Source organism: Coptis chinensis, chromosome 2, assembly GCF_015680905.1.
Source record: "Coptis chinensis isolate HL-2020 chromosome 2, ASM1568090v1, whole genome shotgun sequence".
Taxonomy (NCBI): Eukaryota; Viridiplantae; Streptophyta; class Magnoliopsida; order Ranunculales; family Ranunculaceae; genus Coptis; species Coptis chinensis.
In genome coordinates, this window is record NC_141457.1 from 4,408,487 (window position 1) to 4,480,575 (window position 72,089).

At 37.5% G+C, this 72,089-nt stretch overlaps 2 protein-coding genes and 1 pseudogene across 14 annotated transcripts; 2 read left to right on the plus strand and 1 right to left on the minus strand.

Moving 5' to 3' along the window:
* The first annotated feature begins 17,892 nt into the window (after window positions 1-17,892).
* On the plus strand, window positions 17,893-27,048 carry LOC147514451 (exocyst complex component SEC3A-like). 13 transcript variants are annotated; one of them, XM_086583214.1, is made up of 9 exons: window positions 17,893-18,349; window positions 19,079-19,126; window positions 20,127-20,251; window positions 25,029-25,126; window positions 25,366-25,473; window positions 25,603-25,671; window positions 26,307-26,372; window positions 26,456-26,545; window positions 26,792-27,048. In XM_086583214.1, the coding sequence occupies exons 5-9, from the start codon at window positions 25,459-25,461 to the stop codon at window positions 26,897-26,899; spliced, it is 348 nt and encodes a 115-aa protein (XP_086439340.1). In that variant the 5' UTR covers window positions 17,893-18,349; window positions 19,079-19,126; window positions 20,127-20,251; window positions 25,029-25,126; window positions 25,366-25,458; the 3' UTR covers window positions 26,900-27,048. The 13 variants fall into 13 exon arrangements, with proteins under 13 accessions (XP_086439340.1, XP_086439305.1, XP_086439338.1 ...); XM_086583179.1 differs by having other exon boundaries at window positions 17,966-18,349; window positions 25,029-25,250; window positions 26,789-27,048; XM_086583212.1 differs by having other exon boundaries at window positions 17,966-18,349; window positions 25,029-25,250.
* Window positions 27,049-44,590: 17,542 nt separating this feature from the next.
* On the minus strand, window positions 44,591-46,055 carry LOC147514452 (uncharacterized; annotated as a pseudogene).
* Window positions 46,056-56,999: 10,944 nt separating this feature from the next.
* LOC147514453 (uncharacterized) lies at window positions 57,000-57,905 on the plus strand. Its single transcript, XM_086592589.1, has one exon. The coding sequence runs from the start codon at window positions 57,000-57,002 to the stop codon at window positions 57,903-57,905; it is 906 nt and encodes a 301-aa protein (XP_086448715.1).
* Window positions 57,906-72,089: the final 14,184 nt, after the last annotated feature.

Consider the following 72,089-nt stretch of genomic DNA (forward strand, 5'->3'; position numbering starts at 1 on the left):
GACTTAGTCCAAACAACCTAGGCGGTCGTTTAAGTTTGGGGTTTCAATTCAATTTTTGGGGACCAATGGCATACTTGTAATAATTGTTTTTTTAGATTTTTTTGGGACCAATGGCACATTTGTAATAATAGTTTTTTGGGGAGTCTGCCCAACACAAATTGGGGTCCACAAGAACAAATACCTTTAATATTCTCTCAAGAGGTTCTCTCAATGCCTAGAAGTTTTCTGCATTTATTAATATTTGAGCATGTCTTCTAACTCAACCGTTAGTCCAAACGACCTGTCCGGGTCGTTTGGACTAAGTCCCAAACGACTTGGCCACACCGTTTGGGACTTAGTCCAAACGACCTAGCCGGGTCGTTTAAGTTTGGGTTTTCGAATTCAACTTTTTTTGGACTAATGGCATACTTGTAATAATTGTTTTTTTTAGATTTTTTGAGACCAATGGCATACTTGTAATAATAGTTTTTTCTTTGGGAGTCTGCCCAACACAAATTGGGGTCCGTCAGTAACAAATACCTAAACTTATCTGTCCTATCCATTCCCGTGGCGTGTTCAGGAAGCTCTCATTTGATATTTGAATCTAACAACCTATTTAACACAAAAACCGATGCTTCTCTTTTAAGCCTAGAGGATGGCATACTCAATGGCTCCCTATCCCCTTAAAAGTAGAGCTAAAGTCAACAGATTTTACTCTATCATTAATTTCCTCTGTATATGACTCCTGTATATATACCGTCTTAGAGCATGTATTCAGTGCGCAGGATGTATGGTGCGCAGGCCCCAAGAGACCATAGATGCAATGATTTTACTCTCTATCTTTATTTGTCGAGCATTATTTGTCAGGGATCATATAGCCTAGGTGTAATTGTTTGAACCACTCACCGTTTTGATCAGACACATCAGACATGTTACTCAGCTCTTCCATTTAACTACTGTACGTACAAACTGTTGCCAGTGTGGATCACATATGTTGAAATTCTTCTGTTCGGCGCTAAAGAGTCGAACAGAGCCAAATGTGAGATTGGAGTTTGGGGTATGACACTGTTGGTGCCATACACGTACCAATGTGTCTGTTCCGCATGCAGTAGAGTTCCGAATATGAAAAAGTCAATGTATTATGTCACAGGGAGTGACATAACTTTGACGTATGACATATATTATGTTATAGTCCTGCACTGCCGCGAAATATGACGATATATCATATATGCCTATTTTTAGCAAACCGAGATCGATATTTTACGAATTATTGCCTCGTATGGCCATAGTTCATGACTATGAACATTGATTGTTAATAGTACACTCATTGGACTATGAATAGCTATGAACAATGAGTGTTCATAGCTACCGAACTATGAACAATCATTGTTCATAGTCCAATTGTGATATGAACAAAGAATGTTCATAGCTCATGACTATGAACAATCATTGTTCATAGTCCAATTGTGGCCACAAAGAATATTCTAGGGCTGGTCATCGAGCTACCCGAGTACCCGAGTCGAGTTTTGCTATACTGAAGCTCGACTCACACATGCAGAAGCTTGACTTGAATTAGACTTCGAGCTTAATATTGAAGCTGAAGCTCGACTCGTCCAATGCTACTAATAGCTCGAGCTCAACACGGCTCCCGGCTCGACTCGTTTTGCACTTGGAGCTCGATGACATACTTTCTCCAATTCCATCTTTTCCTTCTTAGATTGCCTCATTCATAGTCTACTTGATAGAAGGGTATGTAATTGAGCAGGCCAAAATAATTGCCGAGATATCGCCGAGATATATATATCATTTTTGGGTATACCGAGATGGAAATACCCGATATATCTCAACCGAATATTGAATCTATTTTTTCCCGATATATTTCACAATTTCAAATATAACGATATATATCGACCAATATATACGATATAAATTTTTGACTTTGACAGATTTTGTTGACTTTGACCGAATATTGTTGACTTTGACTGATATATTGACTGTATTTCCGATATAATAGACAATATATCCGATACATCGACATACAAAACAAAATTTTGACTGGTCAACAAAAGCCAAAAATGAATATCTCGGATATTTCCGATATATATAGGTTTTTTGGTACATCGAGATATTCATCGAATTCGATATTTTGGTCCTTGGTATAGGGCTATAGGCTATAAACTGTATATAGGCCCTAAACCGAAAACCTAGCATATAATTTTTTTTGTGCAGGATCTCGAATTATACACGATTACTTCTGGAAATGAATTTATCAATTGAATTTTGTCATGTATGTATAATTTTGAAGGAATGCATGTATGTGCGTAACTTGAGATAATGCATGTGGTCCTCTTGCTTAGTCGCTTTATGAATTCGATTTAATCTAAAGAAATGGTCACTCAATTTTGGCTAGTCTCTTGAGTATCTATTTTGCCATCACCAACATATTACAAACTAAACTATGCTAAGAGTAGAGCATTCATATATACGATTTCAACTAGGAAGAGAGTGTATGTCAAAAGGTTTGGCATTTTGGGTGCGTGTTTGGTTAGGACGTGGTAAGTGGTTCTAGTTAACTGACATATGCAGACAATAGGGAGTATGTAATTGGACATGTAATCATTACAATCAAAATTATAGAATGATATGCTACTGCAGGCACCAAATGATCTCTTGACCTAGTAAACATATGCTAAGACCATGTGGGAAGTACTTTTAGATGAGATTGTTTCTTTGGCACATTTTTTCCTTCATTTAGATCGGTGTAATAAAGTTAGATCGTGCAACCGTTAGCATTGCATCGAGCACCAACACAAACACTTCCCATCAACTTTGTTCTTCTTAAGCCTAGCATTAAAGGCCACATCCATTCACAAACTTCTCACAATGGACTTGCCCCCTTGGGGTGAAGAATCATCATCCGAACCATACAACTCTTCGTAAAAAGCCAAAAAACAATTATTAGTTGGCTCTTATTAGTTAGTTTGTTGCTGGAACTGCATATCTTTTCAGGGGTCATTCGGTGCTTTAGTTAGTTTTTTGCCTATAAATGGTATTTGTTACTGGGCTCTTGTTCTTGTGGACCCCAATTTTGTTGTTGGCAGACTCAAAAAAAAAAAAACAATTATTACAAGTGTGCCATTGGTCTCAAAAAATCTTTTAAAAAAACAACTATTACAAGTATGCCATTGGTCCCAAAAAAGTTGAATTCGAAAACCCCAAACTTAAACGACCCGGATAGGTCGTTTGGATTAAGTCCCAAACGACTTGGCCACACCATTTGGGACTTAGTCCAAACGATGTGCCCACACCGGTCAAGAGCCCAAAAAATAGAACTTTATATTTTTCAAAATTCAAATCCCAAACGACATGGCCACACCGTCTGGATTGAGTCCAAAACAATGTGGCCATGTCGTTTGGAATTTGGACTTAGAAAAAATATGGGGACAGTTTAGATTTTAGAATGTGGGGACAAGAGTGATGATCCATTTTGTCCATGTTCTTTGAAAATGTCAATTTTGTTAAGGATAATTTCATGAGGATTTCATTACTCATTAGGTGCTTTGGTTTTTATGACTATGTAATTATTGGGAGATACTCATGACTTAATGAAGTTAGAATTTATTTTGGATTTGGTACTTCTTGTTGTTATGTTCTCTCTCAAAAGACCTCAAAGAAACCATCTAAAAGTTTTCTCTAACTCTCTCACAAAGGAAAGAAAATGTCATATCTAACTCTCTCACAACGAAAAAGTCATTTTTTCACTCTCTCTCTCTCTTAAATTAGATGCCATTACATGAGATTTCATTGCTTCTCTTTTTCGGATTCCACTCTTTTCTTCGAATTTCCTAAGAATCATATGAAACGAAAATTTGAACCAACTAACAAAATCCATATTCAACCAAATACTATATTTTGGAATTATTTATAGTTATTTATAAGTTCTGAAGTTACACACTTATCCGAAAAGCTAGGTGCCTAAGTATCATCCAAAATAGATCATCATATTTATCCATCACTATCCAAAATGCTATTGTGTTAGCTATTGTATTGGACTCCACCATACTAGAAAATTTTCCTAACTCGTACCATTCATTGACGCGTGCAACATTCATTCTCCAAGGCTCCAAGGGAGCCGCATAAAATCTCAAAACTCACAAAGCATTATATCGTAGTAAAGTATGTGATTAAAATTCACTAAAAATTAGTATAGACAAATGTATATATATCATTCATATTTGACATACATGATAGTATGTCATCGAATAGTCATCCAAGAAAGTATGTCATAAGTAACACCTTCGAAGAAGGTACTATGTTTCATAACGTTATATGTGATTATAAAGAACATACATAGTATAGTATGTCATGAAAAATATCATAAGCGTCTTGTCATACATAACAAACTACATACCCAAACGCGTATGTAATGTATTATGTAAAATAATTAATGGGCGATAATTAAGAGGATAATTAATTGTTAGATCTTAATTGTTTGTAGTTTATATGGGCTTATAAATAAGAGTAATACTCGTCACACTCGAACTATGACAATCATTTGTTCATAGTCCAATTGTGATATGAACAAAGAATGTTCATAGCTCATAATATGATTAACTCAAAATGATTAACTCTTAATATCATTGTTCATAGTCCAATTGTGGTAACTCTTAATATGATTAACTCAAAACCAAAACTGAAAACTCTAATATAGACTACCGGCCTTTATATAGGCGAAATACCCTGATTACCACAAAACTTGAAAATTTTCAAAAATAGAAAGTTTTGGGATAACCACATATTAAGAAACTACTAATCAAAATATAACTACTACGGGTTGGCCAAATAAAAACGGACTCTCCTATCAAAAGATATAGCAAAAACAAAACTTTCCTAAAACGGCAAAAACGCGTGATTTTGAATGCCTAAACGATGGATTTAAGGGCCGAGAGGGTGGTGCCCGGCAAAGTAGTGGGTTATGATTATTTTGACATTTCGATCAAATATGGGCGTCCATGTCTTTCCGACTTTGTTGCCCGCTTTTGACATAGTTCATTGACATATATGCATTGGCAACATGCTTCGCATCACATATGCCAAGTTCAATGACATATGCATTGGCTAATGCATCATCAATGGTTGTTCACATGAACAATGAGTGTTCATAGGTCATGTTAAGATATGAACAATGAGTGTTCATAGCTCATATTGGGGTTTGAATAGTGATTGTTCATACCCCAAATAGGTATGAACAACCACAAAGATAATCACTTTCATATATCAAGTAGAGGGTCGAGAAAAATACCAAAATGCACAAAGCATGTGCACCCCTTCTAACATATCATAGATTATGTATTAACCTACAAACCAAGCAACCTAGCAACCAAAAATACTTACATTTCACAAATTACGTCTTATTTTTCTCTTGGACAATTTCTCAAGTCTTATTTTCCACAGTTTCTACACATTCTTCCCGGATTGTTTAGGGCTATTTCTCTGGGGATTTCCATCTCTGCTTTCTTCTTCCTCCCTTTTGTTTGAGAAATGTTGGGATTCAAAATCAATATCTGAAATAAAGATTTGGAAGTCAAAATATATATTATATATATATATTTTATCAAATTAAACATTATAATAAATCAAATAACATTAAACACTAAACCTATATCAAATTAAACATTAATATCACAATCATAACTTAACATGAGGTATCAAAGAAAGACTCTTCAACTTCATTATCTTCGTCTCCTTCATTCGAAGCTATATTCAACGTTGAGACATGCTTAGCCATTTCATCCATCTTTTCTATAAAATATGAATAAGCCTCAACACTACTCCCCACATCGTAAGCCACTTGAGAAGCAACCTTGATACAATGAGCCACTCTCAAAAGTTCATGGTTTTCATGGTCGGCCACTAATCCAGTATGAAACTCCGCTCTATACGTGTTTGCCTTTTGCATCCACCGCTTCAAAAGAAAATGCCTTGGAATCTCTTCGATTTCGTAACGCTGAAAAATCTTTAACATGTGACCACAAAGTAACCCCATAAACTGAAAATACTTACATTCACAGTCTCCCTTTAAGGTTCCTCTATTGAAACTCACTTTCCAAACGGACTTCTTCTGCGGGTCTCTGAATTTCACCATGTAGCTTCCGGTTCCATTGTTGACAATCTCGTCCCCATCAATTTTGTACTCCATCTTTGCCTTCTCTAATTGCTCCTTAAATATATTGAATGCATTAATCATATAGACCTTCGCAGCATGCATAAGGAGGAAAGCATCTTTAGCCACAATTCGTGAACTATGCTCAGTGCGGTAATCAGGATCTCTTTCATTCCTAGCAATCAAAGCCAAAGATCTCTCATTACCATGTACAAACTCCATCAGCATAGTGCTCGAATTTACGAATTGGTCGTAACGAGAATTCATCGATTCACTCCTCCCAGTCGTTATGCATACCACCAAAAAATGTGTCACGGAGATAATAAGGAACCCATTTCTCCCGATATTATACATTTCTGTCAACCAAGGATTTGCAGACAACTCATTCTTCTCTATTATTGTACACCATCTTCTTTCAAAACCGGCAATATTATCACGAGGAGAGACCCTAGCAAAAGGCCGGAAGCAATGGTGGGAGAATAGACCCAATTTTGTTTATAGGTTAGAGAATCAACACTCTACTTATTTCAGATTTATTTCTTAAAAATTTAGGAAATGTATGTTGGAGTGGTCTACCCGAGGCCCTCACAAAATGTATCTTTTTTTTCTTTGCTATCTAATACAATTACCCTTTAGCAAAAAAAAAAAAATAATGAGGAGAGAAATAATGTTATTCAGGAGTTACCAGTGTCTCAATTTTAGTAAAGGATAGCTTCTCTTGAAATTTCTGCATAATATGCCAAAGACAGTAACGATGACGAGTATCAGGGAACACTTTTGCAATGGCTGCAGTCATCGCTCTATCCTGGTAAGTGATGATTGCAGTTGGCGCATGACCACCCATGGCTGCAAGCCAGGCCTTAAACAACCATATGAATGTATCTTCTGTCTCATCAAGTAACAGCGAGCAACCAAATAATTGAATCGACTGCATGCTGATTGACTCCAGTAAAAGGGGCAAAAGGCATAGAGTATGCATTCATACGTTATGTGGTATCAAAAGAGACAACATCCCCGAAATACTCATACTGCACTCGAGACCTCCCATCAACCCAGAAAAAGTTTACTGCAGTCCCATTTTGATCTAGATCAATAGCGTAGTAAAACTGGGGATTCTCGGCACTCTTCTGCATAAAATATTTAAGCACGGCAGTTGCATCACCTTCTTTAGGCATCTTTCTAGTCAAACCATAATGATGGTTCCAGCAATCCTTATTTGTAATGCTAACCCAACTTCTTCCCCACTAAAAACAGCTGCAACTTTACCGACAGGTAAACCGTGTTCACCAAAAATCCTAGCTCATACGTAGTAAAGTATGTCATTAAAAACGCTTCACTAAAAATTAGTATAAACAAATAATTGTCTATATCATTATGTTGATGATAGTATGTCATCCGAATAGTCCATAGCCAAGAAAGTATGTCATAGGTAACACCTTACGAAGGTACTATGTAAAAATAACGATGTATGTGATTATAAATAACATACATAGTATAATATGTCATGGAAAATATCATAGCATACCGTCATACATAACAAAGTACATACCCAACGCGGTACGAATGTATTATGTAAAAATAATTGTAAATCTGCTTTTAATTAACATACATAGTATAGTATGTTATGCAAAATTTCATAGAGTACAAAGTACGTGGTCTACTACCCGGTACATAAGAATTAAGGATAGTTTTATAAACAGAAAGTATATCATACTTTATACCAAATATATGCAACTAGAAATGGCATTGTGGAAGCATGCGATATATGCAATGAGATGTCAACGATTGGAGTTTTTACCTTGCGAAAGTATGTCACTTAAAGTAAGTGACATACCGACCAAATCGAGTTTTTGTAAGAAGTGACATAACATATAAGTATGACAGTTATAGTGTCATATCTACTCATGAGCTTATATACGACATTATATGGGATTAATCTTGAATAAGCTATGCACAACACTATATAACAAAGAAAGTTTATATACGACAATGTATAAGCTGTCCAACAAGAGTATGAACATTCATTGTTTATAGTTCGACAAGAGTATGAACATTCATTGTTCATAGTCCAACAAGAGTATGAACATTCACTGTTCATAATTCAATGGTATGAACACTGAATGTTCATAGTCCAACAAGAGTATGAACATTCAGTGTTCATAGTCCACTAAGAGTATGAACACTAAATGTTCATGGGTCAATTTGAGATACCCCCCTATTTGAGCCACTAGGAGTATGAACACTTAAAGTCCACTATGTAGTATGGAGGACAATAGAGTAGCATTGAAGATAAGATAAGAGAGTGAAGATAAGATAAGGGTATAAAATATATTTCGACCAGTTATAAAATTTTGGTAGAGAACAACAAATTCTAAGAACATTCAACTAGTATACTGCATGGCAATGGGGAGTGAGCGGAGTTGCGGGGAGAGAGAGAGTTGGGTGAAGGAGAAAGGGTATTGGGGGCGAAGAAAAAATGAGAGAGAAGTTGAGGACAGAGACAGAAACCAACCAACTTGGTTTTGTCCATCCCCATACCCTTCGCAAGATCGTTAAGCTCCGCTCACTTTCGACAAGCATGAAAAATATCATAACTAAATCAAAATGAAATAGAGATGAACTTACTCTAAGCCTACGATGGTTGGCAATGAAATTTCTAGTGGAGGAGTTGTCAACAATGGGAATTGGTGGCACCGTTACATTTTCTTTTTCGGGGTTTGGTTGCTTGATCCTCCTCGTGTTCGTGGAGGCATGTTTAAAATGACGGTTTAGAACATTGATAGTTAAGGTTTAATGATAATTGTAATCTCCATGAAGTCATTGCTACATATGATATCCCAAACTTTATAAAAATGTTATAAGAGAATGTTTGAAAAACAAAAGTTTGTGCAAAACCGTGATTAAGAAACATTTGTCAGAGATTAAGATGTGTATTGGACTCTGGGTTGCTCGTTCCATTGCCAATTCACTAAATTAATGCAAGTTCAAACAAGTGCCAAAATTAGCTATAAAAATAGGATTCAGAGTACACTGCAGAGCATCATAAACATACTCTGACTTATGTTTACAAGAGAAAAAAAAAAATCTCTTTGCATTTACTGTATGACAGGAATATCCTTGCTAGTTTGCCAGTCATGAATTCTTATTACGAATTAAGATAGCTTGTTTTAGAACCCATCAGTCCCTCGTTCACTTTGTGCTGTAAAGGCAGCTGGTGTTCTTTTGTCACAACACAAGTGATAAAGCTCACCTGAAGCTCGATACGCCTTTGGTTCCTACCTTAAACCGACAAAGCACTTACCATATTCTTGCATTTTAATGTTATTTACAGAGCACTTAACAAAAACTAGTTAATACCATTTCTGACATATTCTAATACATTCGCAATTTATGACGGTATATACACATACACAAAATAGATATTAAAGCCAAAAACCTCGCCAAGACAAGGATAGTTACGAAAGGTCTAAATCCATAACATTTTTTGGAACCCTTTTATACCACTTCACGATCCTTGGTTCTATTATAGTTGCCCAATCCCAAGCTTCTGTCCGTGCAAATGACTCCCACCCTGGAGCAAGTGGCGGAATAGGACTATCATCTTCAAGCACGAGTTTCACAAAATGTGTGCCTCCTCCAATGTGGCCTATTGCCGCTATCTGGACACGAGTTGGATCAGGAGCAGTCCACAAAGGAAAGTATGACATACATTCTTTCTCTCCAATGACGACAAGGACACACTGAAAAGTATTAGCGGCTAAAAATCCCATTGAAAGAAGTTCAAACCATTCTTTGGGGTTCATCGTATATGGAACTGTACATCGTAGATTTGTCTTGATCACATCTTTTCGTTCTTCTCCACCCATCATTGAAGTATAATCTGCCTCATGGGAAATCAACTCTGTCAACATAAGAGCCCTCACAGTAATCCATGCATCACCTCCATTAGACCCTAAGCATCGTGCAATCACGCTAAATCCACAATGTCCATTCGGTTCAACATCTTGCCAATCCACAATGAAGTCTCGTATCAATGGATTTAAGTCATGTAGCCCATCATCCCAATTAGACCCAATTTCAGGTAAATCTACAAACACTTGAATATGAGTTCTTCTTGGCTTTCTTTTGCATGGTACCAACTTCTTGGCTTTACTATTCTTGCTTTCTTGAGTTACAATTTGTTCCTTAACTGTTTGTGCATACTCGAAAGATGAAGGCTCTCTCTTTGTGTCCCTTTTATCTTTACAAGTCTTCACACCAATTTTTATTCCAGGTGGCCTACCCCTCACATTGGTGTTGACCCGAGGCTCTCGCCTGAAAGTTGCCTTTGGATCACCTAGTTCTATACACTTTTTCAGCATAAAACCTTTTGTTCATCTGAGGAGATTTGAAACTTCTTCTTCTAACATTGCAAGCTCGGGCTGAATATCAAAGGACCCATTAGGAAGATCAATCGGAGTGCTACTAAGCTGTCTCCACCTAGGGTGTATCAAAGATAAGGGGATGCTTCCCCTACCAATTAGAACAATTTCACATAACTCATGCGCACAAGGAAGCCCATACATACTCTTGTAAACACAACGACAACGAATTTCATCGTCCCAACTCTAACGGACCTTATTAGCTCTTTTGCTATCAAATCCAATGCATCTCTAGAAATGTACCCTCTAAGTTGCACATATGTGTTTTGTTTGTAACGATGATCCCAGATATTCAAGCTCCTATTAAAAGAACTTTCAATTTATGTCACTTGGTTTGTCAGGAGATTATTAATCAAATTAAAGTTTCGGCAGAAGTTACCATTATTGCTAGAACGCAAATGCCTCTTCAAAGAGGAATGCATACTTTCAATTCGGTTACTGGTCGAAGTACCAAATTGCATATGGAGATCTATCCAAGCCGAGACAAACCTTTCTTTGTACTTCGAAAGCCACTGGTCTTCTATGTATTCCACAACACCATAATGATCTCTGTACTCAAGTTTAAAACAACGTAGGTGTTCCAAGTACTCAACTTCGGTCTTTTTGTTATCTTGTTTGAACATAAACATAAATTGTTCATACTCAACAAATTTCTCAAATGTTTTTGGCCTTTGTCTCGATGTTCCTCGATGTGAACTCGACACAAGAAGTGTGCAGCTTCAGGAAACACTATAGCTATCGCATTCATAAGTGCCAACTCACAATCAGTCGTAATTATCTTTACAGAAGTAGCTTTGTAGTCCAGAATATCACGCAACCTCTTCAAAACCCATAGGTAAGAACCTTCTTTCTCAATCTCCAAATACCCAAAAGCAATACAGAATGTCTTCATCGTGGATGTGAACCCAATAACTTCAAACAATGGCATCTTGAAGACATTTGTCTTGTACATGCAAACCATGACAATGACCTCGGGAAAACACTTTGCCAAATGAATTGATTGGGGATGTGCAAACAACAAATCTCTACATTCACCTGTTACTGGATTATCCCTATGAAACTCTGTGTACCCAAATTCTTCTAAATTTCTTAGAAATTCTTGCATTTGGTTTCTTCCACTCAACCGAACCAACTGATTCTTGTGACGATAATTGTATAAAGTGATTTTGTTTGACAAATTATTGTCATCTCTCTGTTTCAAGAGGGGTAAAATTTCACGCGGTTTAACACCACTCAAAGACAAATCCTGAACAATCAATTTTTTCTTGACTTTTTAACCTTCAGAATTTAATGCCTACGACCTATAAGATGCTCCCCAATAGTATGATTATGAGTTCCACACATAACACTCAGTATCCATCCACCTTCATTTCATAATTCCCCTTTCAACACAAATGGACAGCCACTTTTCTTCGAACTAGATTGCCTATATTCTTTGGTTTTTTTGTTCAATATTTTCGGCTTTACGGATGGTCTAAATTTTCCACTCCTTTCACAACTCAAGAAAACTCTAGGTCTTCACCCAAGTCCCGAATTATCAGACCTTGATATCACAACCACAACTCCAACAGTCATACCAACTGTCGAACACCATCGGATCAACGAGTGACGATCTTCGAAGACTTGCGTAAACCCTTGATCTTAGATACTATTGATGAAAATTGTTTTTTGCTAAGTTATTGATAAAATAAATAAAAAATACAAGCTTTCAAATTACATTATTACCTCAATTGTTGTAAATGATTCGGTCATATCGGGATAGCTAATTTCAACATTGTTGTAAAGTTCATCATCGGAATAATAATTTGATTGCAATAGTGTTAAAGCTGACTCCATGTCACTTTTAACACTAATCAAAGTTATCATTTTGATTTTGGCGGAGAATTTATCTTGAGCGTTGCTTCCAAAGCACATGAGTCCATTCTTAAAGTGAAAATTTGGTGGGAATAACAACAATTTTGTGGGTGACTCAAGACTAACCTAAGAGAACAACAGAGGGAGGGGGAGAAATTTCAGAGAGCATGAGTGGTAGGAGTGTTCGTGGAGTAGTAAGTACGGTGAAGAGCTCGTTTGAATTACAATGGGGTGTGGAGAGAGTTGAGAGTTATTTAAGGCTATAATAGTCATATTAACAAAAAATGGGGTGTGGAGAGAGCAGCACCAGTTTTTTTTGGAATAAATTTGCCGTGTATAGAGAGACAATCGGGGTGTGACGAGTATTACTCATAAGTTAATATTTCATAGAGTACAGAGTACGTGACCTACTACCCGGTATTACATTGTAAAAAGCATGGATATATGTTATAAAAAATGTCATATAGGATGTAGTATATCATACTTTATGGTATATCGTACTCATGTTCTATAAACAAAAAGTATATCATACTTTATGGATGGTACAATAAAACAATTGTTTAAGAGGATAGTATGTCAATAAGAGTTTTATACGTTTGGTAGTAGTATGTCATAAGCGCTACAATCACTGATATATATGACTATATGTCATACTCAAATGTTATGTCACTTTTTATAAGCTATGTCAATAAGAGTTTTATACATTGAGTCTCATAAAGTAGCAATCACAATTAGATATATGTCATACTTTCGAATATTATGTTACTTTTTATAATATATGCTAGTATGAGTTTTATACAGTTGGTAGTATGTCATAAGCGCTACAATCACTGATATATATGATACTATATGTCATACTCAAATGTTATGTGAATCGCTGATAGATATGACACTATATATGTCATACTCGAATTGTATGTCACCTTTTATAATATATTCGTTTGGTAGTATATCATAAGAATCACAGATAGATATAACACTATATTTGTCATACTAGAATGTTATGTTAACATATGACATATTCCTCTGCAAGCGCTCCAACCTTCTGTTATGTTCATAGTCCAATTGTGGTATGAACAAAGAATGTTCATAGCTCATGACTATGAACAATCATTGTTCATAGTCAATTGTGGTATGAACACTCATTGTTCATAGCTCAACACTCATTGTTCATAGCATTGAGTGTTCATAGCTACCGAACTATGAACAATCATTGTTCATAGTCGAATTGTGGTATGAACAAAGAATATTCATAGCTCATGACTATGAACATTGATTGTTCGTAGTACGAACAGTATACAGAAACATACCGGAAAGTAGAATTGTTCATAGTTCGGTAGCTATGAATAATGAGATGTTCATAGTCCCTTTCTCCCCACGCATTACAATCAAGAATTGGTTTCTTAATCTCATTACTGTAATTAGTACTAATCAGGCAAGTCCTCATCATACGAGGAGGAACCGGTAGGTACATTCACAATAATTTTAGATCTTCCGACCTCCTAGGAGTTATGTCATATAATTTTAGGTACTCACTGATAGATATGACACTATATATGTCATACTCGAATGTTATGTGACTTTTTATAATATATATACGTTTGGTAGTATACTACAATCACAGATAGATATGACATTATATTTGTCATACCAGAATGTTATGTTACTGTTTATGGCATATTCCTATTATTCTATTTGAAGAACGAAACGCAGATCCATTTATGAACTGACATATGTCTGCTGATGGTCTTGTCTCATGGTGAGGGACAACCCCAACATCCCAACAATAAGAAACAACAGAATATACAAACAATGCTTGTCAATATAGCGTATAGAATATTGATCTATTTCATTGATTAAACCAAAGAAAATAAGAAAATAACACCATAGATACCGCTACAAAATAATTTAGAAGCCAATCTTGAAATCTTCACCATTGTGCGATATTACAAAAATGCTTACAAAAATCTTGTTAGAAGATTAGTAACAATTGCTCTAAAGCTTAGCAGCATTGTACTCCTCTTTCCTAACGTCAACCATCCGTAATACGGAAAAAGACTCTCCCGTCATCACTATAAAACTTTCCAACATTGAATTTCTCTGAAACCTTCCTCCCAACCTCATCCACGGGAAACGCTATAAGTTCAACAGGAGAAAAATAGTCACTCTAATGGTACAATCTAAGTTTAGTTTACTCCCTACTAGAAAAATTACGTCGGTAAAAATTGTGTCATACATTCCAAATCAGGACACCTACACTTTATGTGCTCCGTAGATCGACACTTGCTACATTGCTTGGTCTTTCGAGATCCTCCTGCTTCATTACCAACTTCCACTACGCCCACCAAACAAACAGCATTACTTTGAACCCCCTGAAAATAACAAACAAGAAACATTTTCTTGCGTTTATAAAAAGAAGATAACGCGCAAAATTATCACTTACATCCAGTATCTCTATTTAACCTGTCATCATCCTCACTCACATCGGCAACTCCTGCAATAAAGACTTTCGACATAGTTAAGCTTTAGCACTTGGACCTGTAAAACAGTGCACCACAAGAAAGATATTGACGAATACAAATCAGAATCAACAAACTTTTGTAACTATTTAATGTTAACAGACAAGTGAAATATGGCAACGGTATAAGAAACTTACCCTCATCGCTTGGATGCAAAAGTGGACATGTGGGCCTTGTGTGCCCAACGATACTACAGTGGCCACACTTCTTTTTTCTTGTCTCATTCTGACCTTTCAATCTACTACGTTTATGCGGCCTACCCTTCGATTTTACGTGTGGTGGATCATTAACAAATGGACGATGGGCGGTTTTAGGTGGGGTGAAAGGCATATCTACCTCGGCGGTGCCTTTAGAAGACGGAATGCCATCCATTGTACCACTTTCTGGTGGAATATAAGGCATTTCAAAGGGAACTTATGGACTGCCTTCAGAAGCTCTAGAAAAAGATGATAACATGGATTTAAAAACTTCACTATTTTTGGCTGTTTGAGAGGCCCACAAACATATCTTCTTGCATTTCCCTATAAGCTCACTATGACGAATAATGGAAGCAGCCTGCGAAGAAAAACTTAGATCGTTATTTGGAATGACAGATTTAGCAACTTGTGTCCATCTCCTTAAAAAACAGCTCTGGGGTATTTCACGAAGGTCCTCGTGTTTGTAAACTGAAATGATATGTCTACATGGAAATCCAAACGACTGAAATAGCCCACATGAACATCTAACATCCTGCTCTAAAAGGTTGTATTCCACACTCATCTTTTTTTGCCTGTTCAGATGACGGCTGATGGTGTATACACGAATATTGTCACCCACATCACGTTTATCTTCTGCAGTGTACATCGATTCCTCCTGTAACTGCTTCATAAAAGTAAGAAAAGCAGCTTCGAGTATAGATGGATTACGCACCGCTTTGCATATTCAATCAAGTGGCTACCAATGAAAGGCTCGTCGTTGCGATCCTTACCTCTTCTTCGTGTTTCTCGGTGATGGATATTTGCAAACTGCCAATTCCATTTTCCCAAATAGCTCAAACAGCCGCATCCGGGCTTAACATGATGTCTTATAACAGAGTTAATAGACTTCGCGAACGCGTTGGTTTATACGCAACCACCAAAGAACTCACCATGAAGATACGATTACGCCTACCTCGCCTCGCTTTTCTTACGTACCTTCATCACCCATGTGTTATGACTAACTTCGTATTTTTCCACTAGCTCTCCACCTTTCTTGAACTCTCCCGAGAACATTTCATAAACATAATAGAAAGTGAACTCGCTGTTTGCAAATCGGGGATTTTGACATTGGTGATGCAATTTTTCAATACGTGCCAAGAGCACGGCCCGATTATTCACGAACGGAAGAATAGATTTCAAAGCTTTACGAATCATTTCGCGTCACCATCGGTAATGATCGATTTAGGGTGTTCACCACACATTCGTCAATAAATGATTTCAATACCCCATTATAAGTGTCGTCGCACTCACTTATGATCAAAGCAAAACCAAAAACTATAGCCTGTAGGTGGTTGTTAATTCCAGCAAACACAACGATCGGCATCTCGTACTGATTGCTCTTGTACGTTGAATCAAACAACAACACATCACCAAAGCTACAGTAATCTAGGCGGGAGGTGGAATCCGCCCAAAACAGCCCAAACTAACGCCCACTCGCATTTTAACTCATAGTTGTAATGAAATAAAGGATCTAACTTCACCTTGTCCTCTAAGTTGGCAAGCGGTGTGTTGGCGTCGCCATCAATCTGGCGACTTCTCCTCTCTTTTCCCATTTTGTTATACAAGTCTTTTTTTCATAAAACCGGCATTAAGAAAACCTCGGCTATATGTGCATAGTGACCCATCACTTGGCATTTACTTAACACCGACATCATTTAGGCGCGTAGCAAATTCAATACTTCTCGACTCACATTTCTATGTGACCAGAAGAAACATTGAACTTCGGATCTTGTACAAGTGGATGTGTGTGTTCCCCAATAAACTCTTTTCCGCAGTCAAAACTTTGCTTGAATAAAAACAACAACAATGCAGGGCTTTACAATTGAACCTAGTGGCTGTCATGCGGGTGTTCTTTTAGGTGTCATCGATTGGAGTTTATCTGCATATCGTTGACCTTGGGATGAACACACAAATCTCCGCTTAATAGCAACTCCATTTGGATGAATTCTATAAACATCCTACGAACACCGGCCCAACCGATTTGGCATACTCATTATAAATAGTGTAGGCCTCGTCCGAGGTCTTGAACGTATAGATAAAAATGTTGCTTTGTCTTCTATATAAGCCCTATATGTATCGATTCTTCAAAGATCGCTATCACTTCTTGTCAATATTTTCATTCTCCATCGTGGAAACAGATTGATTCCACATCCGGATAATCACTTTCATCATACCCAAAACTTTGAAACATAGACTTCTAAGAAACTCTTCGTCATCATCGAGCCTTATTCGATTAGGTCATAGGGCCTACCTAAATAAATAAAACTTTTTTTTAGTACAAACGACCTAAATAAGAAAAATTCTAATGTACCTTAAAGAGAAGAGGAAAGATTAAATCGACTTCAGTGATTGGATGATAAACTAACCTCAATGTTCGAACGTATTCAAGCCGTGTAGTGTTGTTGGTTGCTATCACTCTTTTTTGCTCTACTTTCTTACTGTAAACTTTAGAGAGTGAAAGAAGTAAATGATTGACCATGAATTTAAGAAAAGGTGAAAGGGGTGAGAAGATTTGGGCGCGCAATCTAATTGAAAAGAATAGAAAATACGATAAATTAGGGATGAATGAAAATATGTGAAATGCCAACGCTACCCTTAAGTGGGCACTTCGGCTACCGGTTACGGGTTGGAAAATATGTGGTCAGGAATTGTACGTAGCCATACATCACGCGCATTGAAGACATGCTCTTTATTTATAGTGTGTTAAAGGAATTTAGAATGTGTTATTATTATCTAAACATCTTGAAAAGAGGCGGCATACAAGCTAGTCGAGCTGGACTTGGACTTACTACTAGAGGCTTTGGCGAGCTAGCCATGAGAACCAACTACTTTTTTCCCAGTCATTTTTATAGCCGTCTAAGCCTATGGGATGTCCTTCCAGGTTTATTAACCAATGAAACAATAACACGTGTCGACGCAGCTAGTGAGAGCCGACTGAGCCCCACGCTGTCTTTCTCGAAATTTTTATCCAATTCAATTCTTTCTGTGTTCTTACCTTCTGTATGCCTCTGAATATGTATTCTTTCTATGTCTCTGTTCTCTCTCATAATTCCAAACGAAAGTTTACACTAAAGAATCAAGGGAGAGAGAAAGAAAATGACGGGTTTAGCTAAGTGTGGTTTTCTTGCTCTTTGACTCTTTCTAGGACTTTGTTGAAGAAGAAGAAGAAGAAACAAGGTGAGACTTTAAAACTTCGGTCCTTTATTTTTCGATTGCCCACTGCTTATTGTTTAATTTGCTATCATGATATGTTATAAAATGGGTGTAGAACGTTTACGGTTGATGGTTTTAAGAATCGGGACTGTTTAGTTTGTTGAGATTTGAGATTTTTGTGCATAATTGTTATATGGGTAAACTCCATTGTATGTGATGATTATTCTAGCTGTTGGTTGATTCGGGGAAAATATTAAGATTTATTATTATTTTTTAAATAATCATGAAATATTTTGATGACTGAGGTACAACAAATTTTGATCCAGGTCACAGACTCACAGTACTTGGTTAAATTTCAAATTTCAAATTCCAATTCCCATCCATATATCATGTTAATCTGAATATAACTATTATTTAAGTATTGACAACCATGACAACTTAAAAAGTTTCTCATAGTTTTTTGTATTCATACATTTGATTGATTCATATTATTTGTATATCATGCATTTGTTGTTCTTGATTTAGGCCAAATGATTTTTTGTTTTTCCGGTGCCTATCAAAATTACATATCTGATATTTGCTAATTGATATTAACGTCCAAGTATGTGTTGGTGTTGAGTCAAGTGAACAAGATGACACTATTAATGAATATTCACTAGTAGCATTTGTGTTGAGTTTGAGCAATGGTTGAGCATTTGTGTTGAGTTTGAGCAATGAATATTCTTTATCTTATTCAGTGCACTTCTTTTGCAGCCCTGCAGGTTGCCTTCCATTTGGAGAATGAATTTTACAATATTATAGGTGTTTTTTTTAAGCTTCACTATTATTTTCTTTTCCTATTATACAACATTATACTTTATATACCGTCCTATCCCATATTGATCTATGATTGCTATGTGTAATAGAAACTATTCTCTTACAAACTTGTGTAACCTAATATTTTATTTTTGATATACCTTTAATACAGCGAAAAAATCTACTCTCTCAAACTTATCTAGATTTACAGTATTTGACATTCTCTTAGTAAAGTTTGCCTTGCCAAAATCAGTGACAACGTTTTGAAAACATTGTTTTTTCATCTGTCAAAATTTTGAGCGAAAAGATATCCTGTTCTACAGGTCACACCAATCCAGAAAAGCCAACACAATGGTGTACCTTGACCAATCTATTGATTTAAGTTTTAAATTTTAAAATGATAATAGTCATAAATCTAGATTGGCTTAGGCGTCGGGAATATGCTATTTTGTATTTAACATCAAGGGGTAACCTCCGTATTCACCTAGCAAAAAATTGAATCCTTTGGAAGTTTACTCCTAATCATATGAATGTTTTCAAGAAAAAAATATCAGTGGGAGGTACGTGCAATAGGTGCTACATTTCGTCATACACATGCCAATTTCCTCTTTCAAATACCTATTAGTCTAATTTTTGTTGCAAATTTTGTTTCCTCCTTTTAGCACTAGGAAGTTGGTACCATAATACCACACCTGTCTTGCTAATCTCAATGACTTGAGATTCAAACTTGAGTCCTTGAATATTTAGCACATAGTTCAATTTTATTAATGTTTAAGCTTTGTATTCTTTCTGCTATTGTTTACTAATATTACCCCCATCCCTTCCAGAAAACTCCATTAAATATGATAACATAAAGGCATGAGAACCGAACATACACTATAACATCTATTATTGTACAAGCCAAATATCAGCTTAAACTATGAATTCAACACACTCCATTGATGTGGACAATCAATTTTACTCATTGGGCTGATTGTTGTTTACAACTTTCCCTGATATTCTATAGCTAGGTGGTGGTGTTATTGATGAAGCAAGTGGAGTCAATGCCAAACCAGCTTTATCAGAGGTGAGGAGAGGACTTGGTGGGACATTCAGCTGAAAATGAGTTTATGATTTGTTGGGGCCTTGGAGGTAGGTCTTTTGGCTTTTAGATTGAGTTTCAACTGTGATTTCGTGTAATTAATTTAAATTTCCTAATTACCTAGCTAGATACGACTCAATCGGAGTTCAATATTAGAGATCTTGATATATGTAGCTAATACTCTCTGTTGGCGTACAAAAAATCATGTCTCTTTAAGACTGTATTAATTTGATGCCCAAATGTTTTTGGAGGAAGAACAGAGGGAAAACATATGTTTTATGCCCAGATTCAATTATACTGCTTTTACTATTGGTTTCCATTTTTTTTTTGTTCTATCATTTTAATGTCGATATATTTTACATCTCGAAGTCAATGTTAGTTGTTACTGAATCTTTGATTTAAATAGTGACATACTGCTTACTTCCATTAGACCATGCTCCAATCTTAACTGTTTCAATTAGTTTACTGACCAAGCAACGCTTCATGTCAAAGGATCAACTTTCTCTACTCTCTAAATTGTAACGTTTCAATGTTTTTTGAATTGCTTATTTCTTATGCTTTAGTGTACACATTACAAAAACATGCACAGATTGATCTTTTAAAATTTTGAATGCAGTGTTCAAATCTAATGGAATGCGTTGATCAATCTGTTTTGTGAATAATGCAATGACCGTTTTCTCACCTTCACTTTGTCGATTTTTTTTTCCGTACTCAAGTATGTACTTCAACAGTACTCTTTCATTATTTTTCTTCAAAGTGTGCGTGTGTTTTTAATTAATACTATTTGTTGGTGGAGTTTGTTCATTGGGGTTTGTCATAGGCGTTCTTTCTTAAATGTGGGGTAGAATTAGATGAAATTGTTGAATTTCTCTATGAACCACAAGAATGTGACGCCCCCTTCCCATTTATTTTTTGAAATTTTTCTTAAACTACAAAGAATTCTCCTATATAAACTCTTTTATTAGGTTTCCCTGTCCAAGGAATGTTAATTCCATTTGATGACTTAATGGTTGAAATGTGTAACTAAACATTCCGTTATTTTGATGAGTTTATGATGTGTCTACTGTACTTAATATAGTAAAGATCATGCTGGAATTGAAACTTCTAACCCCATTTTTCGTTCGAACTACTTTATAGATGATCATTGTTTGATCAATCAAATTTTGCATGTAGTTTTTTATTGAGGGTTGGTTATGACTTTTATGATATTGTTGTTTGTTTGAATAATAAGGGTAGTTTCCAATGAAATTGACTTGGCATTGAACTAAGACCACGTAGCTGGCGAACTAAAAATGACATGTTTATCATGTAAAGTTCAATATATCCTATTTGTTACTGTTGAAGCTCATTATGTATTGAGTGATATCTATTCTACTATATAATGCAAAAGTCCCGGGATTTACTGGACGAAATCTATACTAATTATCGTTAAACTGAATGGCGTGGTTCAGAGCACCTCTCCTCTTTACTCATGTGGTAAAGACTAAAGACAAAGCTTGAATAATGTTTGATAGAGTGTTCATAGGCCACACAAGTGAAAGTTAATGGTTAGCGAGGATTTTAAGTTTGCGTACACACTTGACTTATTTAGAGCAATGGTTCTCTTCTTAAGGATAGTTTTAAAAAAGAGAGTTAATATATGCAAATCATTTTTCACCCAGATCATCTTCGTCTTTGCAGTTTAACATGCCCATATATTTGTATCTAGAGTTATTTTAGGGGTTTGACGCAATCTTCATATTGTTGTTAAGGAGTCTTAGTAATTGTGTATTTTTAGGAGAAAGTCCTGCTAGTAGTGGAGAGTCTGTAGTTATAAATAAAGAGCCTATAACTTAGTATTTAATTTTTCACCTTTGCAGTTTTCATTGTTGTTTTATCATCTTTTTTAGTACTTGATTTATGTCAAGCACTGGTGGTGATGTGTCGCTTCAGTAGTATAATGACTTATTGACTTGTGCAAGTTGACGACCCACACAATTGTGTTGCCTTCTGATGGTGGTTGTTGACTTGTTGTATCTGATATAAGTTTTTCTTGTTCTAAAAGTTCATTAGAGATGCAATTTATATAGGACTAACCCAAACCCAGTGCACAAGGCTCTACTCTCTAGCCAGTGCAAGGCGTTAGGAGGATAAGAGCAGTGATCTTATATAGGATAGCGATAGCCAGTAAAAGTTAACACCAGCTGCAGGAGGCTGTTTTCAGACTCAAGCCCATGATTTCCAAGTCACGTACAATTGCACCAAGACCAGCGCGCCCTTAATTAAGATGATTAAATGCAGGTTATATACTTATATTCTCCAGTCACCTTATTGCATGTGTAGAGTTGAGCCTTTGAGAATTGAAGTGATGTTTCTTTCCTACACATCTCTAATACATCTCAAGGTGTAAAGGACATTCCACCAGTCACGTGATGTGCACAAGACTCACATGCAACGACTCCTTCAATATAACCCGACCCAGACATACGGGTACTCCTCACACTCGCTATATCAGAAGACTCACATACTCAGCAGCCCCAGCGACTCATCACTCGACCCTACCTCGTGACGTCATCACATGCTACTGTCATCATTGTTAACTTTATCCTTAAGCCTCTTTCCCACTGTAATACATGTACCATTATAGCCATCTACTATCATTACGGAAGACACTATCATTACACCCTATGCCAACTCAGATAAATCTAAATGCCTACAGCTACTATCCGTGTGCCCCTCATAGACACATGTCATTAATCTCGATTGCATATCTGTACTCATCAGCACACGTGTTGCATCCGATGCACACTCCTAATGCCTATAAAAACCACCCTCAAGAAGTACGTGTGACTTGATTCCAGTCTGGTCGATTAATCCTAACCTGAGTTACTAACTCTCAACCCATTATTATTTCTCAATATACAGACTGGATACGTAGGCATCTTCATCAACATGAAGATCAGCCATTGACAACAAGCAAAACCACCCCCTTCTCATTATCGTAGCTTAAGAGTTAAGTCTTAACTTAGTGTAAATTTAGATATTTACATTTGGCGCTGTCTGTGGTTGATTCCTTGAGAATCCGACAAGTCACTCAACTTTACCCCAGCAATCAACTTCTTTCCTCCACTTTCTTGATGGAAGTTGACCCACCTCCCCCCACCACCGCTGAACTTGCAGATCAGCTACGGTCGCTACTGGAACAATACGATGCCTTTAAGGCTACTCACCCTGATCCACCTGCAACTAGTTCTGAAGCAGGCCATTAGGTTGAAGCTGCCACCTTAGCTGCTGCTCCACGTCTCCCTACCATCACTGACCTGCATGGAAGTAAAGATATGTCCCAGGCTGTTCTGCACACCCTCTAAAAATTCGATGATTCACCCCTCACTAAAGACATTCAAGAGACTGTTGCCCCTCTACACTTCCAGCAACCCAAGTTCACGATGTACGATGGTTCCATTTGTCCTTTTGAGCATATCAAAAGCTTTCTCCAGCATCTGACGATGTACACTCACCTAGATGGGTTATTGTGCCGCCTCTTCCCATCCACCTTTAAAGGTCCAGCTCTTAAATGGTTCTTCGACCTACCTGCCACCTCCATTGCTAACTTCTCTTCCTTTAAAACCCTTTTTGCCCATGAATTCTATCATAATCGTGCCAAACAACCCACAATAGCCACCATCTTCAAAACCCATAAGCAACTTTCTGAACCACTCGAGTCTTACCTCCGACACTTAAAGAAAGCTGTTTTGTCACTCGACCACACTCTGCCCCCCGAGTCGGTCATCATCATCGCCTTCAGAAATGGCCGGACCCCCACTTCTCCACTTAGTTGTTCTTTGCTGTGAGGCGACTTAACCACTTTGAGTGATCTCTATAAAAAGGTGGACAAGTACATCAAGGAAGAGAGTGGCCTCGCCGCACTCGCAAAACGAACCGAGCATGTTGATGCTACATCAGATCATAAACCCCGACCCAAGCGCCCCTGGGACCCTGACAGTGATCTTTATACCAGTCCGCCCCCACGCTCTTCACTAGTTCCTCGCGTGTACACACCTCTTAATCAACCTTTGTCCTACATCTACAATCGCTTCAAGAACACTAACTGGTTTAAACCCGACGACCCATTCAAGAAATTCCACGATATTCGGTCCCATCCCACCGACCACAGCACCTGATTTAAATAATCTCAAGCCCTTCTGTGCCATTTGGCTCAGTTTATAAGACAAATGTAATATATATATAAAACACAAGATGCTGTACTGGCCAAACATGGATGTCTTGGGGTTACCTTTTTCCTTGCAGCCATTAATGTTTTGGGTAGCTGCTACTGTCTGTTGTTTCTGCATATTTGTTTTCCTCGAATTGATAAGTTTCTTTCTTTCTTTCTTTTAATATAACTATTATTATTATCATTATTATGAGTAGCTAATTCCCCATGTTAAGCAATTTCTTCGAGGATAAATGAATCCAGAAAACCTACACTCATGACTCATCTCTCACTGGAGTAGATGAAGACATGAAAACTTTGAAAGATCTCCTCATCTAGAATGTATGCATTGTTAGAATGTCCTTGACCCAGGCACTAGATTTATTTTGAGTTTCAGAAAGTAATCTTGCTTTTAGTTTCTTGGTGAAGCCTTCAAAATTTGATTCCCCATGTACCCTTTTTTAGCCCTTGGGTAGCAGAAATTTGGACATCATTTCAGGTTCTTGATCAGATCTTTCAAGAGTTATTTGTTTATAGTATATTACTAAAGGACTAATCAGAGTTGGAATAGTTGAATAAAAGCATGAACTCATGGTGCTTCTTGAAATGGAAGCTAACATTTTGACTATGGACAGGTAAGCGTTATGTTTTCAACTTTGGAGAAGATTGCACAAACGGATCCAAAATATGCTGATACTGTGCTTTCAGAAAACTATGCGGCCTTCCAGAACAGGTAGTAAACGAAGTTAGCTTTTGCTTTTCTTTCTTAGCAAGAAAGTTTTACATGAATGAAGAAAAAGACCAGAAAAAGAAACTGAGGGGAGTACGGGGACGTGCAGCACCCTAAGTAGATTTAGGTAAGAAATCTATAGGTTGTTGAGGTTGATCTATAATACTTTTAGAAAAGTAGTGTCTGCTTTTAATTCTGATTCCTGCATCCAACGAGCACTGATTTGAAGTTATTGCATGCAGCCTGTATGCCTAGCAAATGTTGTGCCCACACTAGCAAAGTTCTATCACCAGGCAAGCAAATCGTATGAACAAGCATGTACTTGCCATATCAATATGATCATATACTTTGTAAGTGTGATCTCTGGCTTTCTTTATATGTGAGATTTTGCGTCTGTGTTATTTTGAGCTTCCAGGAAGCTTGCTTTGATTGCCTGGATATTCTTTTGTGTGTATGAATTTTAAACTGGAAATTTTCAGCAATTCGAAAAGCTCTTCCAGTTTGGTCGAAAAATTGAGGACTTGATGTACACAATCACACCAGAGGAGGTTTGTTTGTTTATTTCTCATGATGATATATTTTTGTTTCCTTCCTGAACTTACTTCAATATGCTATTGCTAATGTGGATCCCATCATTATTTATTGTGACTTTATTCTCCATAATCAATGGGCACTATAGTGGCAAACATGTTTTTTTTAGGTGTATTTTCTGTCTTGATTCATTCCAAACAGTGGTGGTCGTATTTTAGTAAAACATTGATGTGGCTTAGGAAACTAGTGAATAACCTAGTAAATCTAGAATCTAATAGAAGTAACTTTCCATGTTCATGCATCAATATCTCCCGCTTGAAAAAAACTCGTCCTTGAGTTTGGAGTTATGAAAATCCGCCAATGCGAAAAAGCTTTACATAATCATATACATCCAAAAAGTTCCTATATTTATATATATCACCAAGGAACTAGAGGCTTCTGCAGACCTGGGTCGTTTAGCATTACCTCATTGCTTCAGGATCTAAGGAGTAATCCTCTTGTTTGGCTACTGTATTTTGAGTGTGCAATCTGTCAGACTTAAGTTGGCCCACCTCCGTTTGCCCAGTGAAACTCTGAGCCTATCACTCATGTTGAAACTTTTTTTTTTTTTTGTTTTTACTGACTGGCTTACTGTTTCTTTAATGCTCTTTAGATCCCTTTCCAGCTTGGACTATCCAAAATGGACCTGAGGAAGATGATAAAATCCAGTTTGTCTGGGGTAAGTCGGAGAAAATATGCTTCAGAGCCTCTTGTCACATCCTGAATTTGCATCCATTGAGTTTTATGGCTTTCATGTTACAGGTTGATAAGTTTATCAGTGCTATGTATAGAAAATTACAAAAGAATCCAACTTCGGATGAGTTGCTACCATCTTTATGGGATAAATGCATGGTACGATTATCTACTTCCTCTCTTGTGTATGAGGATGTATTGATTCGTGTTTTAAATGTATTATTCTGCTTAGTCGTTGTGTTCTTCCATGTCGAATACGAGCTGTTTTTTTTCCTGGTTTCTAGGGTACATTGTAATACTGTTGACGACCATGGTTTAGGGATTTGCTATATAGAGTGGCTTAATCTAACATGCAGGATGTAAGGAAATCATATCTATAACTGACTTTTCTATATATTGCAGAAGGAGTTTCTAGATAAGTATGAAAGCTTTGCGCAACTGGTTGCCAAGATATACCCAAACGAAACTGTACCGTCTGTAGCAGGAATGAGAGAGCATCTTGCTTCCTTGTAAATAAGTTGAGAACCTTGTGGTTTGTAAAATATTGGAATAGCCTTTTCCCAAGTTTAGGGGTTATGTAAATTCTCCATGTTCATGTAATTCACAGTACATACAATGAATACAGAGTGTGTAAACCAAGTATAGAGGACTTAATTTGTGTTTTTCTTCATGGGTTAACGAGTATTACCCCCCACTAGATGAGCCAATTATGGGGGCTAATACTCGTTTTTCTTTATTATTTGACATCGTTCTCTGTTGAACAATATTATTGCAAGAGATAAAGGAGCAAAAGAAAGTTGCTGATTGTGTTTTTCAATTTTTCCACTAGGTTTGTTTTAAAACTGCAGAAGACGGGTGAAAAAGAAGGTGCAATTTTTTGTAATCTCTGAGGCACGAGACTTGGACGTGGATTCTGTCAACGAATTATCACCGTACTAAAATGAAGCCTTTTCAAAATGCGAAGTAATCCCAAAACTAATTTCTGTCAAATAACTACAACAGCAGCTGTATGGCCAAAATTGCAATACCATATTACCTTGAGCTGTAGTTCAATTCACTGACGTACTTGGCTTGGGGGCAGCGCTAATGTAATGTTGCAAGTAACAGTCGGCAGAAATTGCATTGCGCGTCCTCTTTTCCCTCGACAAAAGTTATTTGGTTTAAATGGTCTGATACTCTGATCACTCATTCGTGACTGATTTTGCTAAAATGTTCACACCTCTTAACATTTCCCTTTGCCTGTATAGCATATTTGTTGGATGTGAATAAAGAAAACAATAAAGAGACAGGGTCAGCAGTAACAGGGAACAACCAAGTCGCGTATTAGGTTGTACTTAAAGAAAGATTTCGCCCCTTCCAGTGGTGCGGAAAGGTAACAGTGGTGTCTTCCTCACAGGATTCAATGATGTACTCTCTAGAACAACAATATAATACTCTCTGGCAGCTATAGTAAGAAGAGAAGAAGAAGTGGTAGGTGTATGGACGCACAGTGTTTATATAGAGGTTGTCAATTGATCAATCCACTAGACCCAAGCCCGAACCCGACCCGACTCGGTGCAGGCTTGCGCGTGTGTGGCTTTGGGTGAGTCCTCCCTCCTAACACAAAAACATTTGTACCCTAAGGGCACGCCTTTATGGTAGAGGAATGTCTCTTATACTTCACTTGCTAGTGGTGGATAACCAATGTAGGACTATCTTTTATGCACTAAAGTGGAGAGAGCACCCTTTGTTCATCTTCTCAACTTTGCACACACACTAGTATTTAGAAATACACAAGAGATTCCAACAATCCCCCATTATTTCAAAATACTAATAGTCCCCCACTATTTTGAAATAAGATATTACAAAAGAAATGGGTTAACGAAATGCCAGAGAGAATCGAAAAAATAATGCATAAGATACTGGTGCTTTACGGGCTTGAACCAGTCATAGGGTAACATGTCTTATAATACGTGAAAATGGTGGATTAAAAAATCTTTGAACTAACATTCCCTTGTAGTAAAATAGATCACATGCACCTACACTGCTCTTTCATTATATGTCTGTTTTGCGGTATTGCGTTTTTTGGCCCTTGTGCTGCCTGTGTTCCATGAATGCTCTAGAGTACTTGCCCGTATACTCATAAGAACCGACCCAGTTCTACATTCATGTAGGTGGATATCCATCAAGTACGTGTACATTGCAGATAAAATACACTATCTCATTATAAAATGGACTATGGATTCCAATAAGAGTAAAATAACTCATCCTTACTCATTGCAATTCAAGTTATACAAAGTATACAAAAATACTATCTCGTCATAGGGTGGGATGTCTCAAAAAAGGACGATAGCATACCAGAGCGACTCGGTGACTTGGTTTTCCCTTTGAACCTACTTCATGGGATGCTATACTTCATGGGATCTCCAATCACATAGGTGGGGTTGTCGTCAGTGTCACCCTCTATCTGAGGCAAAAGTCCCATCCCCCTAAATGTTTCAACCACTTGCCTCTTGTGAAGCGGTTTGGTCAAAGGATCGGCCAAATTTAACTCTGACCTCACATAATCTAGAGCCACAACTCTAGATTCCAGTAGCTGCTTTATAGACTGTAGTCTCAGACAGATATGTCTGCTTTTCCCATTATACAATTTGCTCTTTGCCTTTGCTATTCCGACTTGATAGTCAAAATGCATAGGTACAGTTGGAGGCGGTTTTGTACCAATAGGAAGATCTGCCAAGAGGTTTCTAAGCCACTCAGCCTCAGCACTTGCTTTATCTAAAGTAATAAGCTCGGACTCCATGGTTGAACGAGCTATCAAGGTATGGTTAGAAGATTTCCAAGCGACTGCACCTCCACCAAGGGTGAAAATATAACCACTAGTGGACTTGATATCATGAGAATCAGATATCCAGTTTGCATCACAATAACCCTCTATCACAGGTAGAGTTTGTCTAAACCGTATGCCGTAATTCATTGTTCCTCTCAAGTACTTGGCTAGTCTCTCTAATGCACTCCAATGTTCCTTGTTAGGACAATGAATGTATCTACTTAACCTGCTAACTGCATAAGCAATGTCAGGTCTAGTGTAATTCATAAGTACATGAGACTACTAATAATTTGGGCATATTTAGACTGAAGGACACTATGTTGATAATTTTTTTGAAGTTCACTACTTGCCTCATAAGGTGTCGACACAGGCTTACTATCATAATAGTTAAACTTCTTCAAAAACTTCTCAACATAATGCTCTTGTGAAAGCGTATAGCTATCACAGTTTCTGATAATTTTGATTCCAAGAATCACATCAGCTTCTCCCAAATCCTTAATTTCAAATTGGGAGGATAAGAACATCTTGGTGTTTCTCACAACATCAAGGCTAGGACTCATGATTACCATGTCATCCATAAATTGATAGATAATCACATATGTATTTACATCAAAAGATTTAAAGTAAATACATTTATCAGCATCATTTATTTGATATCCATTGGACATCATGACACTGTCAAACTTTTCATGCCATTGTTTTAGCGCCTATTTCAACCCATATAAAGACTTAACTAATTTGCATACTTTTTGTTCATTCCCTGGTACTATAGTACCCTTCGGCTGCATCATATATATTTCTTCATCAAGATTACCATTCAAAAATGCAGTTTTTACATCCATTTGATGAATAAATAAATTTTTTTGCTCATTCCCTGGTACTATAGTACCCTTCGGCTGCATCATATATATTTCTTCATCAAGATTACCATTCAAAAATGCAGTTTTTACATCCATTTGATGAATAAATAAATTATGAATAACAGCTAGAGCCATTAGAACTCTTATAGAAGAAATCCTAGTTACAGGAGCATAAGTGATAAGAGCCAAAAACTGTAGTTTTAACCCCTTAACAATAATACTTTTACACCAATTATACGAGTAATAAATAAGAGTTAATGCTGATTACGTGCTTTTATGTATTTCAGGCATTAGAGTCAATTACGTGCATAAATGTGTCACTTTTGCGAGATAAAAGAGCAAGGGTTGGTTGCTAAGAAGTTCTGTGATTAAATGCCAAGAATCAAGAAAAAAAGTCTTTTTAAAGCCCGGTAAAAGCTGAAAAGTCAACATGGGCAGAAACAACGCACAAAAGTCAGTAGAACTTTCGAAGATTGTATATTTGGACTCAGACCTCGGAATTGGGCCTACCTTATGTCAAAACGACCGTCTTCAAAAGAGCTTTCCAATGATCTAAACCTTGACCCAATCAGAGGCGCATAAGTGGATGAAAAGTCTATTGAAGTCAAATCCAGCTGAAAAAAGGCCTCTATAGACTGAAGAAATTGGGTTTTTGGCTTGATTTTCCGGCCCAAAACATGGCTCCAGGCCCATGCACGAAATTGGGGATCTCTTTCTCTTCTTGAAAGGAGGAAAGAGGCATACTAATTAGTTAGACCTAGATTAGAAAATAAATTAGCTTAGACTCCATTAATTAGCTTTATTACCTTGTTTTGAATTCAGTTTTGAATCAGTATTGTTATTATTCATTAGATCAATAAAGTTAGTTAGTTATTCATAAATCTAGTTTCATTTCATTAAATCATGTTAGCTTCAATTCATAGATTTAGTTAATTATCATTACTAGTTTCAATTCAATCTTGCATGATTAGATTTCCATTTTAAATCAAATAAGTAAATTTATAATCTTTTTTTATCATGTCTTGTTATGATTTATATATTAATGATAACATAATGATTCAAGGCTAAAACCTCCATTAGAGGGGTTTGAAGAAGTCTTGATGAAGCTTGATTTTTGTTAGCGTAGAATAGTTCGTGATATTCCATTCCATTCTAGAAAACAATTAGTTCACCATGAAAATGGGTTTTATTGTTTCACGTGCTAGTTGTTAGTTGGTAGAGATTACCATGAACAATTAGAGATTAGGAACACCAAATTGCTATGCGAAAGCATTTCAATTCAGATTACGACAATTCTTCGTTAGTAAATTAAGTCGAGTTAAGGTGGAATCAAATCCCCTTAATTCCTCCTCATATCGTCAAATTAGTAATTCCGTAGTTTGAATTATCGTATCTTGTTTAGTACAATTTCCATCGTAGTATAATTTCCATCGTTACTCTCATTGATTTTTGATAGATTGATAATCGTAGTTAACTTGGAATTCTAAAGAACTAGGAGTGGAACGAATCTTCTATTCCTACTATATTGCAATAGCATCGAGAGTAGAATACTTTGATAACATTAAGCGTAAAATAGTTTTAGTTTTACTTGCGTTTCAGTTTAATCGCTTATTCGTAGGTAAAACTATCGTTTTCTCTTTTACCAAATGGCGTCGCTGCCATCTTAGTTCCGTTTAGAATTGTTTTCATTAGTATTGTTAGTCTTTTCAAAGTCCCATTAAACCCACCCACCCTTGTTTGATTCTAACAGTGATTGTCTCGTTCAGAAACTAAATTTTTTCAAAGAAACGAAGCTAGCGCCCATACAAGGCTAACTTCGAAATTTCTAGCGCTGAAGCGCCTGGAACTCGAATTGGACTTGAGCGCAACCCGCGCCCTACCAAGGCAAAGTTTGAGCCCCCATATTGGCACTGGAACTCAAGTTGGACTCGGCGTGACCAGCCCCTACCAAGGCCATTTCGACGGCGTAACGGCGCCTCTTCTTGAAAAGCCCGATTTTCACTGGTTAGTTCAAACTTCCATTACTTCAAGTTATTTAGTGTTTCTAACTTGTTACACACACTGAGCTCGCGTATACAAGACGCTATTCATAAGCTAAACAAGGAGGCATTCAGGTACTTCTTTCTTCCACTCCTCACATCTCTTGTTAGAGGTTTATACTAGCATATCAGGATTGTTTTGAGTGTTGTCGTGTTTAGTTAAGATTGGTCTTAGTCTTGCATGAGATTAAGGTCAGGTAGAAGAAAAACGTCTAACGTAATCAACCGGCAACGTCAACAAACACGCCTTTCTAGTATACCACTTACTACACCTCTAGCTAATATACCACACACTACACCTGAAATAATGGCTGAAGAAAGAGAGTCTCCTCTCTCTGACTTTTATAAAGCCTTGAACGATAGCCCAAAATCTTGCATCGTTCTTGCAGACCCAGTGGGGGATTTCTGAATCCCCCCAAATATATTTAATTTGTTACCCGTTTTTCATGGGTTAAACCATGAAAAACCTAATCAGCACATGCGTAGGATTGAACAAGTCCTTACCACATTCCACCATCCTACGGTTAGTGCTGAACAAATTAAACTAAGGGTGTTTCTTTTCACCTTAGCCGATAAAGGCGTCTTGTTAAGCTGTCTAAAGCCTAATTACGTGGACTCATGGGCCAAACTTGTTCAACTATTTAAGGAACATTTTTACCCACCATCGAAGGCGGATGAAATGCTTTCCAAGATTCATTTCTTTCGGCGTAAGAATCATGAATCATTTTGAGAGGCTTGGAATCGTTTCAGCGATCTTCTTATAGAGTGTCCACACCATAACCTCGCAAAAAAGACACGTTAGTTCGTGCCTTTTCAAAGGACTTTTACACCACCATAAAGAAGTCCTTGACATAATGAATGAGGGTAGTTTCCTCAGTAAAGGAGCCTCAGAGGCTTATAAATTTTTAGAAGATCAAACAAAGCGTAATAATAACTAAGGAGGTCGTAGTGACGATATCTCCTGCTCCACTAGTTCTTCTACAACAGTTACGACCACTGATATGTTTGAGATTAAACCCGATCCTGAACTAAAAACTTTAATCGAATCTCTCACTAAAAAGGTAGAGGCTATTTCTGTTCAACAAAAGCCTATCCCCCTCATGAATGTCAACTCCAATCCATGTAATTTCTGTTTGAGTCCTGAGCATCCCGACTTCTATTGTCTTCTCGCTTATGAACAACAAACATCACAACAAGATAACGTTTGCTCAATTAATAGTTATCATATTCCTAATGCCCCTTGGAGACAACATCCCAACTTCAGTTGGAGAAATAATCAACAAGTAACACCTCCAGGGTTTAATAATCAAAATGTTAGGCCAGCAAATAATTACAACCAAGCTCCACCACGTCAAGGACAAGTTCAGGGTAATTATAATAATAATTATTATAATGCTAATAGAGGTATCATTTCGGTAAATAATAACTATCATAACCCACCCATTAATAATCAACGTGACATAGTTCCTGTCACACAACCTATAGCTAACACTCCTCCATAACCGGATCATTTTGATGCCTTTATGCAAACCCAACAACAGATTTTACAAGCCATCCAACTTTCCTTATAACAGTTAGCCCAAGAGAAAGTATAACCCAAAGGTGTGTTTCCAGGTCAAGCGATACCTAATCCTAAAACAACAAACACAGCCTTTGAGATAAACGGTAATACTAGTAACGAAAATGAAAACGTAGGTGAGATAAATTCCATCACCACTCTCCATTCAGGCAGAGTGGTGGATAACGAAGTAACTATGTCTATAGTTACCCCACCAGTAGTCCCTACACCAGATATTACACTAGATACCGAAACAGAAACTGAAGATCCTACCCCTGTAGAGGTACCAGTTAAACCATAGCCTAAGAAACATAAAAGCAAGGTTAACCATCCTGTTGATCCATATGCTAAATATAGAGAGAAACTACCGTTTCCCCAAATATTAGCTATGTTGAACAAAGATACAAATTTTGATGAGATTAGAGAGGTTTTTAAAAATCAAACGATAAACCTACCTTTTCTCGAAGCGATTAAAAAGTTGCCTCACCATGCTAAGTTTCTCAAAGAGTTGTGCACTACTAGGCGTAAGACAAATATTCCTAAAGACGCCTTTTTAACTGAACAGTTTCCAACTTTAACAGAACATAATGGAATCGTTAAGTACAAGGACCCTGTTCGTCCTACTGTACAATGCACCTTAGGAGATTCTCACCCGACGACCGCTTTATTAGACCTGGGGGCAAGTGTTAACTTACTCTCATATTATTTATATAAACAAATAGGTCTACAGGAGATGTAATCTACTAAAATGACGTTACAATTAGCTGATCGGTCTATTAAGTATCTTAAGGGTGTTGTCGAAAACGTGCTTGTTAAGGTTCAGAATTTCTAATATCTTGCTGATTTTGTTATCCTCGATACAGAAGTTGCTAATGACTCTGTTCCAATCATTTTAGGGCGTCCTTTCTTGGCTACTGCTAACGCACTCATAAACTGCCGTGGTGGTTCGATGTCCTTGTCCTTTGACCATCTTTTTGTTGAGGTAAATATTTTTAAAATGACGAAACAGTTCCCAGATACGACTTCGGATGGAGAGGTTAGCATGATCGAGAGATTAGCTCAAAATTATTTCAAACCCACGTTTTCTGATAATCAGATGCGCAAATTCCTTTCCTTTGGAAGTTCCAACTTCGACGAGAACTCCCTGGAAGTTGAGAAAGATTTTCTTCCACTCTTTTGCAACGCTTCCTTGCCACCTCGCGAGTCCCTCCCTATCAACATCCATTCATCCCTTAACGCTATGACGGAAGATGAATTTTCCACCCTCTATCCCAGTGATTCTTTTGACCCACCTATTAAGGAATGTCTTGCATATCTCAAGGCTTCTGATAATCTAAACCTGAGAGCTCTAGCCAAGCCCCATTCATCCACCTCACATCATCCTGTCACTCATTCATCTTCCATCACCAATTTTCCCCACCTTCCACCTTTTCAAAGGAACCTTGAGTTTGCACTTGACCCTCTTGTTTCTCCTGTGCTTCATGATTTTCTAAATCCTCATAATACGGAAATAATTCCAAAGGAAAAGACACTTGACACCTTCATTTTCAGAATTGAGACAGTTCCTACTTACACCATGAATGAGTTTTGTGCTAAACCCACATTCTCAGTTTTTCCATTCTTTCCTTCTAAAATTTATTCGTATCCAACATATCTTCCACAAACATCCATTTTCTCATGATCATTCACTTGGACATCCTTTCGTTCAAAGATGAAGAAGAAGGTGTATGCTCGGTTACGTTCTAGGTCTATCAGACTTCGCTTTCATTTCACTAGTTGCGTCGTAGAAAATCTTGGTGCTTGATTCTATTTGGGCATTCCATGTTAATTATTTATGGCAAGATCCACAACTATTTCGGTTGTTGATATATGGTAAATTGCATGTTCATTATATACATATGTTTTAGATATAGTCTTGAGTATCTGACTATAAAAGATTCATTTTGTTGTTTTGATGTTGTTTTTTTATTGTTTTTAGTAGATTGGATGTTAAGTTGTTAACTTCAGTAGTTAAATTTGAATTCTGAAGTTAATTATATTGTTATTTAAATTTCTATTTAAATTTAAATTGGGTTTTGTCTAAGCATGCGATGATTTTTGCGTAAATCCCACCTTCTTGAATTGTTTGGGGGTGGTATTATTGTTTTTAGCATTGCTTTTATTTGATCCATCATTTTAGAAGTAATTTTGCAATGAGTTGGTCGAGAATGTTGCTATTATTGGTGTGGCTATGATTAGATATTGTGGTAGGATGAAATTTCAATGAGTTAGGAAGTGGCTATTCTAAATTCAATCTAAAAGATTAATTGTTTTGGAATAAGGAATATGGGTTGTTTCCGTTTTAGGTTTTGGAAATATTTTGTTTCCGGTAATTGCTTTAAAATTTTTGGTAACTTGTCGATTCGTGTTAGAAACTAAAACCCTATATATACTTGATTCATTCTACACACAAAACCCACACATCTCACTTTCATCTCTCACCTTAAACCTCTACCTTTTTCCTTTTTGTTTTTCCCTTCATCCTGCTCCTCACACACGGAGCGCGCCCCGCGCCCTAGTAAGACCAATTCTGAGCGCACCTAGCGCTAAAATGCTTGTAACTCGATTTGGACTTGAGCGCACCCCGCGCCCCTCAAAGGCCATTTCGGAGCACGTCCCGCGCCCTGACTTTTGCAAACCCTAAAATTTTCTGATTTTTTGAGAATTTTCCAGGGTCATTTGCAGCTCATTTAGAGTGTGCTTATTGTGATGACATCTCCTACAATCATACCGGAGCAGTCTTTTGAAGATTTGTTCCAAAGCGACACCTATGGCGCTTGGTTTCGCGAGGTGATCATACACGTAGGCTGGGAACCACTAATGGTAAGACCTGATGAACATTATTCTCCGGCACTTACATCTTATTTTTATGATAATTGTAAGTTTTTTGATAGACCGGATGGATGTTCTCCATCACCATTGAGGATGAACCAATGGAAATTAACAGGTTCTTGCTAGCCTTTGTTCTTGGACTTGCTATGCCCGCTGAAATATAATACTCATAAGCCTATTTGGTCGATAATATGTACCTTTATAATTATGAGAATTTGCATGAGCGTTATGGGGCAGGAATCTTTAGGATAGAGGACCAAGGGGAATATAACGTCGCCCTTGGAAGCCTGTCCATGAACGTGGGCACTGTTATGTTTTGGATCATGCTAAACATTAAAGGGGAATGACATTATTCTTCTGCGAATGACGAAACTTGTGATATTTTCCTTGCTTTAGCAGGGGGACGTATACTTTATGATATTCCCTAGACCCTAATGTCTAGTTTAGCACGAGCCCATAGCATGAGGCATAAGTACCTTCTTATGCCTATTTTAGTTTGTCGTATTATGCTATGTTTCTTTCCTGTTTTTTATGCCCGCTTCACGGATTGGGTTGGGGTCGATATTGTGAGACCTACCAATTGTATTATTTGATCTTTCCATGTAATGACTTGGCAAGGGTGGAGGATATAAGCTCATCAGGTTGCACCTTATACCCCATCCGACCAAGTGGCGCTTAACATACAGGTTAGCGATCGTAGATGATATATGGCGTGAAGCCTGGCAAATCATCATGGCGTGGCAGGATGCGAAGGAACCTCATTTCTTTATAGAAGAGGAGGATGCCGCTTAAACAATGGAGATAAGGTAAGTTTTTAATTTCAATTAGTGTCTGCTTATGTCCCAAGCAATTTGATTCTTGTTAACGCCATAACAGGTGGAACTTATATAGAGTTGCGTCTATTTTTCTTTATCTATATTAGTATGTTTTAACCTTGTTTTGCAGATGTTCCAGAATTTCACGCGTTTCCATGGTATTTTTCTACCCTTTTTATTTCAATACTTTGAGGACAAAACATGCTTCTTGTTTGGGGGTGGCATAGAAACACGTGTAATTAAGACATCTGTTAGGATATAGATATGTACAATATGCACTTATTTTCTAATAAAAATTTCAAAAATTTCAAAAAAATAAAAATATGTTATGCTATACACTTAGGAATATTGATATTGTTTTCTTTCTCTATGTTCTTAATAATCTAGAAGTTTCATGTTAGCTTTTGCACTATAATAGTTTTTAGAAACTTAGGTTAATATGTAGGTAATAATCTTTGCATTTATCTATAAATATATTACATGAGTATCTATGATTGTTTGGCAATAAGTTTCTGAAATCTAGGCTCGAATATTTATTCTACAAATCCTGTGAGAATATAGCCTAAAGCCTTATATGAGTGAAACATTTGAGAAATGACACAAGGGAGAAGTAAAATCCAGATAGAGAAATCACACGTCCACTTGCTTGATCACTATACCATATCCTAAGCGAGAATTTAGGCCTTATTTGGATCGATATAGTCAGAAATTCAAACCTTATGAAATTATTTTCTGCTAGTCACCCCTCTGAGCCTTTCTTTAGCCTTTCATAAACGACAATTCCTTTACCCTTTTATAAAAAAAATAAAAATAAAAAATAAAATAAAAAATAAAAATAAAAAATCAACCTACCTAATTTAGAATGAGTCTGAGAATAGGGTGAGTGAAGAAAAGATAAGAGAAAAACTTGTGTAAACAAAAATTAGTTAGTTGTTTCATAAAAGAAAAAGAAAATAAGTTTCCATCTATAGAAAAGAAAAGAAAAAGAAAAATAGAACAAAATAAAAACTCCAAAAGAATAAAAGGAGTAAAAAAAAGCCAAAATAAAAAGGCTAAGGATGGAAACAAAGTGTAGAAGCAAAAGAACAAGGGTTTCTCTAGTTACGTAATATGAAGACCCTATTATCTCAGACTTGTCCTTTCTGAATATCCATTTCCTTCCTTCTTAAACCATCTCCTAATCCCCCCAACACCTAATAAAGACCTCTAGCTCAATTAGGAATAGGTTAGTGTGATAGTAAGTGGCAGATGTGTTTGATCGATTACGGCTTCCTTGTGTGTCATTAAGATTGTAAGGTAAAGTGTGCCCACTACACACTGGAGTAGCGAAACTTGAGCGGAAAAATCAGAGTGTTTTTGTCTTGACATTTATGTGAGGACCTACTTAAGGATGCTATTCCAAAGTTTCAGAAATGGACCTGCTAGTGCATTTATAGTATTACTCATTGCATATATGTTTATTCGTAGATGATTGATTATTATGCATATATTAGTTTAAGTTTCGACTTGATTATTCTGTATTCATTGCTAGTGAGATGTATAAATAATTGAGACATAAATAAGGAAACAATAGTTCTATTTCATAGTCGTTGTAGTATAGATGAAGTTTGTGAGTACCTTCACTGGAAAACTCTTATGAGGCTATAACTCGTCTACTAGGGAATTCCTAGTGGTTTAAGGCCTTGTTGCATATGGTCAATGTAATCACACTCGGCGAAACGAGAATAGTATAACTCTATTTTTGGTCACTTATTCTAATGTCTCATATTTGCTTGAGGACAAGCAAAATGCTGTTTGGGGGTGGTTTGATAAGAGCCCAAAACTGTAGTTTTAACCCCTTCACAATAATACTTTTAGACCAATTATGCGAGTAATAAATAAGAGTTAATGCTGATTACGTACTTTTATGTATTTCAGGCATTGAAGTCAATTACGTGTAGAAATGTGTCACTTTTGTGAGATAAAGGAGCAAGGGTTGGTTGCTAAGAAGTTCTGTGATTAAAGGCCAAGACTCAAGGAGAAAAAACCTTTTTAAAGCCCGGTAAAAGCTGAAAAGTCAACGTGGGCGTAAAACAATGTACAAAAGTCAATGAGAACTTCAAGATCAGTATCTTTGGACTCAGACCTCAGAATTGGGCCTTCCTTATGTCAAAACGACCGTCTTGGAAAGAGATTTCCAATGGTCCAAACTTTGACCCAATCAGAGGAGCAAAAGTGAATGAAAAGTCTGTTGAAGTAAAATCCAGCTGAAAAGGCCTCTATAGACTGAAGAAATTGGGTTTTGGGCTTGATTTTCCGGCCCAAAACATGGCTCCAGGCTCATGCATGAAATTGGGGATCTCTTTCTCTTCTTGAAAGGAGGAAAGAGGCAGACTAATTAGTTAGACCTAGATTAGAAAATAAATTAGCTTAGACTCCATTAATTAGCTTTATTATCTTGTTTTGAATTCAGTTTTGAATCAGTATTGTTATTATTCATTAGATCAATAAAGTTAGTTAGTTATTCATAAATCTAGTTTCATTTAATTAAATCATGTTAGCTTCAATTCATAGATTTAGTTAATTATCATTACTAGTTTTAATTCAATCTTGCATGATTAGATTTCCATTTTAAATCAAATAAGTAAATTTATAATCTTTTTTTATCATGTCTTGTTATGATTTATATATTAATGATAGCATAATGATTCAAGGCTAAAACCTCCATTAGAGGGGTTTGAAGAAGTCTTGATGAATCTTGATTTTTGTTAGCGTAGAATAGTTCGTGATATTCCATTCCATTCTAGAAAACAATTAGTTCGCCATGAGAATGGGTTTGATTGTTTTACATGCTAGTTGTTAGTTGGTAGAGATTACCATAAACAATTAGGGATTAGGAAGACCAAATTGCTATGCGAAAGCATTTCAATTCAGATTACGACAATTCTTCATTAGTAAATTAAGTCGAGTTATGGTGGAATCAAATCCCCCTAATTCCTCCTCATATCGTCAAATTAGTAATTCCGTAGTTTGAATTATCGTATCTTGTTTAGTACAATTTCCATCGTAGTATAATTTCCATCGTTACTCTCATTGATTTTTTATAGACTGATAATCATAGTTAACTTGGAATTCTAAAGAACTAGGAGTGGAACGAATCTTCTATTCCCACTATATTGCAATAGCATCGAGAGTAGAATACTTTGATAACATTAAGCGTAAAATAGTTTTAGTTTTACTTGCGTTTCAGTTTAATCGCTTATTCGTAGGTAAAACTATCGTTTTCCCTTTTATCAATAAGTATCTAAATAGTCAATGCCTTTTTTTCTAGGAGAATCCCTTGACTACTAGTCTAGCCTTGTATTTATCAATGGAACCATCTAGATTCAGTTTCTTCTTGAAAATCCACTTGTAACGTATAGGTTTTGTCCCAGGAGGTAGATCAACTATCTCCCATGTGTGATTAGATATAATCGAATATAGGTCTAAGTTTATAGCATCTTTCCAGAAAGGTGCATCTCTAGAACTGATTGCCTCATTATACGTCAAAGGATCATCATCAAGGAGAAATGTGTAAAAGTCATCACCAAAATTGGTGGATTTTCTATCTCTTTTACTCTTTCGAATTTCTTGTGCAAAAATTTCAGGATCTGTTGATTGTTGTTCACTAGGAGCAACCAACCTCTCAATGCCAATTTTCAAAGAAAACATATTCTCAAGGAAATCAGCATTTTTACTCTCTATAATAGTGTTAGCAACGACAAGGTTATTATCTGATTTTACTACTAAAAATCTATATGTAGCACTATTATGAGCATAACCAATGAACATATAATCAATAGTTCTAGGTCCCAATTTTCTCTTTTTAGGTTCATTCACTAGAACCTTTATTGCAAGACACCCCCACATTTTGAAGTATTTCATGTTAGGTACATGACCTTTCCATAATTCATATGGTGTCTTATTCCCTGTTTTCTTATTGGGTATCCAATTATATATGGCAAGCAGATAAGATTGCTTCCCCCCACAAGTTCAGGGAAGCTCCAGAACTTACAAGCATAACATTCATCGCCTCTTTTAGTGTTCTGTTTTTCCATTCGGCTACTCCATTAGACTCAGGAGAGTATGGTGGAGTAGTCTCATGAATAATGTCATTCTTGTCACAAAAGTCCTGGAAGAGACTCATATTCTCCACCCCTGTCAGACCGAAGTCTTTTAATCTTACAGTTAAGCTGGTTTTCAACTTCAGCTTTGTACTTGAGAAACATCTCACCTGCCTCATGCTTGTTTCTAAGTAAATATACCATGGTGTATCTAGAGAAGTCATCTATGAATGTAATATAATAAAACTTCCCCCTTCTAGACATGGTACTTCTGAATTCACCCAAATCCATATGAATAAGAGTTAGTAATCCAGTTTTATCTCTAGAAACAGTTCTGCAAGGTTTCTTTATGCGGCTTTAGTCTCAGCACATATCTCACATTTATCCTTAGAAAAATCAGAAATATCAGACAATAAACCACATGCTTTCATCATTTTCATATACTGAACATTCACATGTCCTAGTATACTATGCCATATTAAAAGAGTCAAGCAAGTAAGTAGAAGCAGATTCATTCTTATTAATAATAATGTTGTCAAGTACATTCAACATGAAAAGACCACTGTTATTATAATAACCTTTCCCAACAAAACTCTCATTCTTTGTCAGAACGAACTTGTCACTTTCAAAAGTCACCTTGACGTCAGCTTTTCCCAGTAAGGACACAGAAATCAGATTTTGACAAATCTCAGGAACATGAAGAACATTACTAAGTGAAAGGGTTTTCCCTGAAGTTAACTTCAGAAGAATCTTGCATGTTCCCTCCACAGGAACAGACCTTGAGTCACCCATATAGACCTTTTCATCTTTCACTAGTATGTAGTCTGAGAAAGCTTCAACATCACCACAGACGTAGCGAGTGGCACCATAATCTAGTACCTAGTTCTTCTTCCCAGTGGCCATGAACACTTGTGACACTACAGCAGCAATTATATCATCTCCCTCAACTAAATTAGCATTGGGAGGTCATTAGTGTCTTTCTTGTGCCTGCACTGAAAAGCCCTATGTCCAGGTTTACCACAAACATAACAATTTCCATTACCAGTACCACTCCTTTTAAAAGAGGTGCCTTTGACCTTAAAATTCTTATTTTTGTTGTACTTCTATTTTTTAGAGGTTTTGTTGGATTTGCTAGGATTACCTTCAACGATATTGGCTTTGGAATGGAATTCCTTAGACAACACCTTATCCCGAGTCTTGTTCTTTTCCTCTATGTGAATGTGAATGATCACATCCTCAAGAGTCATCTGTTTGCACTTATGCTTCATACTATTTTTATAGTGTTTCCAAGACTCGGGGAGTTTCTCAATCAAACATCCAGCAACAAAGGTTTCGGGTAAATCAATACCCTCAGTTTTCAAATCATTAATTAGCACATGAAAATCATGAATTTGAGACGTTACATCTCTATCCTCTCTCATATGGAACTTTAGAAAAGTCCCAACAAAGACATATTCGAAAGTACCAAAGATCCTCTATTATGTATTTTTTGTTCAAACTCTCCCATATATCATGTGCATTCTTATTTGAACAATAAATATCAAAAATTTCATTAGACAAGGTACTCAAAATAGCATGACGACATACCTTATTCCCATTGAGCCAAGTAGCGTGATTTCTTTCGAAATCATTAGAACCCTCCATGGACGCACAATGTTTATATAGAAGTTTGGTAGGTGTGAGTTTCTGTTTCTCTAGATGGGTTTCTGTTGAAGTGAATACGGTTAAGGTTGAGAGACCAACTCGCACTAGGACATCTAAACTTGCTGCTAAAGCAAAAGCAAAATCAAGTTTAGGCAATTGATCAATCCACTACCCACAATAGTAAGCCCAAGCCCGACACGACTCTGTTCGGGCGGGCGTGTGGCTTTGGGTGAGTTCTCCCTCCTAACACAAAAGCATTTGTACCCTAAGGGCACGCCCTTATGGTAGAGGAATGCCTCTTATACTTCACTTGCTAGTGGTGGATAACCAATGTGGGACTATCTTCTGTGCACTAAAGTGGAGAGAACACCCTTTGTTCATCTTCTCCATTTTGCACACACACACTAGTATTTAGAAATACACAAGAGATTCCAACAATATTCTCGTCCAATAAACAATAAATAATTAGAATATGCAACATCTGAGCTAGCCAACCATTCTGAAACTAATGACCTTACTGAGCTAAGAATAGTTTTTGTATTTGGAACTTTGAAAATGTTCAGTAATGATTTGTATATGGGGCTAATTTCTAGGTATGTACAAGGAGCCTGAATGGAAAAAACTATATTTAGAGTCAGAACTGGGATATGGAAAAACTTGGACCGCACTTTGCAATTTGGAAATCCCCATCATGCAATTTGAAGATGCATAAACCTGTTGCATATCATGGTAAACAAATATGATGTACTGCATCTAGGAGCAGATGTTTCTTTCTCCCACAATAACATCAGTTTTGATGTCATGAATTCATGATAACCTCTATCCTCAGCCGCAGATGGTATCTACAGTACCAAGTTACAAATTTCTTATGGTTCCCATGTCCACGAAGGTGGGTGCGCGTTGCTTGTAGAAAGCTGTTCATTCTTAGTTTCTTACCACATTGTATAATCGTGGAAAAGTACAAGTTGAGAGGTTGGTGGAGAACAAACAAGGTAAGCTCTAAACGTTCTTGTGAGAACTTCTCCGCAATCGGTGTCTCGCTATGAGCATCTCGGATGTTATGTCAATCTTGAATTCAGTGCACTACAGTCGAGGTTGTGCACTGAGTTTGAGATTGCCTTGCACTGTACCCTCAATTTTTTTTTTGTAAACAAGTGGAAATTTGATTAATAACGAGTTTTACAAATAATTAAGACAAGAGTGCAAGTTGCGCCGCCAAGTCTCTGTGATTGTAAGTAGAACGTAAACAAGTGAAGTGTGCATGGTACCTGATGAAATCACATAGTATCTATGATAATGAGAAAATAACTTAAAAGAATGTCGCACAAAATTGAGATTGGAAATTCCAAATGCCATTATATACTCTTAGATCGAATACAAAGTCAGTAACAACACATGAACTAAATTTCGCTTCTTCTTCTTCTTCTTTTTTTTTTTTGGCTGCTGCACCCATGTTACTTCTGGGCTGCCTACGTACCCTGGGGAACATGGAACATAACCCCGCTTAAGGGATCAAGATTACGTAGTTCTTTTTGTGGGACCCCTTTATAAATAGAGGGCTGTTGCTTGCAACCCAAGCAACTAGGTGGTGGCCTCCGATTCTGACTTCCACTGGTCTCCATAGCAGAAAGTTCTCCTGTGCATTCCGGAATGTTGCTCCAAGTATTGCTCCATTGGTTGTTCACCACACTTCTGCTGTTGGTTGCTCTCTTGCTAAGGATGCACTGAATCTGAGGTACTCCAGCACTACTTGCATGTATTCTCCCCATCAGCTCCTTCTCCCATGCACATCCTCTAGCTGTTCACCATGACACTCTTGCCGCAAAGGATATCAAACGGTAGGACCTTATCCAGGATAACCTGTTCCAACATCGAATTGAACTGTCCTACTTGTTGGAAGACTTGCCCTTCGTTTTTTCTTCCAAGGACATCTATACGTTCCTCTTCCACAACATCGTCCTCAAGTAGTGCTGCCTGTGCCTTGATTTCTTCAAGATTGAAGTCCCAGCAACTTATGCTCCTCTTGTATTCGTTCTGCGATGTTTCCTCCATTTTATCTTGTGTAACTGCTACCGTCTTTATTGTAATCAGGCGTTTCCTGAGTGTTGGAGAAAGCTTCTCTAACATTGACCGTATATTAGGTTTCCGATTCTTAAAAAAGGGATGCTTCAAAAGCTCTGTTGCTGTCGGTCGTTTGGAGGGGTCTTTGACCAAACACATGGCAACAAGTTGCTTGAAAGACTTGGAAAACTTCTTGCTTGAATCTAGTCGAGGCGGCTCTTCTCGGATAATCCTAAGAAAAACTTCGACAGGAGGATATTGTGCGAAAGGTGAACGACCATGGGCTAGCTCCAAAGCAGTGATGCCAAACGACCAAATATCAGCCTTGTGGTCGTAACCTTCTGATTGCTCTATGACCTCGGGCGCCATCCAAAAAGGTGTCCCCAAAACAGTTTTGGCTCGTCCCCTACAGCCAGAGTCAAAAAGGCTAGTAGAAAATCCAAGGTCCCCAAGCTTAACATCACCAGATGAATCAACTAGAATATTCTGTGCCTTGACATCTCGATGCATCAGTCCGTTTCGGTGAAGATACTCCAAAGTCCAAACCCTTTAAGGCTTCATATAGAAATTTCGCAATGACAGCTTCTTCTTGAATACCCCTGGATAGGTAGACTTCATAGACTTCATTACGTGATAACAAGATCCTGCATCCATCAAGGGCATCACCACCCAAAGCTCAGACTCTTTGATAAAAGAACAATATGCGCTGACTAGGTTGGGATGTCTTACCAGCTTCATCATCTGTGCTTCCTTCGTAATAAGTTCGAAGTCATCTTGCTCCTCCAAGTTGGCGACTTTAATGGCAACGATCTCTCCTAAAGGGAGGCAACACGCTCGGTACACAGTCGCAAAGCCTCCCTTTCCTATCACATCCATGAGCTCGTAATATGCTGCTCCTACTGGGTATATTTTCTCTTCTGTATTTTTCATCTTCACTAATCCTCTTATTTTCATCTTCACTATTATTTCTTGCTCGCTCTCTTATTTTTTTTTTTCTTACGTTCAAAACGTTCAAAAACCTGCTATGTTGCTTTTCTTTTATAGGGAAATAGCGTCGGTTGGTATTAGTTATCGGTATCCTATTAGCCTATTAGGATTCGTTTTCCATGTTTTATTGTAACATACAACTCTACACCAAAACTTTGCGCACCATCAAACCACATAAGTTAACCGAATTTGACGATTTTGGGCCAATCATAATGCTTCAAAAGTTTGAAGGACTAATAGTAAGCCTTTGTGTAGACCTTTTGCTCCCTCTGTCGCCAGTTTTTTTTTATAAAGCATCGATGGAACCAGAAAGTTTAGGATTCTTGTAATTATCCACTTGAATCACACTTTCTTTTTTCCCCCTGTAGAAACATATCTTATATCATTTAAAAAACCAAGAAATGAGGTTCAGCCCCTTGGTTCTAACTCGGTTGAGTATAAACTCCCTCCCATCGACCCATATCACATAATCTCCCTATTATTTAGGTCTCGTTAAATAACCTCCCTGTTCTCCAAAAAAGAGATAAAATCTGGTATGTTTTTATTTCCCATTTTATATTATTTCCTTTTTTACCCTTTTGGGATTGAAAATTTTCCGACTATATGTAAATGTATTTTTACATAGTCATATATATATGTAAAACTATATTTGCATAGTCATTGGAACTATAAAAACTTAAATTTACATAGTAACTTTTGGGATTGAAAATTTCTCGACACTAGACAGAATATATGTAAATGTATTTTTACATAGTCATATATATGTAAAACTATATGTATATAGTCATTGGAGCTATGGAAACTTAAATTTATATAGTAACTTTTGGGATTGAAAATTTTCCGACGACACCAGACAGAATATAAATTTAAATTTTCCTATGAAAAAAAATTTCATATGAAAATTTAAATTTAAATAGGTTAAGAAGACTGTGTAATTTTATATTGTCATATGTAAATACAAATTTACATAGGATGACGTCAACCCGGTTTGTCCTTAAGCCGAATTATAAGTAAAGATTGATGACGTCAGCCCGGTTTTCACAGGGGTATTTTGGTCTATTTTGGCTTTGATGGTATGTTTTTAAATAATAGGGAGGTTTTATGCATTTGTTCGCTTACAGAGGGTTTTTGTGCAACCATTTAAGTACCAGGGAGATTAAACCCATTGTCTGCATTTAAAACATCAACGGAACAGTAATACATGCTAATAGATGACTGGGTAGTAAGCTCACATCTTGGCTATGGAAAGCCCAATTTGCGAGATCATGAGCTTCTACATTAGACAATCTACTAATCCAGTTAAACTGGCAAAAAGTAAAAGGCTTACACAAGCCAAGTATCATAGACCTAATAGGCTCTAACCGCCAGTTAGGAGAGTTCAACTCTAGAGTGTTCTGTAAATCCTGAATTACTGTTTTATAGTTACCCTCAAACAAAATAGAGGTCTCTCTAGTGCTCCTAGCCAGTTTTGCAGCGACTTCTAGTGTAACCATCTCTGCTTCCTCTACACTCTCTGCTTTAAATCTTCTAGTGGCTGCTCCCATCAGATTGCCTTCCCCATCCCATGCTAAATCCCCCACTGTAGCAGACCTTGTAATTTCCCTGCAGAAAGCAGCATCAAACCTAATTACAAGTGTATTTGATTCAATCAAGGGGAAGTTACTAATATATTGCACAAAAGGAGTTAAGGTAGGAGTTTATGTGCTAGTATTTCCAACTCCCTGGTTCTCTATGAAAGCTTGGATGCATCTATTCCAGTTAGCAAAAGCTCTCCTTATGAGACTATCCTTGTTAGGGGTTTTGCCTTCAAATTTAGCATTGTTCCTCATCTCCCATATCTCTTGCAAGATAATAGTTGCTAGAACTCCCTTTTCTGCAATGACAGGATCATTGGCCTTGCTCCATTCAAGGAACATATCCAACCACTCCCTTATGGACTTGTTTGCCATCTCCTCTACTCTGCCTCCCAAATCAAAAGCAAACCAGATTGATTTTATCCATTCACACTTAAAGAAAATGTGCACGGGGTGGTCTTCTTGCTCTAGCCAGCAAAAAGGGCAAGTATACTCCCCTTTTATGTTCTTTCTTAATAGAAGATCACCTGTAGGGGTCATGAATATCCCCCAAAGTAGAAGCTAGTTGTTGGCTGTTATCTGAGTTTTCCAAGGGGTATTTATAGCTTTAGAATTCGTGCACCCTTGCCATTCCTCTTTTTTCAGAAACTGGTATGCAAACTTTATAGATAGTATGCCATTTCTGGTTCCTACCCATCTGACTTTACCAGTTGTTGTACTAGATGGTCTGATAACTACTTGCTTTATCAAATTTTCTATATATGATGAGAAAAGATTCTCCACCTTATTGTAGTCCCATCCATTACCATCATCTAACATCAAGTCCCCCACTCTTAGGTCCTCGAGGTCTGGTCTGTCATGTCCAATATCTCTCTGAGTAATAGGAGCATCATTAAGAAGGATCCAAGGTTGTTACATCACATTAACCTTTTCCCCATTACCAATGCTTCATACTATACCTGGAAGAATACCTCTGGCTGATCTGTGAACTCCTTTCCATAACCAAGAGGCCTTAGGTGGAGGGTCAACTTTTATGTCAAACCAGTTTTTCCCATAAGCAGCCAATAAAGTTTTTGCCCAAATGGAGGATGTATCAATGATAACTTTCCACGCCAGCTTAGCTAGCATAGCCTTGTTCATATCACTAGCTTTCCTTAGTCCTAGGCCTCCCAAGGCCTTAGCTAGGTTTGCATATGCCATCCCACCCAATGGTGTGGATGCTTTTGCTCTCTTCTGTGCCATGCCACCAGAAGTTCCTGCATGTTTTATCCATTTTCTTACAAGTAGAGCTTAGGAGTTTATTGGTAGACATAACATATAAAGGTGTGGCCTGGGTCACAGCTTGAATGAGGGTAGTTTTCCCAGCTTGTGCTAGGACTTTTGCTCTCCACTTTTTAATCTTATCATGTACTTTATCGACTAAGTAATCAAAGTCATCATTTTTTTTTATGTGATAAAACAATAAGGACCCCCAAATATTTATCTTTTTGATAAAAAGACCTCATTTTCCAGAATCTTTTCAAAATCTTTTTATGTGTATTATGTATATTCTTACTACAATAAATACTAGACTTATCATAATTAATTTTTTGTTCGAAAGCTTCATAATAGTCCTCAAGAATGCTCTTGAGCTTACCACTTTCAGCTAGGCTAGCTTTAGTGAACAAGATGAGATCATATGCATAAATGAGGTGAGTGATAGGGGGTGCATTCCTCCTGATCTTAATACCATGAATATCCCCATTGTTCTCAGCCTTGGCTATCATTCTAGATAAAGCCTCAGACACTAGAATAAAAAGGTAAGGGGAGAGAGGTTCTCCCTGTCTAAGACCTCTTTCAGGAGTAAACTTTTCAAGGGGTGAGTCATTCAACAAAACTCTAAAGGAAACAGTTGAAAGGCATTAGGAGATGAGGAGTCTCCACTTGTCACTAAACCCAAGATTTTTGAAAATATTATCTATGAAGCACCATTTAACTCTATCATTGGCTTTTGCCATATCCATCTGAAGAGCTACAAAACCTTTTTTTGTTTTCATATGTTTAATATTATGGAAAATCTCACTAGCAAGGCCAATATTGTCCCATATATTTTTTCCTTTTATAAAAACACTTTGAAAAGAAGAAGCAATCTTATTGATATGAGCTTTGAGCCTATTGGCAAAAAATTTAGAAATAATCTTATAACAAAAATTACATAAGCTAATAGGTCTAAACTTAGATATATGATCACGATTGGAAATCTTAGGAATTAAAGCAATAAATGTTTCATTAAAGCTAGGATTCATACACCCTTGAATAAAAAAATTTCTAACACAATCAATAATAGAAGAACCAACAACATCCCAACAATGTTGGTAGAAAGTGCCTTGGAATCCATCAGGGCCTGGGGCTTTAAGAGCACCCATCTTCCTCACAACATGCCATATATCTTCCCTAGAAGGGCAAGCAATAAGAATCTCATTTTCTCTAGCAGTAATACAAGAAGTAAACAAATTAAGAATGCTATCATTATTAATAGGGTTATCAGAAGCATAAATATCATCAAAATAGTGTTTTACAGCTAGACCCACCTCCTTCCAGTTGCCCTCATTATCCTTTATTTTATTAATATTATTTTTCCTTCTTCTGTAAACAGTAGACAAATGGAAAAACTTTGTATTTTTGCCCCCTTCTTTAATCCAATGCTGGCTAGATTTCTATTTCCAAAAGACTTCCTCTTTACCATACCAATCAAACAGACTTGCTTTTAGAACCTTAGCTTTCTCATGATTATTTGGATTGAAATGTTGTTGCAGAACCCTCTCAAGGTCTTTCTGAGTTCTTTTTATGTTATAGAAAATATTCCCAAACATATTTTTATTCCAAGTTTTCAGACTTTTTTCAGTATTCTTCAGTCTATGGATCACATTCCAATCAGGCAGGTCATGAGTAACAACATTCCAAGCCATATCTATAGCAGGTTTACAAGAAACATATTTTAACCACATATCATAGAATCTATAAGGTCTATCCGGATTCTCAACCACAGGTTTAAGATTAATCATCAAGGAGAGATGATCCGAGGTAGCATTAACAATATTTTTAACAATCATAGTAGGAAAAAGATCGAGCCAGTCAGGGGTGTCTGAGGCCCGATCTAGTCTCTCTAGGATGTTATCTTTAACTTTCCTATTGTTATTCCAAGTAAATTTAGGGCCTTTATATCCCAGATCAACCAGACTAATGTCATTAATCAGCTCATTAAAATCTAACATGCAATTGGTAAAGATAGACCTATCCCTTACCTTTTCATCAAGATATCTTATAACATTAAAATCACCAAATATCACCCAAGAACTAGGAATAAAATTAAAGGAGCACTTTCTCTTAATTCAGACCAAAACCTATGTCTAAGGTGAGCATTAGGTTCTCCATAAACAAAGCTAAAGTACCAAGGAGTAAGACTATTATAATCAGAAAGTTTTACCTGTAATCTGATTAGCTGTTGCTCCTAGCACTTCAAGATTGACTCCAGTTCTCCATAAAAGAGCAAGACCACCTCAAAGCCCAGAAGCAGGAACACAGAAGAAGCTCTCATACTTGATCACTTTACTTAACATACTAATCTTACTTTCACCCACTTTGGTTTCTGACAAACAAATTATATCTGGTTGGTGTTGCCTTATTAGATTCTTTATATTTTGAACTACCATGGATGAACCTATTCCCTAACAATTCCAGGCGTGAATCATTTCTGACAAGGCAGCTGTTTGGGGATAGCCACCGCGAACCCTGGAGGAGGACCACACAGACCTCCACTACTAGAAGACTTAGAGCTCACACTCGAGCTTTCTTTACCACAATATCTACTATTAGAACCCCTTGGAGCCTTCGAGCTTTCACCAGGACCTTGTTGCCTATGACTGAATTGCAGACGTCTCGCCACAGACGAAGCATCTATGGCTAACAGCTGAGGTTGAGAGATACTATCATCAGAATCATAACCTATCATATCTTGGCTTCCTTGAATCAAATCCAAAGGAGCATTCCCTACCGAGACCACATCATGCTATCCAAACTCAGTTCCCGAATTACTAAAGATCCATCTTGTATATCTGGCCCATGTGTAGGCCCAGATGAGAGGCCTTTGTCCACTTGGGCTTGGTCCACTGACTTTGAGCTTTGTGGGCTAGTATTATTTATTGGGCCCACTAATGTTGTAGATCCAACGGTAACTGCAGAGTTTGTCATATTGCATGAAGTGTCCGTTATGAGCCCAGAAGAGTTTGTCTCTCTCTCTCTCCTATGTACTTGCAGACCTCTTGTCAGAGATATGTGCCACATGTCTACTCCTGGGTAGTGTTGCAAGCAAACCTGCCCCATTCCAATTCCTTTTCGCCAATGAAACTTTGTTCCTCACTGGAATCTGATCAAATCTTGGTTTTTGTAGTGTTCCGGAGAATGTTACTGACACAGGACAAGAGTTCACAACTCCATTAAAGAACATATTTGCTCTCAGTATAAAGGAAAAGTTGTTTTTGATATCTCTAGGAGACCCTCCACACTTCAACAGATCTATTCGATATTTCTCTTTTTGATTGCAAAAATATATATCATGTCCAATGCACCCCACAAAAATAGCAGAAAATATCAAGCTTTTCATATTTAAAAGTTACTGGTAGAACTTCACTCGATTCCGTTCGGATATCGATACCCTTGAGCAACCTTTCCTTGATATCCATCCATACTCTAACCCTGGCAACTGGTTTTTTGAACTCTGTTGAGCAGAAAATAGCTACAAGCTTCACTTTTCCCAAGCTTAAACCTACCTTATGGACATTTTCATCATTAATCCGATTACTCGGGAGACCATATATCTGAACCCAAAACCATTTTTTCTAACATGATCATATTCATCAGTGTTCTCAAAAACCATCTTATAGAACCTTTTTGATATAGTTTCTATTTTAGTTTTACTCTTTGTCTGCCAACACCTATGCAACTCATCCGCTATATCTTGTAATGCTATCTGTCTTTCTCCATACAATTTGCCCATCAAAGTATTTTTCCCATCTGTAATATCTTCCTTGTTTTTGCAAACTATATCAACCACTCATTTTTCTTTCGAACAAAAAAGATTTTGCATTTTAGCTTGTAATTGTTCAATTTTTGACATGGAGGAAGATCCTAAGGATTCCCCTCTTATAATATCCCTAACCAGGGTAGCCATCACCAATAATGGTAAGGAACACAACAAGGGGCGTGGCTAAAGAAGATGAATTGCTCGCTGTAAGAAATTTCCAGAGAGAAAAGTAAGCCATATCTAGTGGGCGAGAGAGAAAAAAGACAAGTAAAATAATATGAGATATAACCAATGAAATGAAGCTCTGAGTACTAGAAAAGGTATTGATTTCAAATACAAAATTTGAATTTTGAATTTTGAATTTGAAAGATGAGAGAAAGAGGGGGAGAATTCTGCTTTCAGCCGCAAGAGAACTTGAATCACACTCTTGTCAACATAAGTAGAGTATAGCATAAGCCAAATTGAGGCTCCAACAACAATCATGAACTCCCTCCCCAACCCTGAAGTGTCTTGTCCACCTGCGATTATTTGCTTATCACTTTCATATTGCAGCATTTCCAGGAACTTCACGAGCAAAAGTAGGAGCAAGGCCTTTGAAGAGGCCTATCATGCCACCTTCGGATCTTAGAACCTGCTTAGCAACATCCATCGGACCACCATACTTCACTCCCCCACCATATGAACTCATATCTGCCAAAGCGCTTTGGGATTGAGACATGTGTCTGTTCAATCCAAGAAGGAAAAGGATTCAATTAGATTTACTCCCCCTACTCTTACAAACATCGTGTCAAGTTCCAGGCTTTCAGTCAATTGTTTGCAGCATGTCAACTTTAGTTTTACAAGTAAACAATTTGAGTTTATAACTATTTAGTACCACGAACTTTCACTTTTTTTTCTTAAATGGTACCTGAATTTTTTTTCTCACCTATCAGTACCACAAACTTCCAATTTGATACATTTGGACATTATCTGACCAAAATGTCTTTATGTCTTTAATTTCCAAATTACCACTCTATTACTTAAGTTGCTATAGTCATCTAACCTGTCCCAATATAGTGAATCCGATGGTGATTATATATCTTCTTCAACCACCACCCTACATTATATTAGATAAAAAAAAGTTTTGGTTGGTGGTGGTGGAGGTGGAGGTGGTGGTAGGGGTGGATGAAGAAGATACACTTAGTTACAAATTATAAAAAAATAATAGGCATGGGCATTTTGGCCAGATAATGTCTAAATGTATCAAATTGCAAGTTCGTGGTACTGATAGGTGAGAAAAAAAGTTATGGGCATGGGTACCATTTGGGGAAACAAAAATAAAAGTTCATGGTACTAAATAGTTATAAACTCTAAACAGTTTTACAATTTCAACAAATAAATAAAATATTGTGATGTTTTTCATTTATAATGGGAAACATTGAATACATTAAACAAAAAGGACGAGATCAACCATCCATACCATAAGTCAATGTCAACTATCTAAAACAAGAATAAATGTCCAATTAAGTTTGTTCAAGAAGAGAAAAGTAGCATTTAGTTGGGTTACTTTTGAAGTGTTAGCTCAACCAAAATAGTCGTAGAATATTCTTTGTCCTCAAAATAACATGTGGACTTTCATGTGGATTTCATCATAACTTAACGTCCGTCAATAAAGTATATACAATTTCATCACAGCGTATGTCAGGAAAGTTTGAAAGTATTATGACCTTATAACCTAATGCCCAATTAGTATATCTCCAACAGTATGGGAATTGGGAGCTTGACTGCGAGCGATAGCAGTGCAATTTCTCTGTCCCTCCTCTTTCCTATTCAAATTAAAATTTGAATCTCTTTTATATAAAACAGACACAATCACATCAGGCAAACCCAGAGCTAAAACAAAGAGCTTCTTAATACTTTTTTTTTGCAACCATAATCTTTTTCTTTCTTTGCTTATCATACCAGGGTAGGATCTTAAGGGAGCCTTTTGGTTTTTGGCTTTTTACTTTCATGGAGAAAAACAACCGGTATTGATCACCGGCTTTAACGGCTGGAGCATCCTCTTCAGGTAGGTAATAGTAGTAAAATTGATTCTCTTCAGAAGGATATGCTGAAACTCTTCTTTGAAAAGAAACAGAAACCGGTGGAGATTGATTGTATCAATATAGGAGTTTTGGATGAGAGGTTTTCAGTCGTTGGGAAAATGTATGGTGGCTACCCTATCATTCTAGAGGACTTTGGGGAACAAGTCCATCACATATGGAAAACTAAGGGTAGCATTACTTTTGAACTCCTGTCTAGGGGACATGTCAAGATCAAATTCACGCAGGAAAAGGAATATCAACATGTAATGGAGAATGGCCCCTAAGTTATTCATGGATTTATTCTGTCAATTAAGCCATGGGTCCAAGGGAGGAAGCTGGAGGGCTACCTCTTTGATTTCGTCCATTTCTGGGTTCAGATATGGGATCTCCCTAAGGAATGGAGTAATAAAACAGATGTTAGGAAGATCTCTCATGTCCACCGGATTTCAACAAACCAGTCCCAAGGGTGAGGGTAGAGATGGACATCAAGGAACGGTTATCAAAAGATCAGAAAGTCCGGCTAGAAACAGGGGAAGAGCTCACAGTTAAGCTTAAGTATGAGAAACTAGGGTTTTTCTGTTTCTTTTGTGGAGTTATTGGCCATGACCAGTATACATGTCGGATTAGGGCACAACATCGGTATGAGATACTGAAGTGTGGGGGATCTCCAAAGGATATTAAGCAAAATTTCACAAGTCAACTAAAGGCCAATATGTTTTTCAATGGCATAGCGTACTCGGGGAAGCATACCTTGACTATCTCTGGAACACCTCAGAAACTACGCTTTGATGAAATTCCGGCCACCGGCACTGGGAGTGTGGAGGAATATGGGCAGAATATGGTCGCATGTGGCAAGTAAGACAAAAGGCAAGTGAACACGTCACTAAGTGGTTCGGAAGGTAAGGACAAAACTAATAGAGCTGTTGGGGTTTCAGGTAAAGTATAGCTAACTGCACAACATGTTAGCCCTACGGTAACTAAGACTACGGATAGGAGTGCTTTGGGCCTAGCCCAAACAGTAGCTATTGACTCAGACATGAGAAGCATGGGGTCAGATATTGATGTTAGTCAGAGGGCCCAAACCTAGGAAAGCACAGGACAAACCCAAGAATATGCTCAAAAGGTTACTGGGCCAAGTAAGCAAAGCCCAAACACTTCTCTTGTTACTATGGAGGCCAAATCAACAGGGGATATGCATACAGCATCGAATCCTCTAGCCCTCTCGAGATCTCAGCCACCTACTGTAGCCTCCGGCTTTCTATTAGATTACCAAGGTGTGGGAAATGACAAGCCAATTAGTTTTGACTCGACAAGACAGGTACAACATGTTGTGCTGGTTAGAAAGAAGGGTAAGATCTTCAAAAGATTGGCTGTTTCCAAGAGAAGAGAGGGAAAAGGACACACAAATAAATACTAGCCCCTATCCTTTCTCAAAGCTCTCAGATAAAGAACTAGAATTTGAAGTCCAAGATCCAGACCCTTACAACAAACAAAAGATTGCGCTGGATTTAAGTGATATGGTAGGAGCTAGAGCTAAGGAGAGGGAGGAAATGCTCAGTAAAGGTGTAAGGAATGCTATTAACCGATCCAAAAAGGCGAAATTTAAAGCTGATGCTATGAGAAAAGAGGGGAAAGGAAACAAGTTGATCCCAAAAAATGCACATATCATTTCTTTGCCCAGTGGATCTGGTGAAGGTGGAGGGGAACATGAAAGAAGAATGGTAGCTTACAATCAATACCAACAGGGGCATAGTGGCCACCCAGAGGATAGGATGGTACATGTCAATGATCAACAAGTCTATGATCAACCATCTAGCGCAAAGGATAGTGTCACCCAACCACCTCCTCTAAGGGTTGATGACTCCTTTGTGGTTCAATCCACCAACAGGAGGTTGGTGCTTCGAGAAGATCAGTTGGACAGTGGCAATATGAGAGACTATGAATGGTCTGAGTCAAGGTCAAGGTCAGGAGAGATGGGGACATCTAGTGGGTATGCTCTGAAGGGAAACAGGAAGGAAAACTCATCTAATTCAATTGCAGGGTTTGCAGTGGATGTCCCAGAACAGCTACCTCGATTTCCGTGACGATAAACGCCTGAAATTGCCGGGGTATTGGTACTACCACGACAATTCAACAACTAAAGGACCTAGTGGGGAGGTTTGAAGTGGATATCATCTATTTGTCTAAAATGAAGGCTAGTAGTAGTAGTATAAGTAGATTAAGTAAGGAAATAAAGTTCAGTGGTTGTTTCTCTGTTCTTGCTAAGGGGCTTAGTGGTAGGTTGGCTGTTTTGTGGAGGGAAGGAGTGGATCTGCATACACTTGGGGTATCTCAGAATCAAGTTACAGGTAAACTATCAAATTACTTTCATAATGATGATTGGTTTTTCTCTTTTGTGTATGGGGAGCCTTTAGCATATAACAAAGTTAAGGTTTGGGATGAGCTTAGAGCTCTCCCTGGGCCTTGGTGTGTGTTTGGAGACTTCAATGCAATCTCCTTGCTAGATGAGAAGATTGGGGGTAGGAGTAAGTTTACTAAAAGCATGATTGATTTTAATGATATGATTGCTGATCTGGGTCTTGTTGATCTTGGGTTCAAGGGACCCAAGTTCACGTGGAGTAATAATCGGAAGCCTAAAGACCATATCTTAGAGAGGCTGGATAGGGCTTTAGCAAACCCTGACTGGATTGCCTTATTCCATCATGTGCATGTTAGGACATTTTCAAATACTACTTCTGATCATCTATCTCTTATCATGAATCTTGATAAAAAAGAAGAAAAACAGCCTAGGCCTTTTAGATTTTATAATATGTGGTTGCATGATAGTAATTATAAACCTCTGATTGATGAAGCATGGAACTTTACATCACATGTGTTATCTGATTTGAATGTGATTCATAAACATGCTGCTACTAAAAGAGATTTGCTTAACTGGAATAAGCATGTGTTTGGTAACATTTTTACTAACATCAACAAGATACAAAAGGACTTAGATAAGGTTCTGGCCTTACCTTTCTCTAATCAGACTTATGAGAAAGCAGTGGCTTTAAAAGCTTTCCTATTAGAATGGTATGAGAAGGAAGAACTTTACTAGAAACAAAAGTCAACTAATCATGTGATTAAGGAAGGAGGCAGGAATACTAGATTCTTCCATCTCTCTACTATTTATAAGGTAAGGAAGAATCAGATTGAGAAACTTAAGGATGATAATCACAATTGGAAAGAAGGAAGAACAGAGGTTAGGGATACTATGAATAAGTATTTTGCTGATATTTATGTCTCTGAAGCTCCCCCTTTCCATAATAGCATTATGGAGCTGTTTAATCCCTGCATTACTCCTGGGGAGAATGAGATTTTAACTGCTACCCCTTCTGATAATGAAATATGGCATGTGGCTAATAAGATGGGGAGTTTGAAGGTACCTGGCCCTGATGGATACCATGGTGTTTTCTATCAGAAGTGTTGGGACATTGTTGAGGCTAGTATTTGTGCTTTTGTTAAAAACTTCTTTATAACGGGGCACCTAAACCCTAATTATAATGAAACTTTTATTGCCTTGATTCCTAAAGTCTCTAATCCTGATCATGTGGCTAAGTTTAGGCCTTTTAGCATGTGCAATTTTAGCTATAAGATCATTTCTAAGATCCTAGCTAACAAATTGAAGAAGCATATCAATAAGATTGTTTCCCCTTTTCAAGGGGCTTTTATTAAAGGTAAAAGTGTAGGTGATAATATAGGGTGGGCATGTGAGGTGTTTTATAATATGAAAAATATGAGAGATAAGAAAGGAGGATGGATTGCCTTGAAACTGGATATGGACAAAGCTTATGATAGGGTGGAATGGTCCTTTTTGGATGGGTTATTTGGAAAGCTTAGGTTCAGTACAAAGTGGAGAGAAGTGATTCTTCATGCCTCTCTACTGTGTCTTTCCAAGTTCTTTTAAATGGCTCCCCATTAGAAAAATTATGCCCTGAGAGAGGACTGAGACAAGGGGATCCCCTCTCCCCTTACTTGTTCATTCTGGTCATGGAAGCCTTGTCTAGAATGATCACATGTGCTGAACATGATAGTGAGTTACATGGTATCAAGATTAGAAGAAACTCTCCAGCTATTTCTCACCTTTTATATGCTGATGATCTCATTTTCTTTACCAAAGCTAACTTGGAAGCGGGCATCAAACTTAAAGAGTATTTTGCAAAACTTCTATGAGGCCTCTGGCCAAAGTATTAGCTATAATAAATCAAGTATTTTCTTTAGTAGGAATGTTATATTTAGGAATAAGCTGAAACTAAAAAGGTTTTGGAAACTCAGATTTTTTTATCCTAAGGAGAAGTATTTGGGTGTAACTACCATGCTCTCTAAAAAGAAGTCTAAGGATTTTGAGTTTTTAGTTGATAGAGTGAACAATAAGATTAAGGGGTGGAGGGCTAAGGTGTTGTCCCAAGCAGGTAGGACCACCTTGATTCAATCAGTGGTACAAGCTACTCCCCTTTATGCTATGTCAACATACCTACTTTTTGTGGGCACTTGTGACAAGATTGATAGAGCCTGCAGAAAGTTTTGGTGGCATGGTTGTGATTCATCAAAAAATGTCCACACCACTGGGTGGGACAATATGTGTAAACCAAAAAGTATGAGTGACCTGGGGTTCAGGAAGGCCAAAGATATGAACTGGGCTATGCTAGCCAAGTTGGCTTGGAAAGATGCTACTGACATTGACTCCTTGTGGACTAAATCCTTGTTTAGTATATATGGGAAATAGTGGATAGGGGATATTGATATCCCACCTGATAAATCCTCATATTTATGGACATGGATTCACAAAGCTTTCAATCTTATAAGTGTTGGCCTTATATGGAGTATAGACAATGGTCTCTCAACATCCATTCTGAAAGACCCTTGGATTTTGTGCAATGGCATACCAAGGACACTCACTGAGTTGGGAGTTGAGAGCCCTCAACTGGAACATTTGAATGTTGCTCATCTCTTCATGCCTAATGGCAGTGGGTGGAATAATAGCCTTCTGGATGAATACTTTCACCCATTTATAAGCAAGGAGATTCAATAGGTTATTGTACGGCCTCAAGGGGTTGGGAAGGATTCCATGAAGTGGTGTGAGGACAAGTTTTGTGCCATGACAGTGAAATCTGCCTACAAATTCTTGCAAAACAAGAAGGGATTAAGACATAGCTCCTGTGTGAATCAAATCACCCTCAAACATATATGGAAAGCAAAGTTACCTGCCAGCCTACAACTCTTCATTTGGAAGGTTTATATGGGCTTACTCCCTATGGGAAATGTCCTCTTAGCTCGAAAAATGGTTGGGGATTTTGATTGCCCCTCCTGTTACAAATGTCTGGAAACTGATATACATCTGTTCATGACATGTGAATGGGTAAGAATGCTTTGGTTCTCCTCACCAGATGGCATAAGATGGCCTGAGCAAGGGGACTCCATGAAAAACTGTTTGGAGAAAGTAATGGAGTGGTGTGCTAGCAAGGAGGAGGCTAAGGCCTACTATGGGATGTAGGTCTGCTTATCATGCAAACCATTTGGGAAACTCGAAATAAAGTCAAATTTGAAAATGAGAAGGCCAATAGGGTGGGCATGTTGAGGAGAAGCATGGCTGCAGCCAAAAAAATGCTTTGATGCATACAGAGAAGTTTCCTTATATCCTCCTACCCTAAATAATTCTGCACATGCTCATTTATCTCAGTTGGATGTTTTGTTCCCTGTAATACCGAATGATTGCATTATAATTAGATTTGATGCTGCCTTCTACAGTGACACTGGGTGGGCAGGAGCAGCCAACATATATAGCTTCTAATAGTGATGGAGACATTGTAGGAGTTGGAGTCAGGAGGTTCAAAGCCACAAAACCTATGGAGGAAGAGATGCAGGCAGTTGAGGTGGCAACCAGACAGGCAGAAGCCATCAACATTTTGTTTTTGAGGGGGACTATCAGGAGGTGATTAATGTAATCAATGAACCTAGTTGTTGTTGGTCACTCCTAAGTCTGAAAAACTCTATTAATTAATACTAGATGTAGTAGGTTTGTTTTTAGTTCGTTCAGCTGGATAAGTAGGAACCTAAATGGGGACGCTCACTTGCTGGCTAGTTAGATGTACCACCAGCAAGGTAGAGGCGAGCTTCCGAGTTGTATGTCTATACTTGGACCAATGTTGCTTTGATTTTCAATATAAGTAGGGTGGTTATCGAAAAAAAAAAGTATTATGACCTACAAACAATGCTTCATGTTTGCCCGTATAAGCTATTTACTTCATCCCACGTAACTGCAATCTGATCCCACTTATGGACTTCAAATTCAAGCTTTTGCTGAGAAGATTTATTTTTTGTAAGTTGCAACAAATCTCCTGATGATTTTACTATATACTTGTTATCCCCAATATATGTTTGATCAATGGGTGGCGCAACTTTAGACAATCTTGGATGAGGAGAACCCAGGTCACAAGATCAAATTCTCCACTAGAATCCAAAACGTATAATCGATGTCTATAATAAAGGTAGTTTAATTAGGCACTCATCATATTGGATTGGGCAACCCCCCCAAAAAAAAGAAATTTTACAAGTTTGCCATCAAAGCCCAGGCCTAACAACCAATTCAACCGGTCTCGCCATAATGAAACCTTCGGGCCATTTGAGTGTACACTTAAACGGTTTTGCCATGTCGTTTGAGTATACATTCAAGCGATACCACCATGTTGTTCTAGTGTACATGCACGTGGTCTGAGCTTGTCGTTTGAGAATTGGCTCTCTGGAATCTCCATGGAACGGTCTGAGCTTGTTGTTTGAGTGTACACTCAAATGGTACCACCATATCGTTTGAGTGTACACTCAAACGGCTTGGCCATATCGTTTGAGACAAAGCTCTCTATTTTTTCCATGGAACGGTCTGACCATGTTGTTTGGTATCACATGCAAGTGGTATGGCTGGGTCGTTTGGGGCTTCTATGGGGTGACATGGGGGAGTCGTTTGGACTAAAATAATTGAGAAGTTCTAAACCAAGGAAATTCATGATTAACTAATGATTAGCTCGATTAACCAATAAAAATTGATTACATAAACATCAATTACACTTTTCTTATAATACAAATCATTAATCGATCATAATTGTACAATAATTTATTTAAACAATGATCTACAAAATTGAATTAGTAATAATCAATTACCAACACATCCCAATTGAATTAGCAAAATTGAAGTCTGATTTAAAAAATTGGGTTAGGAACAACACAATTAGTTGCACTAACACAATTACATGCACTCTGCACTCTTTATATGTTATGACATAGTATCTATATAATCAAGTTAAAACATGCAATCAAACATGCCAAAATCTAAAATAATTATTTGTTTTATATCTAAACTTGTTATTTTTCATTTTTTTTCAATTGTGAATCATAAACTGGTTTGGGGTTTGGGGTTTAGGGTTTAGGGTTTACAAATTTCATACCAACATATTTCACTCAATTATTCGAAATAATAATTTGTTTTATATCTAAACTTGTTATTTTTTATTTTTTTTTCAATTGTGAATCATAAAATAATTTGGGGTTTGGGGTTTAGGGTTTAGGGTTCATGGTTTACAAATTTCGTACCAACATATTTCACTCAATTATTCGAAATAATAATTTGTTTTATATCTAAACTTGTTATTTTCCATTTTCTTTTTCAAATTGTAAATCATAAACTAGTTTGGGGGTTTAAGGTTTAGGGTTTACAAATTTTGTACCGACATAAAAAATTTTAATTTCAAACATATTTCACTCAATTATCCAAATCTAAAATGATAATTTGTTTTATATCTAAACTTGTTATTTTCCAAAAAAAATTCAATGGTGAATAATAAACTAGTTTGGGGTTTAAGATTTTCAAACATATTTCACTCAATTATTCGAAATATATCAAAATTTCAAATATCTCTATATAGAATACTCAAGTTTCTCATTTACTCCTTTCTCTTTTTTTCATACTCAATCAAATACTCAAGTTTCTCATTTACTCCTTACTATTTTCATAGTCAATCAAAATCCTAAATGTAACACGAAGATGAAGAAGAAGCATTTGAAGTAATGCTTGAAGTGCAACAACAAATTAGAGAATGAGAAAATAGAAGAAATGTTGAAGGTGAAGAACAAGCAATAGAAAGTGAAGAAGTGGCAAAAAATGTTGAAGGTGAAGGTGAAGAAATAGAAGATGCGACTAGTCGAGCAAATGAGATGCCGAGAAATCATTGATGAAAAATGCAACCAAACCTAAATAATGAGGTAACACTTTATTAGAATGAATACAAAATACTTGATTGATTGAATGAGTGAATGAATCTACAAGAGAGCATTGATTAGAATGAATGAAAAGCACTTGATTGATTGATTGAATGAATGAATCAACAACATTTAGAACTCATGTCCAAACGACACCTCTGGGTCGTTTGGGGACTCTACCAACCAACATAGCTGGGTCGTTTGATTTGGAAATTGAGTGATCGACTAAGTAGATTCAGACGGCAATCGACTGATCGACTAAGTTGTACAATGTTGTCAATATGATATTTTGATATAATTTGGAATAAGTGTAATTTGATTTGATTTGATTTTACTTGATTTTACTTGATTTTACCCCAAATGACTTGGTGAAGTCGTTTGACCTTTGAACCAAACGATCTGACATGGTCATTTGACCTTTGAACCAAACGGTCTGAACTGGTCATTTGAGACAGAGTTCTCTATTTTTTCATGAAACGATTTGTGTTAATCGTTTGACCTTTGAACCAAACGATCTGAACTGGTCGTTTGACCTTTGAACCAAATGGTCTGAGATGGTCGTTTGAGACAGAGTTCTTTGTTTTTTCATAAAACAATCTGAGCTGGTCATTTGGGAATTCAAAGGAATGATGTGGCTGGGTCGTTTGAGCATTCAAGGGGACGACATGGCTGGGTCATTTGGACTAAAAAAATTTAGAATTTCATTTTTACAACACTTTCATATCCAAAAAACAAACAAATTCCACTTTCAAAACATCAAATTCTTATACCAAATATCAAATTAATATACATTTTCAAATTCATTTCAAAACATCAAATTCCAGTTCAAACCATCAAATTCATATACATCAAATTCAATTCGAATACATCAAATTTTACTTCAAACCATCAAATTCATTTCCACATCAAATTCAAATTGAATATATCAAATTCCACTTCAAAATACATCAAATTCAAAAATACATAAATTACATAAAAATCGGAAGCCGCATTCAAAAATCAATTATGATAACTGTACCGCCCACCACTTGCACCTAGTCAAGTTGTACGCTTCCTCGAACGAGGACCTTGCTTCTTTGGGAATATTATTCCCACCCAATTGTAGATTTTTCTCTAGCAATTGACTCGTTTCATCGATGACGTTGTTCTGTCAAAGTAAGAATGCACAACAATTATTAATTACCATTTTAAAAGACCGTAACAAAAACACAATTAGAAAATCACAATGCTCACAATCGGTGCATAAGTGGGAAGTGTCTGCAGGGAGAAATGGATAGGAAGCAGCTCGGGATTTACCAATTGAATGTGAGAATGCCTCACATACAACTGCATGTAGTTTGGATGACACTCCCATGGATAAGTACAGATGGGTCCTCGACTGTTGGGTTGGATCACGTAATTCTGACATAACTCCCAATATGCAGACACAACAGTTGTCAATGTCCATTTCACTTCATACCCACGTCCGGCTACAGTCCTGGTTGTGTAATTTGGTGTTGGAAGAGCTGTGGGTATAAACTGCACATGACCCTTGCAACGGCGTAAATTTCCACAACGTCAAAAAAGCAGATCACTCCCTCAAAAAAGGCAACGTCATCGATTGGGCGTATAGCTCTGACATTATCGTATGGATGCCAATCAACCTTAAACAAAATAAAATGTGTCATTAATCACATACTCAAATAATCAATTACTAAAAAAAAAATTGAAACAAACTGAAATACTTACATTGAACACCATCATATCATCAATTATTGCTCGATAATATTGCAATGCATGACATGGGTTCTCATAGTGCACAACGCTAATTGTGTGTCTAAGAATACGCGACCCAGCCAACTTATACTCAAAGTTTGGGATTGGCCTGAATAACGGGAAGTACTCATAGATCCACACCTAGATATATACACACACAATTAACATACTAATAGAATAATATAATTAACAATAAAAAGAATCTGCAAAATATTTATGTTTTACCTGTAGAAGAGTCAGGAAGCCCGAAACACCTTTCACCTTCGCACACGTGGCAGTCCCAACTCCTCTATACAGAAAGGCCAAAATTGCTGCACCCCACGCATACTCACCGATCTCACTGAATTTCAGCAACAACCTCAAATAATAAACAGCCACTCAAGTCCCAGACTTGTCGGTGAAGATGGTACATCCAAAGAAAAATAGTACATAAGCTCTTACAGCCCGCTGTACCTCCACCAAAGTCGACACCTTCCCCTTTACATTCCCATCTTTATCCTTATTGCGGACCTTCCCAGCAAACTAGCTCCGCAGGAATTCCAGCATTACCTTTGAAATGAACCGGCTCGCATCCATCTCCGCTTTCATCACAGGCAGCGAGACACCTAGAGCACGATGTAGGAGACTCTCCGATTGTTCACGGGTCAACTCCGTGTTCCCTCGCACTGCTCTACCTTTAATCGCGATGCCTAAGATTTGGGAGACATCATCCAAAGTTACAGTCATCTCCCCAAATGGCATATGGAAGGTGTTAGGATGCCACCTCTCCACAAACGCAGGGACCAACGCCGGATCTTGATGTTTCTAACATCCAAATACCAGATCATAAAACCCAGTCCTCTTAAGCTCATTTTCAAATCTGGGAGATCTTTCGAACTCATTCTTGAGATCCCATTGGCTTAACTTGGATAGATGTGGAACACACTTCAACACTCCGCGCTCCGCCTGAAACAACAAAGACTCAATGAGGAGAAGCAAAAGATTTTGTAAAGACAAAGGAAAATCAAGATACTAAGTCTATGATAATACCTTATTTTCCCAAATATCACGAGCCACATGCACCGAATAGTCAAACAGAAGCTCTGACTTAGTAGGGCCACCACCATATACACCTCGTGTGTACTCCAAATCATCTTTGGATTTTCTCACATAGTCTACCACTGGAGGTGCTTCGACTTCGACCGGTGGTGCTTCAACTTCCATCAATTCTTCCAAATCATCATCCTCCTCATCATTGTTCTCCCCATCATCTCCATCCTTACCTGAGTCATCCCTATCATCATCCCCATCATTTTCAACTACACTCTTCCCACTATCCATTGCTACATTTACATTTACATCTAAATCTTTATCTACATCATCTAAATCTTTATCTACATTAATATCACCCTCACTCTCAGTTTCACTATCACTCTCAATATCTACATTACATGGAACAACTTCATTGTGGTCCCCTTTACGCACTGAGGCCGAGGTGCCCACTCCCCTATTTCTTTTCTTCTCTCCTTCTACATCACTTACATTAGTAGGATCATCATTTGCTTTTCTATCGCCTCTACTGATTGAAGCCATTGTTTTCAACCCCCTATCTCTCTTCTTCTTAGGCTCAGGCGCGTTACCGTGACCCGAAGAGGAACCGTCACCACTAAACAACTTCTGTACACCCTTAAATGTAGTTTTCGCTACATTTTTGACATTCTTTGATCGAGGACCCATTGCCCTACAAACAAAAATAAAACAAGTATAAGTTTAATCAAATCGGATAATTCGTATTACAAGTTTTTTCAAAATGTGGTTTGTCCATGTAACCTAGCTTCAACCACTCAAATCATTCAAAACGATCATTCCATGCACAATTCAAATAACTCAAAATTTTGTATTAACTCATACAACTCATACAAAGAATATTCAAAAATATTCAAAAAAAAAAAAAAAAGACATTCAAACTACCTCACTGGGTCGTTTTGGAAGTGGCCCAAACGACCAAGTGAGGTCGTTTGAGGCATCTTCAAAACGACCTCACTGGGTCGTTTGGAACTTTCCCATATAATACTTCATTTTGGATTCCAAACAACTTGCATTGTACTCAAATAACAATGAAATAGTAATCAAAATAACAATCATACTTATTATTCAACAATAGAAACCGCAAATTGAGAAACTAGAGTTGAATTAAAAAAAATAAACAAAATGCACTCACAAAAATTGATATTCGAGTCCTTTAAAATTATTGTTTGACACTCCAACTCCAACTCCAACTCTCAACTCCAAACTCCCAACTCCAACTCCAACTCCAACTCTCAAACTCAACTCCACAATGTCGCCCAAACTCAATGTCTACAATGAGTGTTTGCACACACCGTTTAGAATGCACAAAATCAAGTTTTGGATGTTTTTTGGTTTGCACACACTGTTTAGAATGCACAAAATCAAGTTTTGGTTTTGGGTTTTTTGTTAGACTCGCGAGAGAGATGACCGGTTAGGAAAGGTTGAGTAACTGGTATACGTTGAAGGTGTGGGGGGTGTATTGGGCTTGCTTTGGACTTCACTGTTGGGCTTAGGCTGGAGGCTGCCCAATCCAATTCATGTGGCTCCCAATACAGGACTCTTAATAAATAATATCATGAATCCTTTTGAATTCAAAATTCAAAGTACTCCAACCAGTTTCTCCAGGCTTGTAGATGGCCAACTTGCTATAACCATAATTCGGGATTTCGGAATTCTCGGAATTCCGACAAATTCAAAAATCAAAATTCATCAAATTTCGATCCAATTATATTTGGAATTTCAACTGATTTCGGAATCTTCAATATTTCGACTCTATATTCGGAATTCTGGTTTTTTGAAAAACTGAAAAATTGGGAGGAATTCCGAAGTTTCATTTGGAATCACGAACACTGGCTATAACTACTATAAGTTGCCATTACTACATAATCAGGACTAAATGCAGTGTTCCGAGTTGGTGAAGATAATAATTTTGAGTTGAATGGCCTCTTTCAGATCACTGAACTCACCTGCAAGGCAGTTCCAAGTATCCACTGCAAAGTTGCAAGTCCAAAGGATGTGCACAGACCACACATATAACACCCCGTCTTTTATTTGCATTTCCTATAATAATATTAATAGTAATAATAATAATAATAATGTAAATAGAAAACAGAAATAGGATATCCAGTAGTTTTGGAAAAAAAAGCCCGTAAGTAAGTAGATAGGTTTAAAACCCTGGTTTTTCGGAGAGGTTTGAAAAACTAGAAAATAAGGGTTTCTCACGTAGAGTTTTGAGGAAAGAAGAAAAAAAGGTGAGACTTTTACTGAGAGAAAAAAAGGGGTTTTGAACGAGGAAGATTATCGTTTCGCGTGACAGTAGACGACGGGGTTTCGATTTCGGGGAGCTGTTCGGGCTGTTCGGTTTTAACAGTGAGTAGTCTTTTTTTTTATTTCTATTTCACCTCACCTTGAGTTTTACAGTTTTAATGGTACGAAGAAAAACTTAGTTTTCCACTTAGTATTTTTATTCTGTATATTCTTCCGTTGTTGTTTTCTGTCGAATTGATAAACATGGTAATCATATTGATTTGCGAGACTATGAAATGGTATTGGTAAAGTTTTGTGTCTTTGTTCATGGCTTATGCCAACAGCAGAAATCGCCTAGGATTTCGTTTGAACTCTTTATGGTGGTATTGAAATTGTATGGTAGTTGTTTTGGGTTGTAAGGAGATTGATTGTCGCGAGGGATTGAGTGTAGATTCGTGGGGAGGGCTGTGAGTGCTGTGGAAAGCTCCAAGCAGCCATTAATGGCGGCACGCCCATCCTCCAGTAAACCATTCGAACTGTTTTGTTATCAAACTGTGATTGGGTATGGTAGTGGTTTTGGTGTATGTGAATTGATTGTAGGGAGTATGGTGGAGAGATGAGTGGTGTTCCGGCGAGTGAGGATTTCACAGACCATTGATGGCGTCAAATTCGAATTTTGGCAGTATAACAGAATCATGATTTGTTGATATGGGTAGCTAGGGTTTTTCTCCCTGAACCAAACCGCTGGGTTTGTTTTAATTAGGGGTGGCCGGTGGTGGCTGTGTGGTGGTCGGTGGTGGCTGGAGAAAAGGGGTGAAGGAGATGAACAGTAGCCAAAAACGATTTTGGGCTTGGGCCAAAATCGTGGGCTAATATCTTTTTGCTTTTGGACTTTTAGTTTTTGACTTTAAGATTAGACTATGGGCCTTAGGATTTGGGCTTTTGGGTTTTTGGAGTTTAGGCCGGGTTGACCAGAGTTGACTGTTGACTTTGACCAGAGTTGACTGTTGACTTTGACCAGGGTTGACTTTGACCAGTTGACCCGAAAATTTGACTTTTTCCTAAAATTATTATTCGGTCTATTAGGATAAGTCTAGGACTATTAGCATGTTTGACTTAGGCTAGGACCTTTATAAATATACATGTGTACGTGTATTTACTGCTTTGTGATTTTTCAGTCTTTTGCGATACACAACGTTATGACACTTATACATCCATGAAATTAATAATGCGTAAACCAAAATTAATTGCATCAAGATATTCCTACATTCTCTGAAATAATATATACAATAAAATACAATAATGCGTAAACAAAACTTACCGCACCCTTTTAGAACTCTCCACGCCTCAAGTTTTAGAATTGAGTTTATGGTTGATGAAGTCATATCTAGGTGGGCATTTATTGAATGTGCCATAAATGGCCCGTTAGTGTTATATAAGGGTATTCATTGAATGTGCCATGAATGACCCGGGTATTCATTGAATGTGTCATGAATGACCAAATTGTAGTTGACTGCCCTAAAGAGGAACTAAGGTATTTCGCCTTGCGGGTTAGTTGTATTCCTTGAGTGTACGGGAATGTAGGATTGGGTATTCCTTGAATGTGGCAGGAATGACCCAGGGCATTCATTGAATGTGCCATGAATGGCCCGTTAGTGATATGATAGGTATTCCTTGAATGTGGCGGGAATGACCTAAGGTATTCATTGAATGTGCCATGAATGACCCGAAGTTTTTGTGCCCAAAGAGGCTGTGAAATATGTGTATGAAAAGCCAGAGATGGCTATGATATTGTGGTATACTGATGGGAGAGAGGCACACAGAATGTGTGATTTGGCAAATGTGTGGAGTGCAAATCGTGGAGTAGGTACTAAAGGGTGGGTGTATAAGAAAAGTAATTGATTAAGTGATAAGAGAAATTTATTTGATGATGCAAGTGTGTTTTGGCTTACTTTTGAATACATATAGGATATGTACATATGTTATATACAAGTTCTAACTTTCTTTTGCGGGGGGTAGGACTTAATAATATTTTTTGCAGTGGACGCCGGTCCTACCCCTTATACAAATGTGCGGATACCGTAAGTGAAATTCAATTACTTAGATATTAAAAAAGGAGTTATTAGAATGAGTTTAATAAAATGGAGGTTAATAAAATGGAAGTTTTGCTTGGGAAGAAACTATCTTTGTTTGAGATGATGGAACTACTTGTCTTCAAAGTCGAGAATGATTAGGTTATGATAGATTTAAAGTGTTAGTTGGATAAGTAAAGTTTGAAATGTTTATATGTGGTTAGTCTACTCATACCAGCAAATTCCATTTTGTCAACCCATGTTTGCTTTATTTTGCAACGTGGGTGTGTTCTTGGGAACATAGGTGGAAGGCAGTGGAACCGCGGCGTGTGATTGGGATTTGTGCTTGGAGCGGTCCGTTAGTTTTCTTTTAGGTTTGATTTCTTTGTTGGAAGAATGTAATAACGTAGTTTACCTTTTTCATGGCATGAGGACATGGTAGTGATGAACTTTAATTGGAGAGTTTGTTTGATGTTTTATTTGGAATAATGTTATCTTAATAAAGAGATTTCGGATAATTATTGGGATTATTTTATTTTAAGTTGTTTCTTTTATGACATGGCTATTAGGGTTTGTATGTGTAGTATTCTCCGTCATAGTCTGGGTTTTTAAACAAGTGAACCTAGTGATGTTTGAGATAGTTATATTTCAAATATTCACTTTGTTATTGTTTAGAAATTCGGGCTGTGACATTTTGGTATCGGAGCCTAGGTTAGCTTAGTGTTGGAAAGTCTAAGTGATCCTCGGATGTGGAATATGGGTTATAGTGTTGAGAGTTTTGGATATATGTGAATATTAAAGGGAGTTTTGTTTGAACTGTAGATCATGGTTGAGACACGTAATGGTAATACCATCGGACTGCGGTGAACACTCCAGTCATTGGATGTCGAGTAATTGAATCGGTTTGTTGCGAGGCGCTTGAGAATAACCATCGGTTCAGTGGAGATCCTTTTGCTAAAGCTTAATAAGGAGTTTGGTACTCTTGGTGGGCGCCGATGCATCGGTGTTAGGAATGCGATTGCAGTGAGTCTTGGATTCAAAGTTGTGAAAATGTCTTTGAGCGCGATGCATGCTTTTATCGAGGTTCGAAGCGGGGAGTTAGCAGCTCACCAACTTGATGCTGCTAGGTTTTGGTGGCGAGCTCTCACCCCTAGTCGGACACTAGAACTTTGACTTGGGAAGACTTCAAGATTAGATTTGAGAGTAAGTTCATTCCTCGAGGCAATAAAAAGAGCGGTTGGCTCAACAGTTCTCTCCGAGTTGACTCAAGACGGAAGTCGGTGGACTGGGTATGTGACCAAGTTTAATGAGTTATCGAGGTTTGCTCCCTATCTTGTGGATACCGACAAGAAGAAAACCAAAAGTTCATACGTGGGTTAGAGAGTCACTTGTCCGCAAGTTGATTCCTTTGATGGGGACACTTTTGATCGTGTGTTGGACTTGGCCTTGAGATATGAGGAGCGAATGCAGCCCCTAAGAGAGTCGAGGGGAAGAGGAAGTTTGGTGAGATACCGGTTGTTGGTCCTAGGCCTTTTGAGAGCAAAACCCGAATCGGTTTAGGCCTTATGATGTACCCTCGGAGGGTTCCGTTTGAGAGACCACCATCGGGGGTTTCGGGGAGGATTTCATCGCCGGGGTGTATTCCGACCCCGGGGAGGATTTCATCGGAGGGGTGGTTATAGGCCACCGGGCGACTGGAGGCTTTAGACCTCGGGGGGAATCGATGGCGAGGCAAGGTCCCCCCTTCGTGGTCGAAGCCCCTCTTCCGTGATCGACCAAGCATCATTACTTTTACCCGCACGGCACCAATGCTCGAGCCATAGTTCTGTTGAAAGGGCTTCTTTGGGAGTGTAAGCAAGTGGGGCATTTAT

Bases quoted from the DNA above. Each gene is read 5' to 3' on its own strand.
- LOC147514451 (XM_086583179.1), top strand. The intron at 25,672-26,306 runs GTTTGTTTGTTT...AATGCTCTTTAG, and splicing joins ACACAATCACACCAGAGGAG to ATCCCTTTCCAGCTTGGACT. The intron at 26,546-26,788 runs GTACGATTATCT...TATATATTGCAG, and splicing joins CTTTATGGGATAAATGCATG to AAGGAGTTTCTAGATAAGTA.
- LOC147514453 (XM_086592589.1), top strand. From the start codon at position 57,000: ATGAAGGCTAGTAGTAGTAGTATAAGTAGATTAAGTAAGGAAATAAAG.